Source organism: Diadema antillarum, unplaced genomic scaffold, assembly GCF_040938485.1.
Source record: "Diadema antillarum isolate AM-2024a unplaced genomic scaffold, OU_Dant_1.0 seq00001611_RagTag, whole genome shotgun sequence".
Taxonomy (NCBI): Eukaryota; Metazoa; Echinodermata; class Echinoidea; order Diadematoida; family Diadematidae; genus Diadema; species Diadema antillarum.
The window spans coordinates 275,506-347,594 of record NW_027272324.1 but is presented as its reverse complement, the minus strand read 5'-3'; the positions used below and the strand labels follow the sequence as shown (position 1 = coordinate 347,594).

Here is a 72,089-nt window from a genome sequence, read left to right as displayed (position 1 = left end):
AAAATAGCAACATCTCCTTATATTTTAGGCTTCATTGCAAACATTTTATGTGGTCGGATGTTTTGTGATAAAACTGACCCACACATATGCATCAAATTATGTGATACCTTGAACATTTTTTTTTTCAAATCACTGCTCCCAAAGGTAAACAGGACCTTTAAGCGTTGTATATGAAACAATGTAAGCACCTTGAGGTAATGTATATGTATTAAAAAGAGAAATAATAATCACTGTGGTTAAAATTAAGTACAAAGTGCGGTTGGACGAGCAATTTCAAAGAGATTTATCTATTATAATCCTGTTCTTTCATTGGGTTTAATGCTACAATCATTGAATTATTGAGTTCTACACTGCAAAAAGTCCGGTGTTAAATAGCGAACACCGAGCTGGTGTTAAATTTTCGGTGCTCATTTATGGTGTTACTGTTTTTTGAAGAGTTTCTTAGTAACTGCACTTCTTGTTGATTTTTATTTTAAACAAGACAATCAAGAATTTTACATTAAAATACTAGATTTTTGAAAAAAATGTGAAAATAAATTTACACCAAAGTAACACCAGCTGGTGTGGTCTCTTATTGAAGCTGGACGGGTGTTAAACCATTGATATTAACACCAAAAAATATCAAACCAACACCATGTGGTGTCATTTTTGAATTAACACCAGTCCAGTGTCAAAATAACACCAGGTACAGTGTCAAATTAACACCACGAAGTGTCAGGTGAACACTTTTCAACACCATCACAGTGCATTTTTAACACCTGTGGGTGTGGTCCTCTATTGAAGTTTGATCGGTGTTAGATTTAACACCCGTGGTGTTAAATCTAACACCGATGTTTTTACAGTGTACAACAATGACGACAACAACAGAAACAAAAACAAGATAACACAAAACAAAACAAAACAAAACAAAGATTATACCAAACATAAAGAACACGGTGTTATTTTTCCTTGCTTCAGAGAACTGAGTACCAAAAATGATTGTCAGCATTGCAGCTTTTGAAATAGCTCAGACAAGTCAAAAAGAACCCATAATATGACAAGGAAAAACTAACTGGAGAAAAAAAAAAACAACTACAGAGGCCATTACAACCGGCAGGTCTCGAAATTGACGCGACGCTTCACACTTTTCTTGGAAGAGGATACACCTCTCCTTTTGGTGGGAAACAGTCCAGTCCCCCTGATGAATTTGTCGTCTCACATCGTGTGTGATAAAACAGGGCATTGGCTGTTGCGTTTAGACGTTCATGGGTGTACAGGGTCTTATAATCACGTCTGGATCGTACCTCACACAGTAGGCGACGCCTCGTTTCCGTTTACGGTCCTATTTTCATTATCTCATATTTCATATCGCTCCGAATGTTCCCTCAGGAGCATTTAGGCGATCCCAGTTCCCACCTCTTCTTGGGCAATAATGTCTGCACCGCGTTTAAAAGGTTGCGAATTATGAGTGCTTTGGTATCAAACAGTGTTGAGGAGTTTACCTTTTTTAAGACTGTCTAAAAACGGAGACGGATTGGACCAGCCACGTTGAAGCTGACGCGACAAAAGTTGATGATATACCATTAAAGGCATATCGAACCATATTTTTTCTTCTTATTTCATTTCATTTTATCGTGTATGTCTTGCTTGGCAATGTCTGAAACTTTGATATCAGACAAAGAGCACTACCCGACCAAAATGCTGGCTTCGTTATCAGGCACATTTAAAGATAAAACGCCGCTCCATCATGTCAAGTTGGCTGTTATGACTACCGCACCGTCGAACAAAGAAAAAAAAAGGAGACGATTCGACGAAAGCAGGCTTTTAAGAACATTTAAAGTCTGGAAAGAAGCAATTTCACAGATATTTTTATTCTTATTTTCTGTTGTTTGTTTGCTTGTTTGTTGTGCACTGTGCTTTCTTTCTACTTGTATGTCTGGTTTCACTGCACCTGCTTCTAATATTCTATTAAATCTGCTTTATTCCATCTTTTTTGTTTTACCTTTTGATTGTCTTCAATATACTTATAGTAGAGTCCACGAGAATGGAGTAGCAATTACATTAGGAACTCGAAATGTTGCGGAAGCATAAGTTCAGCCAAATAAATTAGAGGTTGTATACACTGTAATTGTTCTATTGAAATGAAATACACAGTGTGATCTATACGCTCCACTTCGAACGCAAAACCAAAGAGGATTGTGGATTGAGTGAAAGCAGCATAATTAGTAGAACACATCAATGAAAGTTTGATGAAAATCGGACAATCGATGCAAAAGTTATACATTTTTAGAGTTTTGGTTTTGGAACCGCTGGGTGAGAAGACTACTAGAGGCTATGACGTATGAGTGGACAACAATATAAAGAAAATTCCACAAAAATTCCTTTTTCATGAAAATTACAGATTCCATCAACTTGATACTGACATAATGTTAAGGGTAGCAATTATTCCCCCTGCTTTCTGAAAGCGGTTAGTCAAGTGCTCTTTTATAATGCTCGAAAAATGAATTTTTGTTGAATTTCCTTTATATTTTCTTTGTATTGTTGTCCACTCATACGTCATAACCTCTAGTAGTTTCCTCACCAGCGGTTCCAACACCAAAACTTTAAAAATTATAACTTTTGAATCGATTGTCCGATTTTCCCCAAACTTTCAGATGTGTTCTACTAATGTTGCTACTTTCACTCAATCCACACTGTTCTTTGAGTTTGAGTTTCCTTTAAAGCCAGGAGCTGAAGTACAAGACATTCTTACTCAGGAAATACTGTTATGTGATTTGTGTTTTGTGTTTTTAACCTTGATATCGCACGTAACATGGACAACATCGATCACTTACGAATCCTCTGATTTCTTTAATCAAGTTTAGCAGCAGGTGTATATCTTTCCCTCAAACTACGGAAAACAGTCTTGGCGGGGTTTTTGTATTGTTTGTATCAAGAAAAAAAAAAGAAAGATACATATCGAAAGATGTTTAAAGAATTCGAATTATTATGCAGTGAAGTCAGAAATTGCACTCGCTTCTCCTCATGTCTAATCGTTGTCTTCTTCTTAATTAGCGCCTCTGAATCTGTGGGTTCTGTTCCATTTATTATCTCTCTCTTTTTTCGACAATTTCTCCACTTTTATAACCAGGTCGGTATGAGATTCTTAAAGACCTAAAGAATTACCACCCTAATGCAGGACCTGCCAAGGTCCCACTTCGTAATAGATGTTAAGATTTGAACTCTTGCTAGAATAGCAACTTCTTTTAGCCACAGCCAATTAGGAAGCAGGATCGTTGTCATTACCATGGCACTCGCTATTACAGCAAGAGCTGTTATCACTGCAACTTATCACAAAAGTGGCCGATGGTTTTCTATGGAGGGAAGTGGGTCAGGTCAGGGATCGAGGTGTCTCACTTCCCGCCTGGTCAGGTGCATTTTTCAGGTTCTGTCCGACCCTGCCAATAGGTGGCGTAAGACGAATAATGCACAATACAAGCTGACTTCAATAGATTCATCAAAAGTATGATACTCGGCTCATCACTTTCGATGGCCAAAAGAATAATGAATTGATCATGATTGTGAAGTATATATATTTTTTCTGCTATTTTTCTTCAGATTACTTGAATACGTCCACACACACACACACACACGCACACACATACACACACACATACACACACACACACACACGCACACACACACACACACACACACACACACACACACACACACAAACAAGACACAAGCACAAACACGCAACTTCCAAATCAAGATTGTCAGTCATTCTGTCAATCACCGGTAAAGAACCTAATATTAACATGGTTAAATCGGAAATAAACTAAAACAATGAATTAACTTCAGATAAGAGAGAGAAAAACAATATTTCCTACAGAACGATACAAAATGACAAAAATCGGATAAGAAATAAGGTAACTATGAGATGTTGAAATATTAGGTTTTTTTTCGGAAAACATTTTTCTTGGCCACGCAGTCCTTCTGAATATTCAAATCAGCAAGTTGACGATGTCATGCTCTCAAAATGTCTTATTTCTACACAGAAGTGGAAAAAAACAACAACAACCATATTTCACATGTATGAATATAAACCTTGCCTTAAAACTACCCAAAATAAAAATGAACCAATGTTAACTCTGATATCGTGATGGGAACTTGCTTTTATTTGTATTATATCTAAAAATAACAATTCTTCCAAATTTCAGATGTGAGGGCATGACATTATCAACTCGCTCATTTTGATATTCATAAAGACTGACATGGTTAAGGAATGTTTTCCGAAACAAAATTGGAATTTCGAAATGCCATATCTTCCTTATTTGTAATCCAATATTTGTTTTATTCTTATATCGTTTGTAGAGAACATTTTTCTCTTTCTTTTGAAGTTTATTTATTTATTTTTTTTTGGGGGGGGTGGATTTTCTTGGAAAAAAAAATCAATCCAATTTTGTGTCACTATGCTTCTTTCGCACTATACAAAATTGGGAAATTTCGAGAATTCATTGACAAACACACAGCAGAACGATCAGTTTTTGCTTTCGTCATGTGCCATCTTGATTTTTGTAATGGATTGCTTTGTGGATTGTCGGTCAAACAGATACAGAGATTACAAGCAATCCAAAACTGCTGAGTATAGTGTCCAAAATCAAGAATCATGAACAAATTTCACCATTTCTAAGAAGATTACACTTGCTACTCGTCAAAAGTCGAATACAGTAAGATAATGTTTAAGAAAACTATTGTAAGTGCTACGAACATTTGAAGGTTTCTATAAATATGTTTGCTCCACATTACAAAAAGTAAAGACTTATTGATTTTGTTATTCCGAACAGAAGAATCAAATTTTATGGAGAACGAACATTTGCTTATATCGCCTCTATCCTATGGAATAACGTACCCCAGAATTTATGACAAATCACTGTAATTAATAGATTCGAGTCTGTTTTATTTTTTGGGTTTTTTTTTTTTTTCAATTACGGTGCAATCTCGGTGTCATCATTGTTCTTGGAATTTTGGGTCTACATCATTCTGTGCTAAGTCAGGGGCGTATCCAGGAATTCCGTAAAGGGGAGGCGCCTTTACGAAATTTAAAGAGGGGGGGGGGGGGTACCCCCCATTTTTTCCTCTTATTTCTTTTGTTTTAACAAAAATAAATGTGGGTGCGCGCCAGGAGCGTCCCCACCTGGATCCGCCACTGTTTAAGATTCTTCGGGCTTAGCCTATACAATAGAAACTAATAACGTTTACGAGTATTGCGTACTGTGGTATTGAAAGAGGAAGGTTTGTAGAGCCCACAAAATTAATGTCTAAATTGCCCGCTTTATCTCAAAATTACCAAAAATGTCATAACCCGTCAACCACAAATGTCATAATTACCACAAATGTTATAACACGGCAACCACATTAATAATGTCAAAATTACCACAAATGCCATAAACACGTCAACCACAAATGTCAAAATTACCACATTAATGTCTTAACACGACAACCACTATCTGATTAACACAAAATGTCAAAATTTCCATTTTTACTGCAAATGTCATAACGCGTCAACCACAAATGTCATTAAAACTCATTGCTTGTATTATGATAATGAAAAAATAGCGAATCAGACTGTAATTTCATCAACGTTTGTTTGTCTGTCCGTCTGTCTGTTTATGGGATGAAACTTGGTGGGCGGATGAAGGTTGATCCCAGAATTACCCGCAAATGTCACAACACGTCAACCGCAAATCTCAAAACTCATTGTTTGCATTATAATAGTGAGAAAAATGATATACTGAAATAAAACGGATTAAAGGGATAGTACAGTATTGGTAGAGATGAAAATTGGGCTTTAACTTTTTTGCAAGATACCAAGAAAACACTTATGAAATAGTACAGTGCATACCATTTTAAGAGGATTTCAAAGTTTATTTGATGAAAATCGGGTTTGGAATAGCTGAAACATCCAAAAACAAAGTAAAACAAAAAGATTGTAATAATATGTGGGTCCCACACTTTATTAGGATCACTCTGTTTTGGATATCTCAACCATTTCAAAATCAATTTTCATCAACCAAACGTTGAAATCCTCATGGAATGACATGCTCTTTCAAATTTCATAAGAGGTTTCTCACTATCTCACCAAAAAATGATAAAAACCTGAAGTTAAGTCTCAACCAAAACTATATGATCCCTTTAAAATACAATGAAATCAAATCAGTGCCTCTGTTTTATGTGTATACGACATATCGTATGATCTGTTTAGAGCAAAGGGTTCTAATTCAATTTGTCCAAGGCCTTGTCACACCTTTCTGGGCAAGCCTTGCGTGTGATTTGCGGAGAACAATTTTTGCTACCCGGAGATCCCTGCAGATGGCCCATAAATGACAGTACCTAGCACGTATCTCGCCCGTAATTGCCCGGAGGTGCGCATGCAAATCCTATTTATCCGCAGCATGTTTAGGCCCTGTCATCAGGTCATACATTTCCGGGCAAGCTACGCGCGGCGGGCTTGTTGCGTGTGGGGATTTTCCTGCATACAGGACAATTTCTGAAGGTGGAAAAGGATTTGGGCGAGTTTTGCATGCGTCTTACCTACTGGACGAGGTTTTACTGCCATTATCTTGGCCGCAGCCGACTCTCAACTAACTAGCAAAATGGTAGTAACTGACTCTCAGCATGCACGCAGTTTGCTCGTATATCACTCCAAAAACAAAAAGTTTTGGTCATGCTCAAAACTTGGCTGCGGGTAAATCGGACTTGCGTGCGCACTTCCTGGCAACTGCGGGCGAGAAACGTACTAGGTACTGTCAGGTGCGGGCCAACTGCGGGGAGCTCCGGGTAGCAAAAAATATTTCCCGCAAATCAACCCGCAAGGCTTCCCCAGACACGGTGTGACGAGGCCTTGAGCATGCTCAAAACTCGTTCCGGATGCCAATCGCGGGGGTGCCTGCAGTGGTACACGCAGAATACCAGTAGGAGGCCCTTAGCGGCAGCACCTCGCAGGCAATTAACTCTCACGCAGGTCACTCGGAACACACGCAAGTAGCAGGTAAGTAGCACGTACGCGTCTAGCAGGTATTTAGGCGCAAGTACGGAACTCGCCAACATATTCTGCAGACATTTTTCCTGCTGGAAAATTCCTACTAGCTACAAACCCGCGTAAGGCCCTGGTCACACCCAGTGCCGTATATTAATAGAGTCTGGCCAACTCGGTTTTCGGCTTATGTGTTTTGGAGCCTGTGATTGGTCAAAAGCTGGTCCCGTGATCTACAGGCGCCATGTCGTTACCAAAGTCAATCACGCGGGCGCGAGCAGAGCTCATACGCAGTGCCCATTGTTCAATATGCGCAGCTACGCACTAACATTGCTGGACTTTGGGACATCCCCAGTATCAGTCACGGTGCAGTGAGGGTCTTGCTGTTGTCTACTTTATTGAAGTAGAACAGTGGCGGATCCAGAGGAGGGCGCAACCGGCGCACGCCCCCCCCCCCTTTATTTTTCGTTAAAAACAAAAGAAATAAAAAGAAAAAAAAATGAAATGAAACCCGAAAGTGGCACCAGAAAAATTAGTCACGCCCCCCCCCCCCTTTACACAATTCCTGGATCCGCCCCTGTAGAAGATTAATAGGCCTACACGAAAGATATTTTGATATCTTACTGCGATAAACTATTCCTGCGCAGCATGGCGTTGCGAGAACTGACCTGGCTCAATTAATGTAACGATGTACCGCTTTCCGACAGATCCAAAACGAAAGAAAAAAGAAGTGGGAAATCCGAGTGCGAGGGGAAAACTTTATGTTTTGTCTTCTTTAGGTTCCTAGCGGTGTCTTTCAGACTATCCAAGTTTTTATTCACATTTGTATGTCACCGCCATAACGTACGAAGTGTCGCCTGAGGCATTAGCTTGTCTTGGTCGTCCCGTCTGTCCTTCCGTCTGTCCTTCATTCCGTATGATCAATTTTGTGAACACCGTTTGTAATGAAACTTGGCATTCATGCATGTGTGAGTGGACGAAGTTCTGTTTAGCTTATAAACTTTTGTGTAAACACGCTCAAACACGGTCAAAATCATGTACATAATGGTCAAATTCCTAAAATATTACTATTTCCCCCATAATGCAATTTCTGAAGGTGAGTACAGTCGTATTTCCAGACGAAAATTACTGCCCGACCGTGATTCTCTTGTGATTTTATGGTTTGTTTGTTTGTTTGTTTGTTCGCTGTTTGTTTGTTTGGTGTTTTTTTTTTTGGGGGGGGGGCGCGAGTCATGGGAGGGGGGGGGGGGGGGCAAAAATCAAGGATCAATGTTAGGTAACATGTTAAAATTCTACTATCTCATTGTTGAAATATTATTTTATACCCAGTTCCTCCATACCTTGGAGATTGCCCAATGCACAAACTCAAAACCAAACACGATATTTGCATGCCACCATTACTACATAATGACGCGTAGGGAAGATTTTGGCTTTGATGGTCAAAGGTCAAGCGAATATACTAAAAGGACAGGATTTTCCATATATCTTTCAAATAAGCGCTCAAAATATTGCCATGAAAATAGATTGGTCAACTTACGGGTAAAAATGCTCAAATGCCTAATACTTGCTCTCTTAAACAATAAAAGTCATCCATTCACAGATAGTTCAATGAAAGGAAACACTCGACGCATTAAATTTTGTGATAAACATGCCATTTTTTTTCTGCCAACTTATGTGAAACTGTCGTTTAACATTGTCAAGACGTACTCTACACCTGCCAAGAGAACATTCGCGGAGGTATACCGGTCGCTATTTGGACATTTTTATCTTATGTTTCTTGACTTATTTCATAATCTTCTATTCAACTGACGTGATCATCGTTTCTTTCGGTACGGATGTCACTGAGGATGTCCCACAAATCATGTTATCCAGGTACTTGTGCTTTCGTTCAATTACAGGTCTTTAAAAGTATTTTTAAACAATCTGAGATCCTTTCACATACCTTGATAAGCACTTGCCGATGACGTTTTATGCTGTACACTGTACATGTGTAGGCCTATATAATTCCTTTTGAATTACATACTAGTATACCTTCATGTCAGTTTAATACATACCTAATAATGGTACTAAATAGGATGGTAATTGATGGTTCCTTATGACGTGCGAAACAGATTTGTCTATTGTCTGTGCACAGCTATAGACTTGTAAATTTATATAATTATCATTTTGTTATACTATACTTTTGTTCCTTGGACAACTTGCTAAATACAATATAGCATACAGTTTAGTGAAAGTTTACGAAACTGCATACTCTGAATTCTTCTTTTATTTTGACAGCAATAATCTATCATATCAATATTCAGGAATTACGTCCTTGAGACAGCCGCCCCATTATTTTTCTGTGTACCTGTGTCTATTTGAATGTGTAAAAATGATTGATTGTTGGCTTTGTTCAACGTGGATGGAATGAAAGAATATGTTCCCCCAACCTACACCCCTCTCTCTCTCCCTCTCTCTCTACTCTCTCTCTATATATATAAAAAAAAAGTCAAGCAACACAGTCTTGCGCCTTTGGGACGCTAACCCCCAAGCGCACACGCTAAAACCATAAGCGCACTGTACGCTGGGTAACGACATGGCGTCCAATTTATGAGTTGGCCAGACTCTCTTAATATACGGCACTGGTCACACCTAAAGGCCGTGTCACACCTTTCCGGGCAAGCTACGCGGGCTTGTGGCGAGGAGGTAGTTTCCAGCACGTAGAAGATTTTCCGCGGGTGAACAAGAATGTTTGCAATTTTCGAATATGTTTCTTACCTACTAGACGCGTGCTACTTAGCTTCTAATTGCGTGCATTCCGTGTGACCTGCGTGAGAGCCAACTCCTGCATGGAGCTGCCGGTAAGGGTCTCCTACTGGTGTTCTGCGTGTACCTCTGCGAGCGAACCCCACGAGTCACTCGGAACAAGTTTTGAGCATGCTCAAGGCCTTGTTATACCGTATCTGGGGAAGTTTTGCGGCTTGACTTGCGGGGAAAGAAATTTGCTACCTGGAGCTCTCCGCAGTTGATCCTCACCTGACAGTACCTAGCGCGTATCTCGCCAGTAGTTGCCCGGAGGTGCTCACGCAAGTCCGATTTAACCGCACCCAAGTTTTGAGCATGACCAAAACTTTTTCCGGGTGAGTCGCGGGGATGCCCGGAGAGGTCCACGCAGAACGCCAGTATATGGGAGGCCCTAAGCGGCAGCACTTCGCAGGCAACTCCCTCGCAGGTACTTCGTAGTCCCCGTATGCAGCCAAGATAATGACATTCCGTGGGACTTAAGTCATTCCTTCAGAGCAATTCCTTCACTGAGTTGTCAGCCCCCACGCGACTGGTACAAAGGTCACACAGTATACCCGCAAGTAGAATTTAAGTAGAACGCGTCCAGCAAGTAAGACACATGCACTGGCTAGCCCAAATCCTTGTTCGCCCTCAGAAATTCCCGGTATGCTGGAAAATCCCTACACGCAACAGAATGCATAGCTTGCCAGGAAAGATGTGCCAGGGCCTAAACATGGTTGCGGGTAAAAAGATTTGCGTGCACACCTCCGGGTGACTACGAGTGAGATATGTGCTAGGTACTGTCATGTGCGGCTCATTCCGGGGACCTCCGGGTAGTAAAAATTGTTCTTTGCAAGTCGCACGCAAGGCTTGCCCGGAAAGGTGTGACACGGCCTTTACCCGGAAAGGTGTGACATGGCCTTAACAAATGAATTACTGAAACCTTTGCTCTAAACAGACAATAATTATTTCCGTATACACATAAAACAGAGGCACTGCTTTGAATTGATTTGATTGTATTTCAATCTGTTTTATCTAATCATATCGTTTTTTTTTCACTATTATAATGCAAACAATGAGTTTTGGCATTTGCGGTTGACGCGTTGTGACATTTGCGGGTAAAGTATCTGGGATCAACTTTCATCCACCCACATTAATCAGACAGACGGACAGACAAACAAACGTTGATGAAATTATAGTCTGATTCTCTATTTTTCATTATCATAATGCAAGCAATGAGTTTTGACATTTGTGGTTGACGCGCGTTATGGCATTTGCAGTAAAAATTGAAATGTTGACATTTGTGGTCGACGTGTTGTGGCATTATTTTGCCGTAATTTTGACATTAAAATTTTGTGGTTGCCGTACGTGTTATGACATTTGTGGTTCACCCACCTCCCTGCCCTGGCCTCTGGTGGTAAATACCAAACTTCGTTAGATTTTGTCAAATTGGTCTTGTCACTGCCATTACATGAGCTGGTTTCATGTCTTGGTTCATTTATCACATCTGATATATCATTTTTGTATTTTGTACTCGCATACACCAATGGCTGGAAACTTGAAACTACAATGGGCAGTAACCGTACTCTATATTATCATCAATACGTATGGTATGTAGGCCTATTGCAATCAGTAAGGAGGGATTTCACGGAGCACGCGAACGATTTGCGAAGGACGCGAAGGACAAAATCCAACATTCGGAAATGTTTTTCTCCGAATGTGTTCCGACAATGCAGCCGAAAACTATTCTTGCGCAATTTGTGCGAAGTTTCCACGACGTATGTGCGAATGTCGTGTGTATCATAACGTACACGAAGAACACGCGACGGAAATGCGAACAACGAAACATTTTTAATAATCATGGGAGAACATGTACCCAAGGAGAGATGGAAGCTGTCTTGAGTTGAATTTTATTTCTTTCCTCTATTTCTCCTTCCTTTTTCTCTCATTTCTCTATCGTGTGCTTGCCTACATTTTTTTCCCCCCTTGGACCTATCTCCACTAGTAAAGCATTTGATTTTTTTTTTTTGCAGTTCCTCCAACACATCATCTCTATAGTTCAAATGACATTTTACATACGTTTGATTAATTTTAAGTGTATTCTGCGATTTTTTTTTTGTATATCAAGCATTTCTTTCTCTTTGCTAGTCTTTAATTTCTTTTCTTACTATAGTTGTTAATAATTGTTTGATTAGATATATGCTACGATTTTTATTTGTAGAAAACGTATAGGTCATACATCCCCCAAACGTGCGCTAAACGTTCGCGAGAATGTCTCAAAAGGTACGCGAACAATTTGCGATCACGTCGTAAAATGATCGGAAAACCTTCGCAGATTTCGCGCAACATACGCGAGACATTCTCCAAAGTTTCGGAGTCTGTTTGGGGTTTCACGAACATTTTGCGAACATCGCGCGTGTCTTGCGAAGGTCTTGCGCATAATTAATTATGGCGAGGCTTTAAAAACACTTTCGAGAACAATTCACGAGCAAATCACGACCAAGTGTGCGGAAAAGGTTCGCAAAAAATTTCAAATTTTTTTGAAAATGTCGCCGAATAGTACGGCAGATAGGTGAAAGAATTGTGGGTTTGGTGAAACAAGCATGAAATTTGGCATGCGTGTAGACTATGCCCCAGTGGTGATTTTTAGATATAGGGCCATCGCAGATTCGGCCTGTGACAAAAATGGCGGCCATTTTCCAAAATGGCCGCCATCGTATATATTAAAGTCATTGATATTGGAGGTTAGATCAATTCTTGGGATGAATATCTTTTTCCATTATGTTATAAACCACACATCAGTAGTTCTGCTGTTCAGATAACATCTCAAATTCGACCTGTTTCAAAATGGCGGCCATTTTTCAAAATGGCCGCCATTTCTCGTTAGAAATTGTTGACATTTCAGTGTAAGTGAGATCAATTTTAGGGGTGAAAATCTTTTTTCATGCATTAACAATCATCCTTCAGTAGTTTTACGTTCCACACAACATCTCAGATTCGAATTGTGACGAAAAATGTCGGCCATTTTCCAAAATGGCCGCCATGGCTTATATGAAAGTCGTCGATATTGTAAAATGTCCGCCATGGCTTATATGAAAGTCATTGATATTGTAAGTTAGATTAATTCTTGGGGTGGAAATCTTTTTTCCATTATGTTATAAACCACACACCAATAGTTCTAAAGGTTACCGTTCAGAAAACATCTCAAATTCGACCTGTTTCAAAATGGCGGCCATTTTTCAAAATGGCCGCCATTTCTCGTTAGAAATTGTTGACATTTCAGTGAAAGTGAGATCAATTCTAGGGGTGAAAATATTTTTTCATGCATTAACAATCACCCTTCAGTAGTTTTACGTTCCACACGACATCTCAGATTCAACCCGTGATGAAAAATGTCGGCCATTTTCCAAAATGGCCGCCATGGCTTATATGGAAGTCGATGATACTGTAAGTTAGATTAATTCTTGGGGTGGAAATCTTTTTTCCATTATGTTATAAACCACACATCAGTACTCCTACTGTGCAGATAAAATCTCAAATTCAACCTGTTTCAAAATGGCGGCCATTTTTCAAGATGGCCCCCATTGCTCATTAGAAATTGTTGACATTGTAGGTGAGATCAATTCTAGGGGTGAAAATCTTTTCTCATGCATTGAAAATCACCCTTTAGTAGTTCTACTGTCCACACAATATTTCAGATTCGACCTGTGACAAAAATGGCAGCCATTTTCCAAAATGGCCGCCATCTCTTATATGAAAGTCATTGATATTGTAGGTTTGATCAATTCTTGGGATGGAATTTTTTTTTTACATTATGTTATAAGCCACACATCAGTAGTTCTGTTTAGGCAACATCTCAAATTTGACTTGTTTCAAAATATATCAAGATGGCCGCCATTTCTCGTTAGAAATTGCTGACATTTCTGTGTAAGTGGGATCAATTCTAGAGATGAAAATCTTTTTTCACGCTTCAGTAGTTTCACTGTCCACACAACATCTCAAATTCGACCTGTGACAAAAATGATGGCCATTTTCCAAAATGGCCGCTATCGCTTGTACATGAAAGTCGTTGATATTGTAGGTTAGATCAATTTTTGGGGTGGAAATCTTTTTCCATTATGTTATAAACCACACATCAGTAGTCCTACTAGAGTTCGACTCTAGCCCCATCCCGGTAGGGACTTCAGAAAAGTTCATATGATATGCTTTCTCAAGCACTTAAAAGGGGTCTTTTGAGGGTAGTTTAAATGTAATGAATTCAGATAAATTTTGGCGAGTGAGCGTAGCGAGCGAGCCGAATTTTTTTATATATTTTTCGGCATCATCATCACGTTTTAATCTCCTCTTTTTCTTCTTTTTTGGATAAATTTTAGCGAGCGAGCGCTGCGAGCGAGCCGAAAATTTATGTATTTCAGCTTACCAAACAGGGAATTCTTATCATTTTTTGGCTTATTAACTCTAACATTTCTAACCAACATATATAATGAAGGCCTTATTAAGATAGCGATTTATACCAACAAACTGAGGAATTGAAAAAAAATACTCCAAATTAGTAAGCAAGATTGAGTCGAAATTTGCATATTTCCGCGCCATAACGTTTTGTTAATATAAAGTTTGGCAGTGAGGGCAGCGAGCGAGCAAAACATTTTGTATTTCAGCTTACAAATCATGGAATTCTTGTCATATTTTGCTTATTAAATCTTACAATTCCAATCAAGATAAAGTGACGACCTTGTAGATAACGATTTATACCAACAAACTGAAGACTTGAACAACAACAACAACAACAAAAGATATGCCCTAGTGAGCCAAAATTTGTATAATGCCGCGTCATCATTATGTTTTGTTATCTTGTTTGATTTGATTTTTTTTTTGCGCCCTCTCCCCCCCCCCCCCCCCCCCCATATGTTCGACACCTTTGGCGCTCTCGTTTGATCCAATGGGCGATCGCTTCAGAACGAAAGAAATAAGATTGCAGCTGGTGCTCCGTGTAACATTTTGCCTTCTAACGATGTCATGTGTGTACACAATGCTAGTATACATTGTCATTTTGTCCGCGTCATCATAATGTTTTGTTCTTATCTTCTTTTTTATATACATGTGTATATGAATTTTGGCGAGCGAGCGCAGCGAGCGAGCCGAAATTTCAGCTAACAAAACATGGAGTTCTTGTGTGAACACATTGTCATTTTTTGTATTTGTGGTTGATTTGGTTTTCTCCCTCCCCCATTCTCCCTGCCCCCCCCCCCCCCCCCCTCTCCTCCCCCCCCCCCCGGTCCGGGCAAAGTTTTTTTCTTCTTCTTCTACTTCTTCTTCTTTTTTCTTCTTCTTTTCTTTGTTTTTCTTCGTTTTTTTCGTTTTCGGCGCCCTCAAGTAGTGGCGCCGGGGCACGTGCCCCCCTTGCCCCCCCCCCCCCCCCCCCAGATATACGCCACTGCCTGTTTGCATGGATCCATGCCGATTTCAGTTCTGAATTTATAATATTCAGTAGTTGGTAGGTCAGAAATTTGGGAGGAAATTCGGGAAAATTTACACAAATATTTTTTCCAAATTGTAGGAGGTTTACGTTAAAATCCCCGTTAGAAACAATGTTTTGTTATTCAATAAAGGGCTCGAGAGAATACAGTGTATCCTGTAATTCATTAAGACAGACTTCAGAACAACTCTGTGGCGGTCTATGTATAATTCCAATTACAATATTTTTGTGGCCGGGAATAACCAATTCAGCGAATAGAGTCTCTAAAGCTTTACTCATAACAGTAAGTTCTGATTTAAGCTTGTATTCAAAATTAGAGGAGATGTATGATATCTTTTCATTTTTGAAGCCCCATGAGCACTGAAAAGTGGACCCGTGCGCTATACAAGTAGCCACCTGGTGCCCGTTGCATAAAACTTACCATTGAAATTCAATGGTAACTATACCGTCAAAATTAGGTGTCACAGCCAATCAGCATCAAGGATGATAAAATTTACCGCTAATTTGAAGACGTACCGCTAGAAAGGAGCGCTTAGTCCAGTGGTTAGGGTTTTATGCAACAGGGCCCTGTCCTATTCCATGTGTATTCAGGCTGCTTAATTTGTAATTGGACTATGATAGCCAGGAAGAGCAAACATGCCGTTGCAATATAATTGTGAGAGGTCCATGTCTCAGTAAGTCAGACCACATTTTTTTTTTATGCCTCCGCCACGAAGTGGTGCCGGAGGCATTATGTTTTCGGGTTGTCCGTCCGTCCGTCCGTCCTTCCGTCCGTCCGTCCGTCCGTCCGTCTTTCCGTCCGTCCGTAATGAATTTTGTGGACAAGGTAACTATCAAAAGCTGTTGAGGTATCCTGATGAAACTTGGCATGTATGTGTATTAGGGGGTGAAGTTGTGCCTATCAACTTTTGGGTGCACTAGCTCAAGGTCAAAGGTCAAAAGGTCAAGGTCAAATACATGAAATTTCACTATTTCCACCATATCTATGCAATGCCTGAAGATATTTTCTTGAAACTTAGTGTATACATGTATTACCCAATTTAAAATTTCTGGTGAAAGCTTGGGTCATGAGGTCAAAGGTCAAAGGTCAAAAGGTCGAGTAAAAGTATTAAAACTTCTTTTTTTTCTCTGTAAATTGGAAAATTGTTCAAGGTATCTTCATGGAACATAGTATATACATGTACTGACTGGCAGTGATTATCTAGAGAATGTAGGGTTCATTGGGTCAAAGGTCAGGGGTCAAAGGTCAAGGGCAACACTTCAGAATTTTACTATTTCCTTCATGTTTATGCAATGCCAGCAGGATTATCTTTTTTTTACACTAGGTGTATGCATGTATAACCTAATAGAGATTCTCTGGAAAGTTTTTTTTTTCTTTTGTTTTTTGCCTGAAGGTCAAAAGGTCAAAGATCAAGTGAAAGTGCTGAACTAACTTTTTCCTCCATATCTCGGAAGTGGCTCAATTTATCGTGAAACTTACTGCATATTTATGCACGTTCTACCTGAAAGTGATTATCTTATGAATTTTAGCGTCAAAGGCCAGATGAACATGGTAACAATTTACTATTCAGTACAGAAATTGCACTTTTTCTCCCCATACCGGTACCATGAAAATTACTCAATGCATAAATGTATGAATGGGTCAAAGTCAAGTTAAAGTCCTTAAATCCCCAAATACATGCTCTCCTATTCATCCAATTAAACCAAGGTCAAGGAAGGTGAACATTCAACACATTTGTGACAAACTTGTCATTTCAGTATTTTGCCAGTTTTGTGAAAATGTAATCACACATTGTCCACATGTACTATCTAGACCTATTGGGAGAATCATGCATTATGGCGGAGGCATACCAGTCGCCATAGCGACATTTCTAGTTGTTTGTGTTATTTAAGAGTAAATTCAAGTGATCAAAATTTTTTAATATTTACGTGAAAAGGGGAAAAATCATTATTCGCATTTTGATGGTCAATTTCCACTTCCAAATGTGCACGTATGCCTAAGAAATGTGTGGAATAATGCTGTAATAACAAGATATGCGATGGTTAACAACGAAAATGCGAAATAAAACCAAAAAGGTTCGCCAGAATCACAGTCTCAGAACTTATCCGTTCGGGGTCAGGCTAAACTCGAATTCGGGGTCAACTCGGCCTCGCTTTGACGACGGGACGAGTTGTCCCTCTAGATTGTACAGTGTTGTACTATGGGAGCGGCCTGTAGTGCTTTGCGTTCTGCTTGGTCACAGTATGGTCCGAGTTGATACCAAAGGCGCTTAACTGAAAAGACAGGAAAGTGCGCGCTAATCCTGTACAAAACAATGGACAGCGCGCTGTCCTCAAGCGTATTGACCGATTCGGTTTCGTTGAGGGCAGCAGACATTTTACGGCACAGGGCGCAGCCATGGTGTGTATCAGCCGAACCCCCCTGCTCTCCCCCACCCCGGGGCAACATGTTTATCACGCACTTGTAACAAAGGTTCGCGCACTAAGCAAGCATTCGCGCACTCAGTACGAGACGCCCATTGGCTAAAGCAGTTTTTCATTCTGCGCGCGTGCTAATGTAGGGAGAGGGGTGGGGGAGTGCGGAGGGGGGGTCGGCTGATACACCCAGTATGGCTGCGCCTATGCTAAAAATACACATAGCGCGTCACAGAATCGGTCAATACACGCACATCACCTGAGACGCGCTGTCTTTGAAAGTGTTTTGTTTATCAAGCGTCTTTGATTGTCTTTTCAGTATGGCGATCACGAACTGCGCGTATATTGTCTGAAATAGGGCCAAGTTTTTCCTAAGACCGAGTTAGTGTGGATCCTTCTGGAATAATAGTCGGTACCGGTATACCGACTTTTATTTTTGATCTCGAAATACTCCAAAACAATTCCTCATCCTGCAAAATCGCGTCAGTTAAGTTTCTTGGTAGACTCTTTCCCTATATTGCAAGCAAGTATGAAATCGTGCCAGACGGGTTCCCAAAGCCTTCAAAACAATAGCTGTAATGACACTACAATATCACCAAATTTCAATAAGTGATGGCGGCCATCTTGCAAAATGTCCGCAGGTCGAGTCTGGAATGTTATGTGGACAGTAAAATTACTGCGGTGTGATTTATAATACAAAGGGAAAACAATCCCTCCCCTAGAATTGATTAAACCTACAATATCATAGAATTTCAAATTAGCAATGGCGGCCATTTTGGAAAATGGCCGCCATTTTTGTCCAAGGTCGAATCTGCGATGGCCCTATATCTAGAAATCACCACTGAGTCATAATCTACCAGCGGACCAAATTTCATGCTTGTTTCACGAAACCCACAATTCGACGAAATTTTGCACCTATCTGCTCTACTAGAAGTAAAAACGACATTCGCGAAAAATATTGACGACGCTTCCGAACCCTCACGTTCGTTTGGCGATCTTTTGCAGACTAAAATACGAATGCTAGATTTTGCCATCGCGTGCTCCGTGAAATCACACCCTAAGGCTGCGTTCACATAGAAGTATTCGGTATTCGGTACCTGGTATTCGGTATTCGGTACTCGGTATTCGCTATTCGAGCACCGAATACACCATCACCCGCACCGTCAACTCACCATCCCATGCAGTGAGGATTTCTTCCTCCTACATCCCAGCAAATCTTATTAACAATTTCTAAACTGCATCAGAATGTCAGTCTACATGCTTATTTTTGCTAAAGGGCAAATCCAGACCAAAAGTGTCATTATTTCATAAACGAGAGACGGTATACGCTGCAAGAAAATCGAACAAGTTCGATTCCCACTTTGCTATACTTTTCGCAGCTATTCGGTACTTTCGAATAGTGCCCTCCTATGTGAACCGGTGTGAGAAAATCCTATCGTTCGATTCAAGCTATTCGCGTGCCCTCGAAAAACGAGCCCGAATACCCGAATAGTATACTTCTATGTGAACGCAGCCCCAGGGTGTGATTTCACGGAGCACGCGAACGATTTGCTAGGGTGTGGTTTCACGGAGCACGCGAACAATTGGCGAAGGACGCGAATGGCAAAATCCAGCATTCGTATTTTAGTCTGCAAAAGATCGCCAAACGAACGTGAGGGTTCGGAAGCGTCATCAATTGTTCGCGAATGTCGTTTTTACTTCGGCGAGAATTTCAAAAAAGTTTGATTTTTTTTTTTTTTTGCGAACCTTTTCCACACACTTGGTCGTGATTTGCTAGTGAATTGTTCTCGAAAGTGTCTTTAAAGCCTCGTCATATACGCAAGACCTTCGCAAGACACGCGCGATGTTCGCAAAATGTTCGTGAAACCCCAAACAGACTCCGAAACTTTGGAGAATGTCTCGCGTATGTTACGCGAAATCTGCGAAGTTTTTCCGATCATTTTACGACGTAATCGCAAACTGTTCGCGTACCTTTTGAGACATTCTCGCGAACGTTTAGCTCACGTTATGGGCAGGAACGGCGCAGTGTTTTCAAAAGTGTGGGGGCCCACTTCCGGGTTTCATGAGCTAACAAAGTGATGACACCTTATGTATTCTTTTGTATGGTGCACAAAAAGTGTGGGGGCCCGAGCCCCCACGGCCCCCACGGCTGCGCCGGCCCTGATGGGGATGTATGACCTATACGTTTTCTACAAATAAAACTCGTAGCATACTTCTAGTAACAAAAGAAATTAAAGACTAGCAAATAGAAAGAAATGTTTGATATGCAAAAAAAAAAAACACCGCAGAATACACTTAAAATTAATCGAAAGTATGCAAAATTTCATTTGAACTATAGAGATTATGTGTTGGAGGAACTGTAAAAAAAAAAGTCAAATGCTTTACTAGTGGAGATAGGTCCTGGGGGCGAAAATGTAGGCAAGCACACCTAGAGAAATGAGAGACAAAGAAAGAAGAAATAGAGGAAAGAAAAAAAAGTCAACTCAAGACAGCTTCCACCTCTCCTTGGGTACATTTTCTCCCATGATTATTGAAAATTTTTCGTTGTTCGCATTTCCGTCGCGTGTTCTTCGTGTACGAAACATGCTGTACTTTAGCAATGATACACACGACATTCGCACATACGTCGTGGAAACTTCGCACAAATTGCGCAAGAATAGTTTTCGGCTTCATCGTCCGAACGCATTCGGAAAAAGACTTTTCCGAATGTTGGATTTAGTCCTTCGCGTCCTTCGCAAATCGTTCGCGTGCTCCGTGAAATCCCACCCAAACAAAAGCATGCTTTGGAATTTTCGCCTCACGCGGTGTTCCATAGATAGCGATTGCATCGCATAGATAGCGATTGCATCGCACAGCTAGCTGCACATTCATACGGCACAGAGGACCATGTGTGCAAACGCAGCGCAAATTTTGAACACTGTGATGCATGCCATGCTTCAGCTGGTACGTGGTGTGTGCACTACGAGTGTGTTATTAGGCCATAGGGAGGATTCTCCAGAATCGCGAAACAGTGCATGATGGATGAGACTGTGAACTTGTCATTCTGCCAGCAGCTTCCAAAAGTGGTATGCATGTATTGTACAATTTAAGTTTTGATGGCTTCTGTGTTTTCTTCGTGTGTGCAGTAAAAATCAATGTTGTTCGTCCGTAAATCTCCGTAGCGTAGTCTAGTCAGCCTGAATTTAGCTGCAGCTGTATACGGTGAAGCGCAGCAGTATTACTCCAGTAGCCCGACCAGACGCTGTGCGAAGGCGAGTGGTGCAGTTGCACTGCAGTTACTGTCGCATAAACCTGCCTGCCATGTGCCAAGCAAGGAGGTACAACAAGTGTACTGAATGAGCGTGATGAGTGTGTGTGTTGGCCGTATGTGTATCTACTATATTAAAAAACCAAGATTGGAAAATGTCATATTTTGGTTGTTTTCTTTGCCGAAATTTTCTTTTAGCCCTCCTCGTTATACATAGATAAGTCAAGGATCTTTTGTTTCCAATATATTGTTGGGGGCTACATGTATTTCCTTCCTTTCTTGCATTTTTCTTTTTCTTAGAACTCATTGAGGTTGCGGGCTAGGGCTCGGCTAAAAAGTGGAGTTTACATAAATAGTGTCCAGGGTAACTCGTTAGTGGTTTACACACGTACAGGTGCACGCCCCTGCAGATTGCCATCGGCATCTGTAGACTGTAGATCGATCATAGACAGAAAGATCTGTCTCTCCGGAGGAGTCTTTTATTTTTTTTTTTGACGTTATTGCTCTCCTCCAATCTGCGAAGCCAGACGTAGTCCGCGCCGGCCGCTCCCCGCGGAACATATCCCTGACGACCAGATACAGACCGATCTTTGGTCAAAGTCAATCGTAGGTCTAGGCTGTAGGGGTAAATATACACATTCTATGTACACCCCTGCCCTGGATGTTTACACGGATCATAGGCCTTAATACTATTCTATAGTGTAAGATTTGTGTGGCGTGTAGGGCCTACTACAGTGTGTACATACACCTGTTATCCAAAAAAGTGAAAATGATAAAAGGCGACATGCCACAACTTTATTAGGATCTCTTTGTTTCACCTTGTTTTGGGATATCTCAGCCATTTCAAAACCAATTTTCATCAAATAAACTTTTGATACCTTGTAGAATTGCATGCTCTTTGATATCTCATAGAGTGGTTTCTGAATATCTTGCAAAATGTTAAAAGCTAAATCCTCACCTCAACCAGAACTGTACACACCCTTTAACTTGGCAGAAGGGCATAACATACCATTGCATTGCTATTGTATACGTATGCTGTCTAGGCCCTATACTGTAGATAAGGTTATCTGGGTAAACAAGCATGCTAGAATCTCATGGAGGTGGGAAGATCTCTTCCCACCTCCCTGCTAGAATATTGCTCATGATTGATTTGCCAGAAGGGTTTATCTGATATGCTCTTTTACTTACGCAGTTACTCATAAATTGACAATGAATTAATTTGGCAGAAAGATGTGCATGTGTACATAGATGCACCCTTTTGCTGAATAAGATGGTTGGCAGTGCCCATACTGAATATACTGGGACATATGAATAAGCAATGTCAGGGATGCCAAGTTCAAACAATTTTTATGAGTGAGATTTTCATGACTCGGTATCTCGGCGCGCGAATGTGCGCGCGAGCGAGGGTGTGGGAGGGTTTTTCCCCCTGTGGCCTCCCACGGTAGGCAGCTTTTTCAATTTTTAGCTCTTAATGGTGCGATCAGGTGCACACTTCAGTGATTATTTTTTACTTATTTTGAAAGTCAAAAGGGAAATATACCTTCAATTGCAACTATCACTTTAATCTTTTGAGCAATGCTCATTATTATAGGTCCAAGTTGCAGACGTCGCCCTATGCGTGAGAAAAATGGGTGTCATGCGTGAGATCTTGAGATGGCCCCTAAATTCTTGAGTCTCACGCAGAATGCGTGAGACTTGGCAGCTTTGCAATGTGATGTGAATAAAACCATTAACAAAGAGATTGGGAGTTTGAGATTTTTAATAAAAAAAGTACATGTAATCAAAAAAAAAAAAAAAAGTCACCAGATAATGAAAATATTATGTGTGACCCTGCACCTCAAAACAAACAAAAAGTCGCCAGACATGAATTTTTAGGGGGGGTTCCAGTTCAGTACGCCTACATTGTAACAATAGTTAATTTATGCACTGATAAAACAATGCGCCTTACTAATTGTGTGCTATATTCCATTAAGCAATTTGAATTAACTTTTCTTATTGTTCTAGGAAGCCCCCCAATTATGGCTGATGTAAGTTACAGTGTTTTGAAACTGAACAGGTCTGCAGATTGAAGAATGTCTTGTTTGATGTACATAGCAAGGAACAATGGCTAAATGGGTTCAAATAGAGCACACTCAGTAAAGTTTGTATTTGCACCAATATGTATACATGTGTAATGATCAAAGAAAAACAGTGATCAAGCATTGATCATAGTAAAAAAAAAAAGAGAGAAAAAAAAAACAAGCGATGGTAAATTGATAAGTATTACACTCCGTGGTGTTAGAACCAGTCCTGAGAACTTCAGCTGCATCTTTGGAGTAGATCAACTGACAAGTTTGCCTCTGAAAGGACCCACCTCATCTACATACTAAACAGCCTACCTGGTAATCATGAAATTTCAAATGTCACTCATCAAGCACACTGTCATACACTTTACTTGACCAGCATGCCAACATTTGAAAGTTAAAAAGGAGATACACATTACAGTTATGTTGATTTTGCAAGTGATCAAAGCAGACGAGGTGTGGGGATGCCCCTGGCATGGTCTGAAGCTTTTTTTTTTTTTTTTTTTTAATGTGAAGTTGTGTGTTTTGATGTATGATTTATTATCTGGTATGAGCTATTATTGGGTGAAACACACAACACACACTTCTTTTAAACAGCTAAATTGAGCAAAACGTGTGCTTCTAACCTGCAGTTTTCATATATTGACTGCAAATCTAATTGTTCTTATCACCAGTGTCACAAAAAAAGTTTTGTGCTTGAAATATCCCAGGAATAAAAACTCCTGTACAAAAAGTTACTTTTGGTTTCCCATTGAAATATCATTGCATACATGCAATGATATTTGTACCTTATCGATCCCAAGTTCTACATATCATTGATACGATTTGTGCCTTTTTCCCCCACTTCTAGGAGCTGCATGCACATCTCAATGGATCCATTAGTCCCAAGACCATGGCAGAGCTTACGGAGAAAAAGACAAAGTCGCAAAACAGCAGCCTGGAAACTACTGTTGATGCAATCAGGAGGTGGAATGAATCAGTGAAGAAAAGGGAAAAGAGAATATTGAATGAGTATGTTCCTTGCAGTTCTCAGTTTTAAGCTTGAAACTCTGTTTCCATTTAAAGGACAAGTTCACCTTCATAAACATAAGGATTGAGAGAATGTAGCAATATTAGTAGAACACATCATTGAAAGTTTGAGGAAAATCAGACAATCCATTCAAAAGTTATGAATTTTTAAAGTTTTTGTGCAGTAACCGCTGGATGAGAAGACTACTGCAGTGTAAGAATAACTTAGATGTCACATGCGTACAACAATATAAGGAAAATATAAAGAGAATTTCACAAAATGCCATCTTTTGAAAAAAGTACACATTCCCCTGACTCGTTACCGACAAATGTTATGGGTAATATTATTCCCCCTGCCTTTAGAAAGAGGCAAGTCAAGAGCTCTTTTATTATGCGAAAAAAGTGAAAATATGTTGAATTTTCTTTTACATTTTCTTTATACTGTTGTACGCATATGACTCACAAGCTGTAGTAGTCTCCTCATCCAGCGGTTCCAACACAAAAATTTTAAAAATTCATAACTTTTGCATCGATTGTCCAATTTTCCTCAAACTTTCACTGATGTGTTCTACTAATATTGTTGCATTCTCTCAATCCTTATGTTTATGAAGGTGAACTTGTCCTTTAAGATTATGAATGATGATTACTTTACTATCATACCATCATCAAGTATAGCTTGCCAATCACTAGACTTGCATTGGAACAATTTTAAAGAAGAGATAAATGCAATCTAAGTTGTTTTCCCCACTATTTACATGTGTGTGCAGAGAATAGTAGTTGGACAATGGGTTCATCTTTTCAACTTAAACTAGGAATGTGCATCAAAAAGCTATTTTGAAATGGCCAGCTATTATTAACCCATTTAGGACGGACTGATTTTGCTACAACACGCATTTCCCATAAGACAGCTGCCCGAGTATACTCGGGACTCGTCCTCAACGGGTTGAAGAGCTCTGTTGTACTTTGGACCAGAATTCAAAAGCAGATACTTGTACCCCTCTGTGGTGCTTTGTATCTCGACAGATTTGGGATTTGTTTTGTTTTTTTTTTTGTTTTCTTTCTAACTAAATGTACTTGAACTATTACATTATGGAAACTTCAAACTCCAGGAATGTAACTTTTGGGGGAATGGGTTTTGAAGCTGAGGGTATGTTACTGACTTAAACTTTCAATGTGCACAGGAAAAAAAAAAGATAAAAAAGAAGATACAAAGCCAATGCAATGCAATGCAATGCCAAATTATCTTGAAACTTTGCATTTTACGGTCTATACATGGCGATTACAAGTACCTTGTACAAGTGCTTTTCCTTACCACTACCCACTTTCGAGTAATTCTTGCATGTTATGCAGGTGTGTTCATTTCCATCTTTCAAAAATACAAAGACTTTCATACGTGGAAGGAACATGGATATTTCTTTTTTGTGTATTACTTTTTGCATATTGTTGTTTCAGACTTCTAAACTGTCAAACTTTAGATTAAGCTAGTATTGAGGATTACCCTGACAGAATGTACCAACAATGGAAGTCAACAAGTGTTTATGAAAGAAACAGACTGATTTTTAAGCCTACCAAAAAACTTTGTACCTGTGTGATTCTTAGAATATAAGGTCATTAATCTACATTTGTAGCCTAGTGCCAGTACATCATAACGCATGATAACAGTAAATGTGCAAATCAATCTCTTTACAGATGTTTTGAGACATTCAAGCACATCCATAAAGTTGTGACCGACGTTGAAGCAGTGAAGATGGTAACTCAAGATGTTATTCGGGAATTTGCAGAGGATGGTGTCCGATACCTGGAGCTTCGCAGCACCCCAAGAGACATTCCCGAACATGGTGAGACTAGTGGGCAGTATGTATGAAAGCCGTACAATCATGGCGAAAGGTTTGTGCGGCACAGAGACGAACGCAACACGCTTCCTCCCCCATTCTGTATCAATGTTGTAACACCGAATGAGAATAGCGTTGGCTCAATGGGTCAGCGAACAACACTGGGCCTCAAAATCACCTGACCCAAAATGGCTGTCCGAGCCACATGAGCTTCCGAATGGACACACACTCATAGTGCGCATGCGCATGAAGAGAGGCCAAAAGAGCCACGCGTCTTCAGGCCTCTCTCCTCCAACCACCGCAGCTCGCGATCACAATGTTTGTGTATGATGCACACACACACACACATGTGTCTCAGTGGCAGCTGGTCCCACACGTTTATGGATGTAGCACTGCAGTCTGGCATTGCACAATTGCATGCACAAACTTCGTTCGTTTGGGAGTTTACGTACCATTAGGGGTTACGATTGTCCGACTTTAAAGGGTGTGTACAGTTCTGGTCGAGATGAGGATTGAGCTTTTAACATTTTGCGAGATATTCAGGAACCACTCTATGAGATGTCAAAGAGACTGCGATTCTAAGGGGTATCAAAAAGTTTATTTGATGAAAATCGGTTTTGAAATGGCTGAGATATCCAAAATCAAGGTGAAACAGAGATCCTAATAAAAGGCATGGCTTGTAGTCTTTTATTATTATCACTATTTTGGATATCTCAGCCATTTGAAAACCAATACAAAACTAAACCATTACTGTACAGTCCCTTTAAAGTGGGTAAAATAAAAGTTTTATTGGCTGTAGTTAGTATTGAAGCTTGTATGCAGATTTAGCATGCATCACTCAGAATAGTCATCATGAGATTAGTATATTTCACCAAAATGAAAGGGGGAGGGGGTGGGATGAAACTTCTGCAGAGCAAGATTTTTGTTTTCCTTTTCTTAGCAGCAAACTGTGAAAAGTGTGAAATGAGTGTCCACTCAGGAGTATTCCTCTACACAATCGGGACTTCCCTACGATCTCGCGAGTGGTTGAATTTGCGATAGTTGAGTACAGTACTGAACTAAGAAATGTGTACATGTATGTTCACTTCAGTCATATTGGGATCAGAGTCTCAATTTTTTTCGCGTGTCTTGAAATGTGCAAATAGCACCTGACTCGTGAAATTTGTGAAAATAAAAACCTCTTGAAATATTTGGCATATGGAGTATTACACAGAGCACATCTTATTTCCAAGTAACAGCACGGCAAGGGGTGAAGCAGGAGAAATTTTAGGGCATTTTGGTATGAATTTCGTATCTTCACATTATTATGCTTTTTCGTGATTTTTTTAATCTGAAATGTTACCAGAGAGATGCCAACTGTTACTATTTGCAGGATAAAGTATTGTTTGTTTGTTTGTTTTTTGTTGGTCTCAGAATACTTAACCCTAACTAGGCCGGGCTATTTAGGTAGATCATAGAGCTGGAGGGGGGGGGGGGGGGGGGGGGGGGCTCCCAGGCTCCGAGCCCCCCCACCCCTTCCCGGCCTAGTTAGGGTTAAGTTTTTATGGGAAATACTGAACATTTTTTCTCCCCCAAATGTCATCAAGGTACATTTCTATTGCTGGAAAGGTGAAAATACTGTTTTTCCACCAAAAATTCACTTTTTCAGCCATTGGAAGACTGCAGTGTCGTCTAGAAGGTTTGCATCCCCGGTAGCAGCCAATCAGCAAGCTTATTGCTTGATCAGACTACATTTGGTTGGCTAATCTTATGAAATTTTCTTAAATTTCAATTATGGCGAATAGAAGCCTCAAGAGTCTGTGCCTGTAAGTGCCTAGTCAAATAATGGAGGATTCTATGACAATACGTTAAATCGGGACTGGTCGATTGCCCCACATCTGGTGAAATTCCATACTAAGCATGAATTATGAATGGATAGACCTTCTAATTTATTCATCAATGCATATTGAGATGAAGTAGTTATAAGTCTGAAAAGATTGAGTGGTTGATACCACTTGAATCCGCTTTCATTCCTTGCCTCACTGCTATCCACTGAACTTGCTATTCAATATCAAGTCGTATGGTGGAATTAAAGAAAGAAACAAAAAATAAAGAAAGAACCCTAAAGCCAAGTGTCCTGACAAGAGGCTAGGAAGAGAGCAACATTCATGTTTTTCAAGATCTGTGAAGTTATATATATCTAAGCCTTTCCAGCAAATATTTGCATAAGCCAAAAGGTGTTCATGGCTAATGCATGTAAGACACTGAGAATAATGATGTTATTCTAATTTGTTTAGTGTGCAGGGGTGGTCATTTGCAGTCATGTCAAGACTTTTCATGCTACATACACAGCAATATAATCATGCTTAGTGGCTTTTAACTCTGTGTGTGCCATTTTTGCATGCCCAACTCAGTCAACAGCTTGCCCTACGTAACTTCCCTGCAATGCAAAACTGCGTGCAGACTGATCAATAGACCACAATGTGTGACATTACATAAAGTGATAAGTTATGAGAAGTTACCTAGCTTTTATAGAAACTAAATGTTTTTCAAAAGCATTTCATTCGTTGGGATCTGTCTCAGAATAATGTGGCACACAGATGGTTTACACCTGGGCACACAGATAGTGAATATACAGTCTTATAATTGAGCACAATTTGATTTTGAGTCATCATCAAAACAAAACCCTAATTTCAAGTGGTTTGTCCCAAATCCTGTATTGTTTTGTCACTCTCTCTCTCTCTCTCTCTCTCTCTCTCTCTTTGTATCTTCTCAGGAATGACGAAAAAGCTGTACATTGATGCTGTTCTGAAGGGGATAGAGATGTGTGAAGCAGAAGGCCTGAATATAATAGTGAAGTAGGTAATGTTACACGGAGGAAGCCCCTTCAGAATCACAATTTTGTCGGCAAAGGATTTTATCACTGCTTTGGTTATGCTAGGCAACACATAAACCTTTAATACTGTTGATCACAAGATCATAATAAAACATCTAAAATCCGTTGGTGTAGGCAAAACTACCATCACCTGGTTTAGTCAGTGTATGTCAGACCAAACACGGTGTGTAAAATTTGTTTGATGTACTCCAAGGTTCTGTTAGTGGCCTACACCTCTGTCCATATTGTAGTAACAACCAATCAGAAAAATCTTCCTGAAGCTCTGCATTGATTGCTACTGTTTGACAGATAATCCAAATGTATGTTTCTTCCAAACCTTCACTCCCATCCCTCTTAGAGGCAATATGTTAACTTGATAAATGTATACATGTAGATGGACTCAAACTGTGGTTGACATCAAATGTGACTCTGCACCTCAAAACAAACAAAAAGTTGCCAGACATGAATATTAATAGTTAAGACCATATTCTGAGAGAGCAGACTTAAGCTTTAAAATGATGTATAGCTCAAATTAAATGGACTCTCCTAACCTATCTAAATATTGGAAAGAAAGCACAAACTCAGGAAAAGTGTGAACTGAGAAAAGAGGCTCTGAAGTACAGTGTCTATTCAAGCGCTTTGAATAATCTTTACCAAACCATGCTGGCTGTGCGATGAATGGGACAAAAAACAGGAAGTAAACCACCAGAGTAACAACAATGAAGGGATTATCAGATTAAACTGAAATTAAGCATGCCTCATTAACACATTCTTTCCATAATCAATGCTAACTTTCAAAGCAGTAGCACTATCCTTTCAAAAGTTATTAGAGTTGAAAGTGAAGGAGTGTGGACAAGGTTTTTCAGAAATGAAAAAGGGATTCTAAAGACACACCTAATCACACTGTTCTACCAAAAATGTTCGAGATAAACTGTAAAACAACACACTTTCCTGCCCGTTTTATGATACCAAATTTCAGCATAATGTAAAAGAAGACCCGCTCTTTCAGAAAATATGAAAAAGTCAAGTTTGGCTAGGTTGACCCATTTCACTTATTTTCAGTCCTCACGCAAAATCAGTGTGTGCAACTTTATGATCGTTTTGAGGTGCACGGTCACAAATGGTCTTTGATTGAATGGGGGGGGGGGGGGGCACCTTAATTCTTGCTTCGGATCAAAACAAATGCTATCCAGAAGAAATTACCAATCTTGTGGAGCTTATTCAAACTCATGAAATTCTTCCCTTGAGATGTTTTCATTGCGACTGATTGACAAATTGCCTTGCATCGACGTAAGTGCTTATGTCGACATAAGATATCTTTCGAGTAATGCTACTGTTGATTCATATGACTTTCATCATTCAAGATATATTTTTGTATAGATGTTGTTTCATTACTTTTATCACCCCTTGCTGTTATGGTGGGTACTCATGTCATGCTTTTTCTTGGTAGAGAGTGATATACATAATCAGGTATCTCATTCCACTTCCATGGTTGTTGTAAAACTGAACCATCTTTTTCTGGGTGTGTAATGACTCCAAGATAACAACAGATCTTTAATCTTTGCATTGATTGCCTGCATCCAGATTTCTGCCATCTATAGATAGAAGGATGTCTGTGGAAGCAGCAGGGGAGGTGGTCAAACTTGCGCTGGAATACAACCAGACTACAGACAGTAAAGTGGTTGGGCTGGACCTCAGTGGTGACCCTTCAGTAAGTGATCATGTGACACTCGGGTACTAGTGCCCAGCTGGGGATCAGCAAATTCTTAACCCGTTGATGAGGACGAGTCCCAAGTATACACGGGCAGGTGTATATGGAAAATGTGTCGTAGCCAAATCAGCCCATCCTCAGTGGGTTAAGGTTCCCTATTAACCCTCAATCAGGAGACATGCATCTACTAACATAGTTACGTGTAACTGTCAAGATATCTTATTGGACATTCCTTAGGTCCTCCCTTCACTCCCCTACATGTATATCTAGAGTAATAGTTAGCTTGAGCTAATCTCTTACTTCTGAATATAGTGCCGTAGCATCAACATAGTGCTGTTGTATCAACACGTCAAGTGTCATACATAATTATCTTTGTACTGTTGTACTGGTGTGGTGCAGTCTACGATATGTAAGATAGAGGTTACATATTTCTCATCCATTTGCAGCTTGAACAAAAAAAAAAAGAAGAAAAATCACCATCCCTTCTAAGAAAGCCCAGTGTGGTTTGTAACCAAATGAGGTCATACAAGTACCAGTAGTTACTAGAGTGCTAACTCGCAATATGCCCTGTACAAGAGTGTGCAGAGTGAGGTAGCTTTAAACAATACCCTTCATGGTGGATAGTGCTCCTTGCAAGCATACGTGTACTAGCACCCAAGGAGCTGTGGAAGGGTGCAAAGGAGTGAATGTTCAGATTGGAGTCAAGTTAGCAGCGGAATTCCGCAAGGAAGTGTACTAGGACCGATTCTTTTTGTTATTTTTATAAATGATTTGCCAAATATAATGAATAACTAAAGTTTTTATGTTTGCGGACAATACCGAAATCATCGGTGATGTCAGTACAGCTGTGAAACAGAAATCGCTTTGAACTGACCTAAATCATTAGTAAATGTAAGAATCTTCATATTGGAAGAAATAACCCAAGGGAAAACTACAGAATGAATGATGTAGATTTGGAAGCAACCAAGCAGGAAAAGGACCTTGGTGTTATTATAGATGAAGAACTTACTTTCCATCAACATATCTCTGCAGCTGTTCAGAAGGCAAACACTCAGGATTATACACAGGACTTTCTCACAAATGACAACTGAAATACTTCCCATTTTGTTTGTAGCACTGGTTCGACCGATTTGGAGTATGGCAACATTTTATGGCATTTGAGATATAAAATGGACTCTGACAAAAGTTGAAAGAGTGCAGAGAAGAGTGACTCTTATGATTCCTGAACTCAAATGTTTGTCATAAATATGAACAATGCCTAGAAAAACTCAACCTGCACTCATAATACTGGAGACGAAGAGGTGATAACTGTTTATAAGTTGCTCGATGGAAAGTTGGGGATTTCTGGTGACATGTTCTTCGAACCAGCCATTCACTCATCAACAAGAGGTCACAAATTCAAACTCTTCACCAAATGCTTACGGTTAGAACTGCGAAGTACGTTTTTCAGCCAGAGAGTAGTTGCCGACTGGAACAGATTGCCTCCTAGTGTTGTTGAAGTTTCCTCAGTAAATAATTTCAAAGATTTTGGATAGACATTGGAGCGGGGAGAAATTCAAAACCTCTGTTCCTCAACGCACCTAAAGCAATGGAGTTGAAGTTAATTTTATTATGTTGAGACCAGAATACTACAGGACCAGTCCTCTATGTACTTCCGTATCAGATGTGATGTGATGTGCAGACTCAAAGTACACCCATCACAGTTGTTCTGTCAGTGCACAGAACACATGCACACTGAGTGAAGTCCACCACCACTTCTACTATATCTCCTTGTAATCACAATTTCTTTTTCTTTTTTTTTTCTTTTTTTACATAGTCCTTTGTCCACTTTCTATAGATAGTGAGTACATGTATATATTATAACCTCTATGGGTGAACAGGATCAGATAAGTAGCAGGCAAGTTATTCATTCTGATGACTATGTGTCTACCAAATTAATGTGTGAAAAAAATTGTATTTTCAGTGAAATTGCAAACTTGAAGTAGATGTTCGTTATTCTTTTTAAAATCATGTGATGGTAGTTTCATACAATATCATCCGAAGAAACTGGAATTAATGTGGGAGACTACTATTTAGCCAATAACCATAGCTACATTTACCAGTAATCCTACTTTATTTTTCTTGCCCATACAATGTAGCTGAAATGAATTTATTGCAAAGTTCCTGTTGTGGAAATATTTATCTGATAAGACATGCATCCTATTTAACAGATGTCTTGTCATATCCTCAAGCAGCAATGGACTCTTTCTTCCACTCATAGAAATGTTTGGAGGACAATTTCCTAAGTGATTATGTATTTTATGAGAATTGTCAATGTTGAGTATTTCTTTACATTTTAAGAATGCTTTATTTTTTTATTTTTTATTGTTTTTATTTTTTGCTGGTGTAAAGTAAGAAGTTCTCAGTCGTTGTGATTGCTCTACAGCTGTGCATGTTTTTGAATTGCTTGACCATTTTGTTTGGCTGAATAAAAAAAAATGATAATAAAAATACTTATCTTTATTTGGGGGAATTATGAGGCAGAATGTTTCTTCATTAACAATTTTGTAACATTTAGAAATGTACCAAACATGTGAGTGAAAATTAATACTCATCAGAAGTAGCGTTTGTCAAAGCGCCATTAATGATTTTGTTGTCTTACAGAAAGGGAATATGGAGAACATAGTTCCATTGCTGAAGAGGGCTCGTAACAGTGGATTAAAGCTGGCCATACATGCTGCAGAGGTAAGTCACATGACGAACATGAATCAATTAAAGCATGAGCTCAGCTGTGAGATGGCAGAACAGCATATCTACACGCTACCTCTTTTCCTGTAAATGGAGCTTAAGATTTTGCAAACTTTACAGCTTTTTTTTTTGTGTGTGTGATATTTTGTTATAATATTTAATATTCTTCCTGAGAAAGACCAACAATATTTTGTACTAGTTGTGCAAGTTGTGGAAATGAACTGAAAACAAAGTAATGAAATATCAGTGATATGTTGAATGCAAATTGATTTCAGTAGAACCCTTGTTTCAGGGAATAATTTGCATAAATCAAAACATACAGTACCTTGTTTTACCACATGAACCTAGCCAAGCAATTGCTACTATGGCAAAACAATGTAAGTCTCAATCAATGACATGTGTACATGTACATGTACACGTACCACAAAATCATTCTGTGCATGATTCTGTGAACTGTGCATGGCTGTACAGCTCATTACTGTGTACATTAAGTATGTATGGCGATACAATGTATTGTATGTTGAGACAGTGTTTTGCCAAATTCATGATAGGTAAGTGTCGTGAAGAGGTCATCGTATCACTGCTTATGTTGTTTTGTCAACGAAATTCTACCATTTTCATTGGGGAGGGGATGTCATACATATCATGTATCTCTGGGGTTCTCATTTCAGTACAGTTGAACCTCTATTATCCGGCCTCCCTTTATCCGGATCTCTCTATTATCCGGATGCAATCTCGCCGTGATTTTTTTTTCTTTTTTAAGAATTACGGGAGGAAAGGGGGATTCCCAACTCCTTGAGAACTCCTACACAAACACACATGAATTACATATACTTGATACATTTCTTGATAATTATTTAGGTAAATCATCCCAAGAATTTATAAAAGACAATGATTTCATTCTTGGAAACACGAACCTCTATTTTGGGGTCTGTTACTGAGTGTAACAATGAAAAGGTTGCGGTATACACATTACTACATGTGGTACTACAATGGGCTACATCAGTACATGTGTATGTACATGTACATGTATAAAGCATTGAGTCTCCCGTATCCGGCCAAATCCCTTATCCGGATGAGCCCCGGTCCCGACTTGTCCGGATACGAGAGGTTCAACTGTATTTGGTTGAGAGGGTAGATTGCACTAAAATTAATTGAAATACATGTATTCATGTGAATAAGTCAATTTTTCAAAATTGTCATACATTATTTTCCCATCTCATGGCTGAGCTGTTACACTATCCTTTCACTCTCCATTCACAGATAGTTCACCAATTACGATGTGTGCTACCAGTGTATGCTTGTCATCTTATTCATGTTTTCACATTTTCTGGAGAGCACATTACATGAATTCATTGCAGTTTTGCCTCTTTTAATTGCTTGATATTGCTTGGAAAAAAAAATGCCAATGATGAAAATGAAGGAAGAATTAAAACCCACAAGGAAGAAATCATCCAAGTGAACACAACTGAAAAGAAAAAAAAAAAAACTTACAGAGAATGTTGGTGGAAGATTGTTGACAAGTTGATTCTGGAGAAAAAAAAAGGTTAGTTTTTCCATCATGTGCATCTACATTGTGTGCTACCCTAAAGATTGAAAAAAAAAAATGAAACATAAAACATTAACCCACATTTTAGAGATAAGTACTCTTGACATGTGCATATATTAGTGTTCCCCCCTTTTTTTTTTTTTGGGGGGGGGGGGGGGGGGACGGGATGCTGTTGTTTTTGAAGCCACTGCCACTGAAAGGCGTTGGATGCATTAATTTCTCTGTGTGTCTGTCCCCCCGTACATTTAACCCAGATCTTGTTTGTGATAAGTTTAAAGAAAAGGTACGAATGGGACAGAAAAAGGAAATAATAAAAAGAAAAGAAAAGAAAAACTAGAGACACCTGGATCCCCAGACATCTGATGTATGAGATGTAGATCAGCTGATCACAGTTGTGATATTTGGGCTACCATCTGTCAAATTTACATGTAAAGCTCTCTAAGCTTTAGCGAGTACCTAAGTACGTACTGGTAATATCAATTGATCAGCAGCTAGACTTCAGGTGAGAGCATCCAGTAGTAATCAATTTAGTAGGGGATGGGTAGCAAAAAAAAAGACTATCATACCACATATGAAAATGATAAGAGTGAAACATCAAATCTCAATATCTTAACTTCAGCTTGCAGTGGCCAATGGCATCTGTCATGTTGATAGGATGGACACAGTTAAAGGAAAAAAAAAAACCCACAAAGAATGAAGTTTAGATAAATTGACAGGGATGATAGTTCAGACCTGAAGGGTAGAGGTCATTCTAACCTTGGGTAAGATTTTTATTTTTATGTATTTTTTTTTATTTCCTGTCACAGATTCTGCCAGAAAAGCTCAGTGCAAATGCTATTATGCAAGAAGAATAGAAATGAAGATGGGAATATTCTATTGTGCAAATATTGGTGGAAGTCTTGATTAGCAAACATTGTCAAGTCAAAGGCAGGTTCAGTGATCACTTACCATACTACCATACATACAGTACCATACTATTACTAAGTAGTTCACTGCATGCTACAGTCCAATTGCTGTAGCTATTAAAAGCAATCTTACATTCTGTTATCAAATAAGACAGTTTGCAGTTCCACTTTGCGCATGAGCAGAAGAAAGACCATTCGTACCAACAGGCATGCTGGTTTTTAAATTCACTGGGATAAGCATCTGTGATGTAATGATTATATTCATGTAATCCTTATAAATACTGCTTGCCAGCACATCCACCTGACAGCAAAAGTGGTATTTTGCAATTATCAATAGAAAGAGATTGTTAATACATTCAATGCAAAATAATGAAATGGATGCTTTCCCAAGTGTTAATTGACGGATCATTCTGGTCATCTGGTCTATGCAAGTTCATTCTTTGTTAGAATAGGATCAATGAATTCCATAGATTGTTATGTAAAGCTTACACATCATGTCGCTCTAAAACAAGTGAAGTGCCCCAAACCGACTGAGAAAAAACAGAAAGGTCATTTGGACCAATGTGCCCATGAGCTAACTCCGAACTGGCTTATTATCATGTCATACATACAATTTGTACATGCATACTACATATTCAAATTTTGTAAGCAATTACATACGTGTATGTTACCCTTTGGAATACTTTAACTGACTTAATGGAACTGGGGCTATTGTGATGACAACGTGTACTTAACCATGGTGCATTTGCTGACCAAGTGAATTTACACTACTCAAAAAAAGTTAAGGACCACTTTTTAACGTACATAAAAATTTTATACAAGGTGTTTTATTTCTGGAAATACCTCAGTACAACTGTCCTAAATGTCCTTAAACACGCTGTAATCAATTTCACGCATGGGTGGTTTCAGTTGTTGCACAATGTCTCTCGCATCACTGCACATCCTGAAAAGTGGGCCCCGAGGGGTATCAGCTACCGACATGAAGTGGTAAAAACGAATGTCTGAGTGTCTTTCAGGCAGTTCAGTAACGAGTGTGACCACCTCCTGCAGCAATAACGGCTTCACAGCGCTGTCTCATGGAGCTGATGAGGCGATTGATGTCTCTGACATCCAGTGCATCCCATGCAGCCTCCAGAGCAACACCCAGCTGCTGCAGTCCAAGTGGATGGGCTTCGAGCTGCTCGAGACTCCTCCCCATCATGTCCCAGACGTGCTCTATCGGGTTTAAGTCCGGGGACCTCGCTGGCCACTCCATACGCTCAATCCCCTGGCCCTCAAGGAACTCGGTCACCACCCTAGCTCGGTGGGCACGGGCATTGTCATCCATGAAAATGATGTTTTGTCCCACATTTTCTGCAAATGGCACCACTATAGGTTCAAGGACCTCATCCCTGTACCTCACTCCTGTCATTGCTCCCCCTGGGACCACGTAGAGACGAGTACGGTTGGCGTAGGTGATGCCTCCCCACACCATGACGCTGCCTCCCCCATAACGGTCATGTTCTGCAATACAGGGGTCTGCAAATCTCTCCCCTGGTCGCCTCCAGACTCTCGAACGTCCATCATTGTGGTCAAGGGAAAATCTGCTCTCATCTGTGAACAGAACTCTACGCCATTGCTGTCTGGTCCATCTGACATGCTCCCGGGCCCAGTTGAGACGAATTCTTCTGTGAGCAGGGGTGAGTGGGACACACTGAGCTGGCCGTCTGGCATGCATATTGGCTCTGTGAAGTCGGTTACGGATTGTTTGAGTGGAAACAATCACTCCAGTTGCTGCAGCGAAGTCATTGTTGAGGCGTCGTGCACTGTGAAAGCGGTTGCGGAGGCTGAGATTCGTCAAGTAGCGATCATCTCTAGGGGTTGTCGAAACTGGTCGGCCACTGCGGGGTCTCTCGGAGTATAGCCCTGTCTCTCGGTGTCTTTGATTTGCTCTGCTAATGACACTGTGTGACACGCCCATCATTCTGGCTACTCTTCGCTGACTGAGGCCAGCTTCCAGCATCCCTAGGGCTCTGGCTACATCTGTTTCACTTAGGTGGTGTCTTGGCATTGCTGTTGTCGGCAAGTTGTTGATTGTACAGACTAAAGACAGAAAATGCTTTGGAAGACACTTGTCTTATGGCCCACTGCAATGATGCCAGAGACATCATGAAAGAACTGCATGTGTGAAATTGATGTCATTGTGTTTGATGGCATTCTGGACAGCTGTATCTTGGCATTGCTATTGTCAGCAAGTTGTTGATTGTAGAGACTAAAGACAGAAAATGCTTTGGAAGCCACTTTTGTACGGGCACATTGCAATGATGCAAGAGACATGAAAGAACTGCATGTGTGAAATTGATTTCATTGTGTTTGATGGCATCCTGGACAGCTGTATCTTGGCATTGCTGTTGTCAGCAATTTGTTGATTGTAGAGACTAAAGACAGAAAATGCATTTGAATCCACATTTGTACCACTTCACAATGGGCCCACTTTTCAGGATATGCAATAATGCGAGAGACATCATGCAACAACTGAAACCACCCATGTGTGAAATTGTTACAGGGTGTTTGAGGAGATTCAAGACAGCCATATTCGGGTATTTCTAGAAATACAACACCCGGTTTGAAAATTGTATACACACATTAAAAAGTGGTCCTTAACTTTTTTTGAGTAGTGTATATTGGAAGTGCTGAGGTGGGCAGAGTGACCAGCTGGTTGCCCTAGTCTCGTCTTCAACTAGACCAGTTGTATACGAGGGGTAAAAACAGTAATGATCATCATTTAATATCAGTCAGGTTTAAGCTACAAATGTATCTCTAGGCTGGCATTGAACGTCTCAAACTGCTGGTAGCCAGTCACAAAGACGTTCAAGCGGTTGCTTGGCAAACTTGGTAGTTTGTGTTTACAAGTCTCATGCATACAATGGCTCACTTTTGTTCTCATACTTTGCTGATTGCATTCAGGACGAGTGCCAGATGAATAACAGTATAACACACATGTTAAGATGGTGAATGGAAATGTAATCTTGTATGATTATGTTCACCAAATTGTAATCTTTGTACAAGGTATGTTGATCTTGTTCGTCTCTATCAAGCGAGAAATGTGCAATCTCCCCTTTCAAAGTCATCTTGTGCCGTGGCTGTCGGGGGGGGGGGGGGGGGGGGGGGGGGGGGAGTCGTGTTTTATTCCTGGCTCCTCTCCTGAAAATCTGACACAACATCCACAGATCACCATGGCCCATTGCATCTTGTCTCATGCCTTCACAACTTTTTGCGACGAATGTTGGTTTGTGCATTGCTGAAGTCATGAGGGTTTTTTTGGTTGGTCATTTGCATTTCAAACATTTCAAGATGGCATTTAATTTTTATCACATCTTGTTGGACTATACAACAGTGAACACATCTTTGTTAAAGCTCCATGATTTTATCAAGTATCAAAAATAGAGAGAGAGAGAGAGAGAGAGAGTGAGTGTGTGTATGTATGTATGTATGTATGTGAGGGAGAGAGAGGAAGAGTGGAGACAAATTGTGTGTTTGTGTTTGTGTGTGTGTGTGTGTGTGTGTGTATGTTGTGTGTGTGTGTGAAATGTGAAATTAAAAGAAGATAGAAAAGAACAATTTTCTGAACATGTAAGCTTACTTGTCATTAGTATTGTATGGTCAACAATCTAATACATGTATTCATATATAAATGCACTCAAGGTATGGCTTACAAACCCCCTTACATGTTTGTCACTAGATTGTCCATTTTCACTCATGTCACGTGATGAAAGTGCCGGTGTGCGGATTGGACAATGTTCTGTACTTAACAACACAAATAAGTTGTCTCATATATGCATACATTGTAGGTACTTACACCCACTAAGAACAGCTTAGGTTCATATTCTTCATAATTGCTGTTTATATATTGTTTTTTGATTCTTTGCTCAGTTATTCAGTTAATTGATTAGTTAATTTATATATTTTATTATCAATATTATTATCATTTATTTATTTCATATACATGGATATATATATATATATATATATTTTTTTTTTTGATAACCAAATGTAGGGCCTACAACTCATGTGTTTGTCTGTAAGAATCTGGCCGCTTTTATTGCGCCTTGATCCAGTATGTGTAAGTGTAATGGGCAGCCTGACTGGAATACGAGTCCCATTCCCATGATGTCAAGAGGAGTGAGTGAAATGCAGGCGAAGGCTTGCTAACAGTTATGCGTCGTAAATTACTTGAAGCACCACCACCACCAGAAAAACAAAACAAACAAAACAAAAACATAAAAACACGAAAAAAAAAAAAACAACCGAACAAAACACAAATCAATAAACATATTAACAAACAAACAATGACAATATTGAATATGGTGATTATGGAATACATAAAACATGAAAGCATCATTATTTACATGTACTTACATCTTGTACATAAATCTTTTTACGTTGTTTACCATGACACGTTTAAACCTGTCCCTCTCTTACTGTGATTTAAAGGGTTCAGTTATCATAATCAAGTTTCGCCGAGTCTCAGTTTCAAGTGCGTGTTTTTGTTTTTGTTTTCCTTTTTTTTCTTTGTCTTTTTGGCACGTTTTTCCTGCCCGTTGTCTCTTCAGTGAATTTTTGTAAACCTCTTAACTCTTAAAATGCGCGGCGGGTAGGAATGCTCGAGGCAGAACGTAGTATAAACATATCAACTGTCATCTTGTTTCCCCTTTTCTCTGGCCATCAAGGTACAGATGCAGCCAGATGACTGACACGGCTCTATGTTTGGCGTGTATCGGATGAGTCAATGACGTGTTGTTTGAGCTATTAAATTTCCCACCAGGGGGCGCTCTCGGACGGTCCGCTCGTGTCTTCTGTATTGACAGAAGAACGATAGTCACTGCTGGCGAGATGAATTTGCAGTGGAGCGAGCGCTCATGAGGCCGAAGCGACATATTGGTATTTGATACCATGGCCCTTTGGGTGTTTGCCAGCGCAGACCCACTTCATACTTGAGATGTAATGGTGTTCTTTTTTAATGGCACGATCACCGCGTTAGCACATGCGAGTACAGATCCAGCAGACGCCTTGAAGTTTCCTGTTACCGCTCGTCAGTTGACACTAAAAGGAGGCGAGCTGGTAGCGTGCATGCCTTCCAAGCAAGGCGAGGTGCCTGGTTCGAATCTGTGGTGACCACCGGATCTATTGTGTTGTCATACTGTCTTCATTTTGAGAGGCCAAACCACTCTCTGTCAGATACAATGTAAAGTGGCGGCCAGTGCACAGAGGAGGCAGAGCCAAAGATCACGCACTTTAAACATCACACCTTGCTCCCACTAGAGCAGGGTTCAATCCCGGTGATGAAGATCTTATGACACATGTATGCAAACTCAGTGAAGTGGTATGTTTGACATTCCGGGAAGCTCGCAATGACAACCCCATGTTGTTCCCCCAAGATTGCCCTCGAGCTAAAACTGGCCAGCAAGCGGCAAAGACATTCACAACTAGGGCCTACAATAGTAGAAGTAGCAATCCACTCGTGGAGCAAGTTTGAGATCCACAGCGCACTTTCAGCACTTCTCGTTCTTTGCGGGTATAGCTGGTTTTAAACCTTAGAACACTTTTCTTTAGTAAATGTGGCTGTCCCACTGAGTGTTGGGATTATTCAAAACAGAGAAAAAAAAAAAACGAATGAAAAAAAAGGAATGAAGAATAAAGTTCTTTGAGCCAAAGTACCGGTTCTTCTGCCATCACTTAGATTGCAATTACCTGAATTGTTTCTCACTGAAATAATCTCAAGTTCTGAGTGCTTGAGATGGACCTTCCTCTGGAAATGCTTGTGATAAGAAATAAAATGAAACAAAATGATGATGATTGTGGCAAGACATGTAAAAAATATTCGCACCCGACAGCTGCAAGCCCGTTCCTTTTAGGTTATAATGACTTATAAGTATAGTGTACGACTCGTATCTTATGGAGTGAGGGAAAGACAAGAACAGATAGCCTAAAGGAGAAAAGGAGAGAAAAAAGTTGGTGACACTGTTGCATAATATATTTGTCGGCAACGCTTCACAAATCAGATGAATTGCGATGGCATTTCTCATGAATAATTGTACGTCAAAATGATTTCAGCTCGTGTATGTTTTCAACGTGTATCATTTTCGTTATATTCCAAATGTTCGTCCTCTTTGTGCGTTTCAGGATAAAGAAAATTTCTTGATGACGAGTTGCTAAAAGTAAATCCCAAGTGTCGGACGTGGTTAATACGGCGAATTGCATGCAGCCTCTAGAGGATTATCATGGCCGTCTTCAGTCAAGCGGCGAGGACCCTGTATTTGACGAGATGCCGGGCAGCAGCGATTTGACAAGCAGCGCCATATTTGACAAGACGCCCCTTAACAAGATACATAGTAGCTAGTAAAATGCAAACGTTCGTATGAAGGTGCAGGTGTGACAGTAGCAAAAGGCTGATTATTGATTTTGTTCAGCGCCACTGCGATTTGCATGGTACACGGGCTGTGGATCGCTGGCTTTATTCTTGTTATTTTTGAAATGATACGGAGTCATCGTTGATAATTGAAATTCTGAACAGTGTTCTTTCTGTTGAACAGCAACTAGTACAACTTGTAGGTGGCAATACCCGTAGACAAGGAATAAGTCAAATCCCACTTACGGCTTCACACACGTACTTTACAACTCGGAAGCGTCCGTAGAATTTATTTTATCTTTGACATGCTGACGAGTGTGTATTTCAAGGGGGCGTCTTAATTACGGAGAGAATACCTACATTTTCATGAGTTTCGAGCGCATTATCATTTATATCATTTTATCATTTGACTGTACTTCAGTGTGTAAAGAAACAGTAACGAAACGAAAGGTTGTGTCGTCAAAAGGAACATACTTTGAGAATGTTTTGAAAATAATTGTCTTCTTACTTGTTTTCGTGAAACGGCTTCGTGAAACGGCTGGTCGTCACGACTGCAAGCATGCCGTTTCTTCATTTTATACCATCACGTCGGAAGTCTCCCATCTTTCATCACATTTTTCTTTATTCGACGAGGAATAAACGAGAAGAGATAATTATAGTTATTTTAGAAAGGATTATGATAGATTATAGCACTTACGAGAATGACCACTTCCGAGTTGAAAGGGGTGGATCACTGTTACTAAATTGTAAAGCATGACTTTCACATTGTGTATATGTATACTTTTTTTTTGTGTGTGTGTTGACGCCAATTTAACCCTAACTAGGCCGGGCTATTTAGGTAGTTGATAGAGCCGGGGGGGGGGGGGGGGGGGGGGGGGGGGGGGGGGGGGGGGGGGGCTCCCAGGCCCCCCCCCTCCAGATCTCGGCCGTCGACCGCGCGATCGCGACGAAAATTGGCACACACATTGCCTATGATGTAATCTAAAATACCATGAAGTTAATTTTTCAAAAAATCATCATTTATGCTAAATTATGCTAATTTATGCATGATGATGCATAAAATCAGACTATTTGGTATAAATCACACAAAAAAGCTCAAAACAGGCACATTTTTTGTGTAAATATTCTTTTTAGTGTCCTTAGCAAATGTGATAAAAAAAATTGTGATATCAGAAAAAATTCTTAAGTATTTTATTGTTTTTTTTTTAATTTCTTATGTATTTCATTGTTTTTTCGACTTTATGTTTTTCATTGTTTTTTCGATGAAATTTGTCCGCGACATCGCTCCGAACAAGAAAATATGTTATTCATTGATTTTAATCAATAAAACACCAAAATAATCATGCTTTTATGAAATTTGCCAGTAAGCACAGTTTGCATTGAAATTGTACACGAATTGACGTTTTCAAGCAATTTTTGGTCTGACATGCATGTACATATTTATGCGTAACTTCGGAACCGCGCGCCCGGGTGTCGCAAATTTGGTGTCAAAAGATGCGGGAGACTCGAAAGAAAAAAGTCATGAAACGTCGCGGCGATAGCTTTTTGCGATTGCGATACATCGCGCGGAACGTCGAGGGGGGGGGGGGGGGGGGGGGGCCTCCGAGGCCCCCCCCCCCCCCCCCCCGGCCTAGTTAGGGTTAAGAGTTGTGACGGCATGTCATCATCACTATAATATTTAATTTGCATGGAATTTGCAGCTCATAATCTGTTTGATGAAATAATTCGGAGTATAAAACTTGAATAATAATGTATGATTTTGCGGCCCAGTTTAACGAAGTAGATGGATAGGTCTATCTCTCTTTTTGCTCATAGGTCAACGTGAATTTTGAATGGAGTTTGCTTTCATGTAGTTTTTCCCGCATGGATACAAAATACATGTAATTAAGATCTAACCCAACTTACACTTACGTGAAACGATGTGATAATATTATATATCTTATATTATCTTTGTTATCAGTTACAAGGGAAGATACGTGGTTGATAAAAAGATAATTTGATTTTGTGTGGGTTTTTTTTCCGGGCATAGTATATTCAACTATAAACTCTCCCGAAATGAGTACCTACAAGTGTTGTTTGTTTTTTGGTGTGATAGTTCATATTTTAAACGTTGTTCAGTTTCAAAGGTTCCTTCAACACCAAACAACAACACCGCAGATCTTGTGCTTTGTCTAGTTTCTAAACGGTGATTCAACATTTTTGGTAATTGATTGTACTGCACAATAACAACCGAACTTGATTATTTCTGCAGCCGCTCTTGTCCCCACTTATTTGTGTGTTCGACACCACGTTGTTCGGGAATTTGATACTTGTCCGATAGGCATTTCCACATACTCCACGAAGAAATAGAACAAAACAAAAGAATGGAAGGGACTATCTTGCGAAAGCCAGAGCTTCCCGGAAACAAGCGTGTTTATTCCAGTGTTCGAGGTGCACAAATAACGCGCCAGATAATATAGTACAGTGTAGGCAGAGAGATATTATATTCGCCATGCACCATTGCAGATCTTCGTCACAATATGTATTTTTGTTTTTCATATTCAGACACCGTCAAAAGCCGTTGGCTTGACTGAGTAGCAGGCTCATCTTTCGGTGAGACATATATGACACGCGAGGAAGATAACAGAATAAGAAGAAGGGAAAAGGTTGTTGCCCCGATCACAACAAAATACTCTACCTCTGGGAAAAAAAAGTACCTTTCGCTTTGATCTGTCAATAAACAGATTTCAGAAGTTGAATATCTATTCAAACTTCAAAAAAAGAAAAAAAAAAGAAAAAAAGTGAGAAACCATTGCAATCCAATTCCTTATCTTCATGCAAGAGAAAACAATATAAACAAGTATGTTTTGAGACCTTTGGATATGTACATTGTACCAGTACCCTTGCATATATGGTGGCTTGAGGACTTTCTTATTAAAAGTCGATGAACGTTCGTAAGTTATTGCTCGATATAGCTGATTGCACTCTTATATGAGGTGCTCAAAGATTAACGCAAACCAGCGGGTGAATATGGCACAGGAATAGTATGAGACAATAATTATGTTAAGAGATGACATGATGATGCATGCATGAGTTGAAAATTCATCCAGTCAGGTGAATTAAACTTCAAAGGAATATTTGATGTAGTGGTAGGTGTGCATACAATGTTCTGACTGTACATGAACCTGATGGTTGCTCATGAACAGGACTTCTCAGATCAGGACACACCCCACCACAAACGCACCTAGTGACACTAACCAGCAACTGCCATGAACAACTTGTACGACCTTGTGTATTGGCCAATCATGATCATAGATGGCTGTTGCGTAAGAAATGCTATTTAGGGGCTTAGCATGCCTCAGTCCAAGTTTGTTTGTTTGTTTGTTTTTTTCATCGTCAAGTTCAAATGATCGTCCTACCCATGGAGCTGCTTTCTTTGTGTATCGTTTGGATGTTGCATTTCTTGATGTTCAGATTCTTGCAACTCCTGACTGGCTTCATACGATCAAGCAATCACCGTCATCTTGTAGTTGCTCGTACTTTTTTTTTTTTCTGCATTAATACCATTTTCAAAGCCACCGCGACTGAGCACAAAATGGAGCGGACGCCACACGGTGTCATGCTCAACGATGGATCACGTCGGTCACTGTAATAGGCCAATTAAATGGCGACCTCGGTCACTGTAATGGACCAAATAAATGGCGACCACGTGTAATGTTTGCATGAGTGTGATGTACTTTCGCACCTGGGTGCGTCTGACTTCTTCTTCCCCCCCAACCTTTCCTGTGTTCTTGTATTTTTTAAAACATTAGTGTTTATACCTGACTCACACTCCCCCACACCAAGGCACAAACTGCCACTGCTCTTGCATCAACTGCAGCAGATGTTTAAAGTGTCAGCCCTTCTGTTGGCGCATTTCTGTGAACCATCAATACATGTATTTATCAACCCATACTCATAAATTCTCATACACACAAGCGCGCGCGCGCGCGCGCACACACACACACACACACACACACATACATGCAATATGCATGAAATGATCGCGTGAAATTCTCATAATAGGTTTACATTAAAAAAAAACGAACTTCGTGTATGTCGAAAATTATAAGAATGACATATCAAAATCATATCGCTGTGAAACATTGAGTGCTTGTGATGGTCAACAATACGGCTAAAACCCTTTGTGACTATTTTCCGGTGAACAAAATTTCATCGTGCAATTATATACGAAGAGTTCTAATGTTCAGCTCATGACGCGAAATTTATGTTGTTATGTCGGTATCATACTGTCTTGATATCGTCACAATCAATGAAGAAAATGCCACAGTCTCTCTCTCTCTCTCTCTCTCTCTCTCTCATTGCATGACACGTAAATAAGACAAGCTCGTTGATTCCTGTCTATGTCTATGTTACTAAAAAAAAAAAGCAACTCTTACAACAACAAAAAATGGGAAAAATGCTGCAGTCGACTTTGTCGCAGAATGTCGATCATCTTTGTGTGACAGAGCGACTATAGTTGACAAGTATTGTGATTGATACGTGTATGTGATGTATGACGTGCGATAACCCGTTGATTGCAGAGCACGAAGTGCTTAACAGGGTTCAGACGGGGTGACTTTTACCACCTTTAAGCCGAATTATTGTTTGCTTGTCACTTGCATCGGGTGTATTTCAGCCCCTTTACCCCTCACATGCTCGCTGGTTTGCATCGACATAGTGCCGGCTGTCAGAATGTTTGGTCTCAATCTCGCCTGTAAACTTTAATAATGAATGCCCTGCCCTGGGGACTATTTTCACGCGCAAACTACCCGGCTTTCGGAGACAAGAGTGATTACATATTTATGTTCTCATTTTTTTTTTCGTAAAAACTAGTCGGCCACTACAAAAACAAATACACTGCTCAAAAATACTTGACGAAAAAAAAAAAAGAAGCTTCCTCAGAAGCACTGCCACGGAAATGGAGTCATATTTTACAATAAAAGCCAAACAAACAAACAAATATCAAACTCTTAAGTGACATACTCTCTAAAAAAACATCGAGTGAAAGTATTCACTCCTTCAAGAGTGAATTAAAAAAAAAGAGCGAATTTAGAGTGAAAACGAAGATCGAAGATTTTGGAGTGTCCCCTGAGACTCTAAAACGAGTGAAAATGAACATTTCACTCGAAATTCACTCCAATTTCACTCTAAATTCACTCTTTTAGGAGTGAATATTTCCCTCGATTTTTTTTTTTTTTTTTTGAGAGTACATTTTGCTGTAGATGTCTTTCCTGTGTGTGTATCGTGTATAATGATAATAATAAATGCCGGACAGCTCTGTGCGAGACGCATTGTATATCCCGAAGTACTCGAGCCTGCATTATTTATAAGCGTCATGAAAATGATACTGATACTGATATAATATCAGCATCATCCATGTTGCACAACTCCGTGTTATTTTCGGTCGTTTGAGTCACACAGTCTTTACGAAGTTGTTGTTTCCATGATAAAATGGCTTGTCTTTGATGAAATCGCATAACGTTACGTGGAAACTGATTTGATTTTTGTGTGATCCAGCGAACATCCAACTCAGTCTCCTTTGCTCACGCTTCTATCTCCCTTTCTGTTTCCCTCTTTCTTTGTCAGTGCTTCGAGGCGAATGATTGGATAGATGATACGGGAGGTAGGAACCTATGTGCTCAAAGCCACGCGGTTATTCACCGCGTAATATCCGGTGAAAACAGGCTATCTCTGAGCCAAGTTAGAGCCAAGACCTCGTACATGTGTGGCATGACAGGGATTCTATATCACTGGGAAAGGAATTACAGCTGGAGCTCTGATTTCTCCATGAATGTTGCATACATGCGATAACCAGGACTCTTATGGAGGGCCGTGCGATCCATAAACATTAAGACTGCACGGATGAATTGTCAGGTTTTAAAAATCATCAAGATGCAAGGGACTTCTTCCCTTCCTTTATGTGCGACACACGCACGGCAGTGACATAAAATCCTCCTGTACTTCATGTGGAACTCACAACGAAAATTGAAATCGCTTTGTCATCCACATTGCACTACTGCATGTTTATTCTTTATTTAAAGGAATAACATAAGTGATAATTAATAAATTGGTTGAAGTTATCACTTCGATCTACTCAACACCGAGAAAATACAACTGTACTTTGCTGCTTTTGGTTTGTCACCCTCGCCCGCGCGGCCTTACCGCATTGTTCAATGCACTCTATTGCAGGTACTTCTCTACGTACACCAGATGCAGAAAAGTTTGCCCAATCCAAAATACAAATTCGAACTTAATTATACCCCCGCCACACATAGTGTGAAGGGGTATATAGGAATCACCGTGATGTTGGTCGGTCAGGCGGTCGGTCGGTCTGTTGCAAAATCTTGCGTCGCGAACTCCTACAGTTTTGAAGCAATTTAAGTGAAAATTGGTGTAAATGATGATATTGAGGTGTAGATGTGCAAGACATGTTTTTGTGTGTTTGTCGGACAATGCGTTGCCATGGTAACCATAATTTTACCAAAACCTTGTGGATTGAATAACTTCCATAGTATTTAAGCAATCAATTTCAAAATTGGTATCTATGATGATCTATAGGTGTAGTTATGTAAGACACTTTGTGTTTGTACTTGACTAAGCATTGCCACTGTAACCGCATGTTTTCTTCAAAATCTTGTGGAGTGAACAACTTCCACAGTTTTGAAGCAATTGAAATCAAATTTGGTAGGCATTATGGCCTTGAGGCATAGATGTGCAAGTGCAACACATAATTTTTGTGTTTGTCAGACAAAGCATTGCCATGCATGGTAACTATAATTTTACCAAAACCTTGTGGATTGAATAACTTCCACATCATTCGAGCAATTAAGATCAAATTTAGTTATGCAAGACACCAATATGTTAATATAAGGAAAATGTGTTGTCATGGTAGCCACTCATTTTTGTATCAAATTGAACCATTTAATCTATGAAGGTGAAATTTGGTGTATCGGACAATGCGTTGCCATGGTAACCGCATGCTTTTTTTTTAATCCAGTGGAGTGAACTTCTTCCACAGTTTTCAAGCAAATGAAACCAAATTTGGTAGGCATTATGACCCTGAGGTATAGATGTGGATCACATAATTTTTGTGTTTGTCACACAAACCATTGCCATGGTAACCACAATTTTACCAAAACTTTGCAGATCGAATAACTTTTCCATCATTCAAGCAATTAAAGTCAAATTTAGTATGTATCATGATCTAGAAGTGTAGTTTTGCAAGACACCAATGTGTTAGTTTAAGGAAAATGTGATGCCATGGTAACCACTCATTTTTTATCAAAATGAACCATTCAAGCTATGAAGGTCAAATTTGGTGTGTATGATTGTCTTTAAGTGTAGTGATGATGGGGGAAAGCATGTTTCCATTTGCTGTAAGTTTTATACTCATTGTCAAAGCCTCTCTGTAATTGTACTGACTACAGTAAACTAAAATTATTCTGCTTCCAATTCGACAAATGCACAAACTTGGTATTAACGTCATTGCCCTCATGACATCACATACTATAAAGCAACACTAGGGGCGGGGGTATTGATCACCTTCAGTGATAATTCTAGTTTGGTTTGTCTTCTTGGCATTTTTTCAGTTCTTGGTGAAGAAGTTTTAAACGCGAAATGATTAGCGCTTGGAATGGATCTGCTGTTCCAGGTACACTATTTTGTGAATAAAAAACAAACAAACAAATGAAATACACTAACAGGTGCCCGTGCATCTTGGAGGGATGAATGTACAGTTTTCTGCACCTCGACTGATTGAAACCCTTCTGGCCTAGAACCGGTAGTTCATATTAAATGTGTAAATGTATGATTGTCCATGCAATGGTTCTTCTGCCGTTCATGTATTCTATAGGGCTCTTCAGTATATGTAGCACAGTTGCATCGTTGCATAATTTCAAGTGGCACACTGTAAAAACATCGGTGTTAGATTTAACACCACGGGTGTGAAATCTAACACCGATCAAACTTCAATAAAGGACCACACCCAGAGGTGTTAAAAATGCACTGTGATGGTGTTGAAAAGTGTTCACCTGACACTTCGTGGTGTTAATTTGACACTGTACCTGGTGTTATTTTGACACTGTACTGGTGTTAATTCAAAAATGACACCACATGGTGTTGATTTGATATTTGCTGGTGTTAATATCAATGGTTTAACACCCGTCCAGCTTCAATAAGGGACCACACCAGCTGGTGTTACTTTGGTGTAAATTTATTTTCACATTTTTTCAAAAATCTAGTATTTTAATGTAAAATTCTTGATCGTTTTGTTTAAATTAAAAATCAACAAGAAGTGCAGTTACTAAGAAACTCTTCAAAAAACAGTTTAAAATTTGGAAATGACACCCGTAGGTGTTAATTTAACACCATAAATGAGCACCGAAAATTTAACACCAGCTCGGTGTTCACTATTTAACACCGGACTTTTTGCAGTGCATGGTTGCATGCTTCTACCGTTTTGCGTGTTCTGGTTGGTTAACCAACCTTTAGTCCACCTCACGTACAGCACATCTGCATAGTCATATATTTTTATGGTTTCAGTGGCCCACCATAGACTTCCATCAATGCTCCGATTGGACTGCTCTCCTGAACATTACAAGTTGTACTTGGGGGTGTTTCATAAAGCTGTTCGTGAAGTTACGAACGACTTACGAGCGACTGGTGATAAGTTCTTGTGCTGAATTATGGAAATTCTGATAAGTAAAGCACATCAGAACTGATCACCAGTCGTTCGTAACTTGTTCGTAACTTTACGAACAGCTTTATGACCCCCCCCCCTCCGAACTGATATCATAATCAGCAGCACACTTTTTTTTTATGTTTAAAGAAGTCATTTCCACAATGATATTAAACTAGAATATTTCATTGCCGATGTCCTTTTAGTACCAATTACGTATATTATGTCGTTGCAATACTGGTATGAATTCTGTTATATGCACGGAGATTTAATGGCAGTTGTGGTATTTGTAATACGTTTCGTTCTAAACTGTTATCATTTTTCAGTTAAGTTGTACTTTTTCAGTTGTAATATATACCATTATTTTCCGTTGCCACTTCTTTACCGTATAGGCCTACCCTCTCTCTGTTCCTCGCTCTTTCTCAATATTTGCGACTGACGAAAAACCAGTGCAGTGGGTTGCAGAGAAATTGCTAACTTTTGCTTTTAATTGCCGATCGTTTTACCGGTCTTCGTCAGGGTTTTTAGATACAACATGACAGAAAGCAATTTGCAGCAAAATTTGAACAAAATCATGGTAAAAGGGAAAGTGCACATTTCGTCTACGTCGGTCTGGTTCCTCCTTCAGTCGCCATTATATTAGTTGCAGCCCCGTTCACGTGTGGCCAAAACATCTTCACATTCTGTATTCACCTATTTATTTATAAATCTAAGAATGCGATGTCATAATTGTTCTCATTTGGACTTCAAATGTTACTATGCCGTCAGCCCTATATACGCATATTACACAATCTGCAATTATTCCCCGAACCCTGTCACGTGACTAGAAACATTTGCAGTGGGATACGAAACTAGAGATCATTAGGTGCGATTCAGTATGTGGCCCATAAAGTTCATCAATGCCCAGTGGGTCAATCATGTATAAGTGCGAAGAGCATCGAGACATCAATCAGTGGTCGAGATTCAAGCTACCACCATGGAGCTGTATAACTCCATGCTATCGCCACTCCCGTGGCGCCCCTATTCAGTGAACCAGTTTTCCCTCGTGGCAGTCTGTGTTGTCGCGAAGGAAGTGCAAAAGGGTGCCCTACTTTCAGCGATAACATTCATCACCCTTTTTAAAAGTTTGTTTTTTACGCTCGCGCTTAATGTGCAATTCACTTGAGATAATATCCATAAAATACAGGCACGCAAATACGGGTCCAAGATTGACACTTTGCCAACTGGTGAAGAAAAGTGGCAACTTAAGAACGGATGTTTACGTGTGGTTGTGTGGGATCAGTCGAATGGAAAACAGATACAGGAGAGCAAGTTTGATACGATTCTGCCCTTAAAGTGCTGGGAATTTCTGATCTCTTATTTTGGTCGTGACTTTAAAGTACACTGATAAAGGACACATAATGTTTATTAAAGGAAAGTATCTATACCCAAGGAGGTACTAGTCAATACCGCAGTGATGGAAACCCGGCAGAAACAAACGGACCCAGAAAACAAGTGATATGAGTTCGGCGATTGATAAGATTAAACCTTTCGTCTGTGGCAAAACGTCGCTGGACACTTTGGACAGATCGCTCTGAAACCTGATTTTAGCGCCTCATTTATGTCCTTCGAAGTGTGTAGTGGCCAACTTAAAGTAAAGTTATCACTAAGCTTTTGGGAGCTTGGTAGGGAGGGCCATTTACACTACTGCACATGTAGGCCTAGCCGTTATGTCGAGGCACACAAAAGGGCGATAACCTATCCATTGACGCACATGATACTTGTTTCCAAGATGTCCCTTTCACCATTTTATTTGTTTTTATGCCTCCGCCACGAAGTGGTGCCGGAGGCATTATGTTTTCGGGTTGTCCGTCCGTCCGTCCGTCCGTCCTTCCGTCCGTCCGTCCTTCCGTCCGTCCGTCCTTCCGTCCGTCCGTAATGAATTTTGTGGACAGGGTAACTATCAAAACCTTTTGAGGTATCCTAATGAAACTTGGCATGTATGTGTATTAGGGGGTAAAGTTGTGCCTATCAACTTTTGGGTGCACATGCTCAAGGTCAAAGGTCAAAAGGTCAAGGTCAAATGCTTAAGATTGCACTATTTCCCCCATATCTATGCATTGCCTGAAGATATTTTCTTGAAACTTAGTGTATACATGTATTACCCAATTAAGATTCTTTAGTGAAAGCTTGGGGTCATAAGGTCAAAAGGTCAAAGGTCAAAAGGTCGAGTAAAATGTTAAAATTTCACTTTTTTCTCTGTATCTTGGAAATTGTTCAAAGTATCTTTATGGAACAAAGTATACATGCATGTACTGACTGGCAGTAGTTAGCTAGGGAATTGGGGGTTCATGGGGTCAAAGGTCAGGGGTCAAAGGTCAAGGGCAATACTTCGAAATTTTACTATTTCCCTTATATTTATGCAATGCCAGCAGGATTATTTTTTTTTAACTTAATGTATGCATGTATATTACCCACTAGAGATTCTCTGGGATTTTTTTTTTTTTTTGCCAAGAAGGTCAAAGGTCAAAAGGTCAAAGATCAAGTGAAAGTGCTGAACTTACTACTTTCTCCATATCTCGGAAGCGGCTCAAGTAATTTTTAAACTTAGTACATATTTATGTATGTTCTGCCTGACAGTGATTCTCTTATGAATCAAAGACCAGATGAAAATGATAACAATTTACTGTTCAATACAGAAATTGCACTTTTTCTCCATACCTTGAAAATTACTCAAGTGCGTAAACTTATGAAAGGGTCAAAGTCGAAGTTAAAGTACATGCTCTCCTATTCATCCAATTAAACATAGGTCAAGGAAGGTAAACATTCGATACATTTGTGACAAACATGTAATTTTAATATTTTGCCAATTTTGTGAAAATGTAATCACACATTGTCCACATGTACTATAGACCTATTAGGAGAATCATGCATTATGGCGGAGGCATACCAGTCGCCATAGCGACATTTCTAGTTTATTTATTTATTTATTTCTAATCTTTTGTCAGGGTAGTCCATTCACCAATAAATAGTGGTCTTCCATGGAGCCCTGAATAATATCGATGAACATATGTACATTAAATAGCAAAACGTATATACAGAAGATGACATAATACAGTGTAGATACATACCAGCATACTGTACATTGCAAAGTAACATAAAAAGTACATGCCACAGCAAGAGTTCACCAGAATGCCGAAATAACAATTAAAAACGCTATTATACAGGAATGATAAAGCCCAGAATGAATTTCGTGTGTTACTTACGAATACTTTGCTTAAACAATCTCTTAAATGAATATATGGAAGAAGCTGATCTAATTGAATGATCTAGCCTGTTCCATTCAAGTACAGAGGATACGATTGGGCTGCACTTGTGACAATCAGAGCGAAATCTTGGCACACATAGATTTCCACTGTCTATTAGCCTTGTATGATGTTCATGTACATCACTAGGCTTAACTAAGTGCACCTGAAGGTACGAAGGTGCTAAGTTATGGACGCATTTATATATCATCATAACGCGGCTGAAATCAAAACGTTTGTCTAGTGTCATCCATTTAAGACTTTTGAATAAATCAGCCGACGGTGTGTCATATGTTTTGTCCAAAATTATTCTTGCTGCCCTCTTTTGAATTTTTTCTAGCTTAGTTGTATGGTATTGAAATCTGTTTGACCAAACAACAGAACAGTAATCAAATTGTGGTAACACTAGACTATTATAAAGTAATTTTAGGGATTGTTGGGGCAAAAAGGCCTTCGCTCTCTTTATCATGCAGACACTTTTTTGGGTACGTTTACATACATTTTCGATTTGTTTAGACCATTTCAGTTCTTCATCTATTAAAACACCTAAACATTTAGTGAACTGAACTCTTTTAATCCGACTACCATCTAATGAAATACTGAAATTTTCAATTTTCCCGAGATTAGCACGGGAGCCGATAATCATGACAGAAGTTTTGTCAATGTTAAGGACGAGCCGATTTTTCTTAATCCACCCCATTACTTTATTTAGTGCAACAGTTATCTTTTCTTCTAAAACTGTTGCGTCATTAGCACTGACAGTGAGGGTCGTATCGTCAGCGTACATATCTATAACACCTTCTGAAGTACACTCGGGTAGACTGTTGACATATATTGAAAATAAAAGGGGACCAAGAATTGACCCTTGAGGTACACCCAGTTTAATAGTTGAAGAGTGGGACTTGGCTCCCTTGAATTGCGTCACTTGCTGTCTGTCACTTAAATAGGATTTAAACCAATCTGCAGTCGTCTTACTACACCCTATACACTTTAATTTATGTAAAAGTAGGTCATGATCTACAGTGTCGAATGCCTTCCGAAGATCTATGAAGGCAACTCCAGAAATTTGATTATTATCTATATTCAGAGACCACTGATTCACAAGTTTTGCAAGAGCAGTTGATGTGGAATGAAATGGTCTAAAACCAGATTGATTAGGGTGTAGTAAATCATTCGCATTCATGAATTCGCTCAGTTGTAGATGTACGGCCCTTTCGATAATTTTACTCACTGTTGGTAAGATTGAGATGGGGCGGTAGTTATTCAACGAAGAAATATCTCCTGCTTTAAATATCGGTACTACCCAAGCCTTTTTCCATTCACGTGGAACAACTCCCGTAGACAGGGATTTGTTGATAATATCGCAAAGAGATTCTGCAATAACATTCTTTGTCATCTTTAAAAGTTTGCAGCCGATGTGATCTTCTCCGGTTGCTTTATCTATGCCAAGAAGCTCGATCTGTCTCAATACAAAATCTCTCGTTATCATACTTAAATTAAATTGAGAATGAGATGGAACAAAGCCTTTGTCCTCATCAAATATCATTTGCGAAGTTTTCTTTCTTTCCTCTTATTTTTTTTTTATTACGAAATGGTCAGATTCGATCAATACGCTTTAGAGTGTGTGTGTGTGTGTGTGTGTGTGTGTGCGTGTTTGTGATTGATGCGTCGTCTCCCAGTTTTAATCCAAGTTACTTGAATTTTCCATTTTTTTTTCTTCATACCCCCTCCCAACACACACACACCCTTGGCATATGTAGGCCTACTTAATGTTTGCATGTATAAACACACATGTGTATGTAATTCATTCTTTATTGCGTTTCCAGCGAGAGAATATGAATTCCGACAGCCGTATTCTCCTGGGGACACCTCCAGACCGCATCGGACACGGGACGTTCCTCCACACTGAGGTTGGAGGTCAGCTAGAACTAGTGGATATCGTGGAACGGCACCAGATTCCAATCGGTAAGAGCAATTATAATTCCCTGAAAGGTGACGAGGTGGTTCAGTCTGATGCATGTCATTCTTTCAATCACATCGCTCGGGTTAGAGTCCTGTGGAGTCTAACTGAGCAATGTTGTAGTGACAGTAATAGTAATAGGAATTTTAGTAATAATGATAATTGTATCCCCCGAACAGAGTTCGGAGGATACTATGGATTTGGCCTCGTTGCGCCGCGTCCGCCGCAGAGATTTTCTTGTGAGCGCTGTACTGGCTGCAGTTCTTCTTCGATCATCTTCAAATTTGGCATGAAGGTGTATTATGGTAAAACGAAGACGCCTATTGTTTTTGGTGATGGCGCCTTCGCTTGTTCCGTCTTTATACATGAAAAGGTAAATTTAACAGGGTCTGCTTGTGTGTGGGACGCTGGCCTTGTTTCTTGACCGATTTTTTTTTTTTTTTTTCAAATTTGGTGAAATGTATCATAGTCAAATCTATACACCTATACGTATTGATAATGCTGCCCTCACTGTTCCACCTTTTACAGGGTCAAAGGTCACCCTGATCATGTCAAAATTTGCAAAAGTGCTTATTTATGCAATAACGTGATTGTTACTCAACATATTTTATTCAGACTTGCTAAGGAGGTGTATGGGTGGTCATTCTACATGAAGGACACAACAGTTTGTGGTGACGGCACCCTCAGTGTTCCGACTTGGATGCCATTGCACATTTCTTTTATATGCTCTATAAGCCACATTTCCTGTCGGATTTTATTGAAACTTGCTATGGAGGTTTGTGGGGGGTTATTCTAGGTAACAAAAGTTTGCATTTATAGCGCCCTCATTGTTCCGACTTTTAAGGATGCCATGTCATATTTCTTGTATGTGCTATGCTACATGTAACCTCATTTCTCGTGGGATTTTATTCAGACTTGCTAAGGATCGGTGAACGGATGGTCATTTTACATGTACATGTAGGACACAACAGTTTGTGGTGGTGGTGCCGTCAGTGCTCCAACTTGGATGCCCGTCACATTTCTTGTGCATACTCTATCAGCCACATTTCCTGTCGGATTTTATTCGAACTTGCTATTGGGGTTTATGGGGAGTTATTCTAGGTAACAAAAGTTTTCATTGCCTGCGCTCTCATTGTTCAAACTTTTATAGGATGACATGTCATATTCCTTGCATGTGCTATATACCAGCCTCATTTTTCGTCGGATTTTATTGAATACTGCGACAGTTGCCATATTATACAACATTCTGGCCTAAAAAGTAATCCAGATGGGGTATGGGGGACGGGTTCGGGGGATACAATGTGCTCGAGTGCTAGTGCTCTAGTTTATAACTTGTGATTCTGAACGATTGCAACCGAGGAATATTCGTAAAACAACGTCGTTACGGCTAGCCGACCAAGACAAGCTATTGGTAGGCTCCCTGTATGAAGTCTGTCTCGCTGAATTATAAATCCGTCTTTTTGTTACATCCAGGTTTATCTCAATTTGTGAGTTGTTTTGTAATTTTGGCATATTTTCATAAAGCAAAATGAAAACAAAAATGCGTTTCCATTCTGAATAAAGTGGCATTCAAGTTATATTCGGGTAATATTATTCGTCATAGATATATAATGTACACAATTTGCAAGCACGTTTGGTTTATGCACGTTTGATTTATGCTCTTGGCCTAGTACAGGTGGATGTGTGGATACAACACACACACACGCACGCACACACATATACACCGTACACATTTACACACACACTTTATTACGTGTTATGCTGATACGCATTTATCATTTTCAGTTGTGTAATTACGGATTCCTTCCGCCGTGCATGTATACATGCACTGTAAGTTCGTCTCTAGAGAACGATACAAGATCGAATCCCATCTGCATTTTTGCCCACGTGTGCAGAAATGTGCCTCACGTCGAACTTCATCGGTGGGACCGTCCCTGTGCTGGAGAATCATCATCTCCGCTTCTGGCATAGGAAAAGTCATCCATGTGTGATTTGCGTAAGTCCTTTGATGGTGAGCCTCTCGTGTAGTGTGGCGGTATACTTGATAATACGATCGCTAAGTTTGGAACGGAATGATTAAGGGATAAAGCTCAGGAACTCATTCCTCCGGAATCCTCGAGTGGGATGTCATAAAGCTGTTTACCAAAGGACATCACGTTGTATTAGAACGAGGAATGATGCATGTGTGTGCGAGAGTGTGTATGTCAGTTAAAGATATTTGGAAGTAGATAGGAATATCGATTTCACTTGTTTTGTGGGTATACATGTACATTGTTGCTCCTCAAAAGGCAGTGTTAAGATTAAAGAGAACACGTCAAAGCCAACCAAAATAATCTATTTTTTACGTAAATATTATACTTGATTTTTTTTTTTCTTTTGCACGTCTTCTTTTATGAGGCACATTAACTTTTACATTAACTCATTATTCTGATATTGGTGGTTATAAATACATGTATCGATATTCCACTGGTATCATGGGCAAAGCATTATCGGTAACGAATTCAGTGATTACTGTATTACACACACAGGTCAGTTACAAAGAGAGACACAATGCAATGCTTATTGTATGACTGACCCAATGGTGCCACAATGGCCAAAATTACGTACTTAGAATGTGTGTTAAATCATATTGCAGGTCAGTTTCAGTTCCATTTAAGACTCGGGTCCTGTAGCGTATAAGCGAAAATAGAAACGCCAGTCTGTGGCCATTTATATAGAATCTTCTTCCTTCTGATTATGTTGAAAAGCTCTTAATGCACCAAGATGACGAACTCGTGCGAAATTGTATGGCGTTATTTTGAAAGCTATAGAAAGAAAATATTGCCATTTTTCTGAGGACGAATCATTTCCGGTTTGCCAGTCGTATAAACAAGCGACAGCTGAATTGGCGCTCTCGCCAAGGCTAAACAGTGACAAACACTCGGGAAGATGGCAAGAATGATTGTATGAATTCAGAGTGCAGTCTCTGCTTGACGTTGGAATATCCTGGTAGGCAGACAGAGCTTTCCAGAAGCCCGCTTTAACAAAAGTGTGCATTGAACACGATTGTCGCTTTTATTCTGTGATTGCACTATTTATCTTTGATTTTGGAAATATTTCATAACGCTCTTTGGTAATTTCTTACAATATTTGTGTCCTAGGTGTACTTCTGTTATTGAAGCGACAATGGCATGATAGTAATTGTTGCGCAAGTCATCTTATTACCCAGACAATGTAGAACTTGTTTCAATGATGCATTTATTTGCAAGGAAAGTTCCATTAATGTTAGTTCCGTTTTTACATAAGACATGGCTTATTTTCATTTTGGAAGGCTCTCGAGACCGTAATCTATCCTGCGAAAAATGCGTATTTCTACTCTGAGCTATTCGCGTGTAACACGCGGTAGATAGGTGGTTAGCAAAGTAGCGCCAATAAAAACAAGTTAACATACTACAGTGTAATGGGAAATTGTGTGGCGCAATTTTCTTTCGCCAGACCGATGACAAGGGCGTGTTCTCAACAACCCTTTCAGAAGAGTACCTCCTCGCTGCAACGACATTCGGCATGTCGCGGCGAGACCTATGGTCACTCTCAGAAGGGGCTATCGACCACGTGTTCGCTAGCGAGGAAGTCAAGGGCCTACTCCATCGGGTCTGGAAAGACACAAGGATAAGACTTGGACGATGACTGGTAGATACTCTCTCCCGATTATTGTTGACGTAATCTTTGCGAATAAATCATCATCAATTCACAAACAAGTATTACAGTTAGAGTAACGAGAAGGCAATCGGCAACTTTCCCCCAAATCAAGTTTTGCGTACAACCTGCAGAGTTGAATTGCTGCAATTTTATTCCTATATGTTTTCTTCGTTGTCTGCAGACTGTAGTACAAACTTTCAGTGAAGATTACAAAATAGAAAATGGACATTGAAAATGCCTTCTTTGATTATGTTGGAAAGTAAATGCCAGCATAAAAGAAGGGGAAAAGAACCCCATGAAATGGGTGAGATACACAATGTCATTGGTGCTAATGATTTTTTTTTTTTTTCAACTCACCCGATTCTAATGACCTTTCGGTTGTTTCTCTCAATCGTCCTCCCCCCCCCCTTTTTTTTTTTTTTGTATTACATGTGTCAGCACAAAGGAAAGTGTTTGGGTCTTCTATTTAAGTATTACATGTATTCGTTTTTGTTTTTGTTTTATTTTGTTATCTGCAGAATGTTGGTCACTTCCACTCTACGCCATCGCCCAGGGATGTACAGAACTAGCGACCTGCCTCCCCACCTGAGCAATCGTCGACCACTTTACTTTCCCAAGAAAATAATTAGTATTCAGTTCTTGTCATCGATATCTGATATGTGCTGCAGATTTGCAAGCCGGAAAAATTCAGAAAGTGCCATTGCCTGGTCTTTCGAACAAAGTTTTGCTTGGGTGACTTGTCAACACCACTGCCGAGTTTGAAACCTCAAAAGATTCATGCAGTGGAAGGGATGCCGGTCACTCTGGCAAAGTTTAAGTGTAATCCGTGGAGTTACAGCCGTCGACTTTGTAACCACAACACGTTACCCGAAGGTGAATGGATGTTGCGGTTAGTCCAGCTAAAGTGTTCGTGCATACACTGTATGCATATTTATCCACTTTTTTGGCTTTTTGAGGTGAGCCACCGCCATCAACGGAATCGCGGTAAGCTTCTCTTGACCTTCCGGCTCTGCTTGAGTTGTGACCTTTGAATGTGCTCCTTATAATAGCACAAAACCGCCACCAATAGTTACCTGGAATAGTGTATGAAAAGTAAGAAATAAATGGAAGAAACGCAAGCCTAGGAAAAGGGAAAGAAGACGAAGTTGACGGCAAGAAGGAAAATCAGGAGTCAGTGTAACGTCTCCGTCCATCCGATGCCGATATCGTGTCTGAAGAAGTTGACGAATCCGAAATCCCAGGGTACCTTTATTAAGCCTATCCCCATGACCTTACCATCAACTACGATGACACAATTTCTTGTAATATTTACGCCCTTAAGTTCATCATTTTGCAAACACGATTGACACTTTCATAATTACACATTGCATTTATCATTATGGCTTTGTTTTTGGACAAAGGATACAGGAGTAAAATACAGCAGGGTTCAGACCTGTCTACAGTCTTGCCTGTAAACATGTCGCTGAGAACTAATTCCATATTCAAGGTATTAAAAGAGTTTGCCATGTCAAGGTACACACAATGTGCATTACTTATGATAACTTGTAATTATAATACCCAAACTGGGTCATGATTACTACGGTACAAAGTCAAATAATATATGATGATCGTATATATTAATAATTATGATAATACTATAAGAGTAATGTAAGACACACCATGAAATATATAAGATGACAAGCGTGTTAGAGTGTTTCTTCCACCCACAATGTTCTAACATCACCGTCACCTATATCGGCTACATACATTGTACTATAATGTCATGCCTTATGTACTAACTCTGCTTATGAAAATTACGATTTTTTGTTTTGTTTTGTTTGCTTTTTGATGTAAATAGACAGTATTGACAGTGGAAATGTCATCTACAGTGATCACATCAGTGATGTCATTGCGGCAGAGTGTGTGGGTCGGCGCATATCCGCAAGGTATCCGTGGTGTGTGGTTATAACCAGTTGTGTATGGGACAGGGGTATTTGGATACCGTTTCAAGAACAAAAGACATACCAGTTATCACACAGTTGTCATGTAAAAAGGGAGCAATCTATGGTGTCACACAAATGCTGTCATCTATACCAAGATGCACGATCGTTTCGCCCATATACATGTACAAGGCGAGTCAATTCAAAAACACGCACACATGTGTACATTGTCCTTACTTCCGTAGGCCGAAATATCCTGAAACCAACAAGCGTACGTGTATTTATCCCATACGCAGCTTTCGTGTACTAAAATAATTTAAAGCCTAAATGGATATGTAGTTTTCAACCAGTCAAACAACTTCACGTCAATTTCGCCCAGTGTTATACAGTTATAAAGCGCTCACCACAATCAGAATACTCGACATGATATAATTATGTTCTTTCATGTCACTAAGCAAGCAGTACGTATATGTGAAGATTCTAGCTATCAGAAAGACGGTGACGAGGAGACATTATCAGCCAAGCGCATGCGTAGCATTTTGTCTGAGATCTACCTCAAGTATCCTAAGAGGAATTAGCTTTCTTCTTCGGAGCTGCTTTGAAAAGAAAAGAAAAATATAAATATGTGTATATAAAACCTAATGTAATTTAATTTTATACTTTCATATGCATTTATGATATACTATGTAAAAAAAGGTGGTATCTGGACTAATAGAAAAGGATATATAGTAGAAAAGGATTACTAGTACCATACGACTACGATGCAACTCCATGTGTACATTGACAGTGTGACTAGACGCGTGGTTTACACGTTGCTTGACATATTTTCTGTGTTCCTGGTTTTCTTTGCCGCACTTGTTAATGTTTTTCCCACTGCGGAAAATAGCCGGTAGTTTACATGCATGTTCCCACGATGGTGACATCTCATATTCGTTAGTCTCTATCTGTTTTGAAACATTTTTGATCACCTGCTAGATGTTCTTCTCTGCACCAACAGTGAGCTTGTTGACTTGCAGCTTGCTTGTCTCTGCAGCCCTGCAGATGTCCGCTGCCTTCGCTAGTGTGAAGTACCTCTGACAAACCAAGAAGTACACTGTACCTCTGACAAACCAATCTCGCATTCGTGCGATCGTCTTGTATTCCAATAACAATGCGGTCTTTTATTAGGTATCGTAAAGCGATTTGAAGGCAAATGATTTTGTCTTTGTCTGAAGATCTCTTCAAGGTTTTTCCTGCGATCTGAATGCTGGTTTAAACGCATACCTGTCATAGGTGATGTTCATCTGTGACTCAATGGTTAGCATTTTTTTTTTTTTCAGTGAAGACAATTCACTAGGATCATCGTCGGCAAACTGGAATGTGTTCAGTATTTTCAGCGCGTCGTCGCGTGTAACGTTTGGCAGGATGCAACCCTGAACTGAAATCTCCAAAAAATAAATGCTATCATTCGGAGAAGACACACCTTTTGTGATGCTGACACTACAATATTGTCATTCTGTTGCAAACTTATTGTTGATATACATGTCCAATGTAGCTACATGCTTGCAAGTAGCGTCCTGGTTTTTTCCTACCATACTTGAAACTGTTCATTCGTCTTCCAACTCCCTCTTAATTATGAAAGGAAGTCTTGCACTACAATTTCTTATCAGTGCAAGCCTTATCACATAGGGAACAACTCCTTTCAAAAGGTCATGCGTGGGATCAGGAGGTAAACACTCTGTTACTTCAGAATGTTGCAGCTCACTGAATGGGAAAGTTCTCACTCCCCGTATACTGAGGCGTTTTTATGATTAGCTTGCACAGCCGTCTTAATGTAGGTGTGGACAACAGCTATTCTGAGAAAATTTTCAGATTCATCAAAATTTATGGGATATCTCCTGTTTGCTTGCCATGCAGGAGTGGCATATGCGTCCTGATGAGAAGCATGTAGAAAATCTACCCAAAGTATGTAGGGACTGATAGACATCACACAGAGGTCATTCATATCTGGCATATTCAGTGCCATCAACAGTCCCTCTCATACGCTCCTGTTCCTGGCTTCTTCTGATCAGTTAAACTGGTCTGAAATCAACTTCTTATGTCCACCAACAAGGCGAGGTGAATGTTTCTCAGTGTCGATCTGCATCTTGATGCATTATTCTCCAGGATGAAATATACATGCATGACAGCAGTTTCTGTTGACTTCGTTTGGCGCCAAGAGAATTTTCCACCTCAAACTCATCGGTGTACAAGGCGATTCTAAGGGCATTGGGATGTATGTGACGAAGGTCACTGCTCTTAAAATGAACACTGATTTGTAACCTCCTAATATATACTTCTTCGTCTTAATGCCCATGTTGATTTTTAAGACGTACACTCTTCTAAAATATATTGTATTTTGTGGGCCACATTTTGGCATTCTTAATGATGGCAGATTGTTCCTCTGTTAGGAGAGAGATCTATCTGATTCCAGACAATTAGATATACAGCTGTATGTTAAAATATGACATTCAAGTTTTAATGGAATTCATTATGAAGAGCAGATGGAAGGATATCCCAAAAATATTGCACTGAACGTGCAACGGCCCAGTGGTCTTGATTATACATTGCATAGGAAACTGGATTTCTATAATTGCTTTCAGTATAATTGCTTTCAGTATAATAAGTGCCCTCTGATGCATACTCGGCTAATTATGGGACTGTGTCATCCTGTCCATGTCCCATCCTGCAAGCTTTAGACGATACTTTGGTATCGGTAAGAATCTTTTTGTTCACCTGTGACCAGGTCTCTTCTCCCGCTTATTATTATTATTATTATTATTATTATTATTATTATTATTATTATTATTACTATTTTGATCATGTCCTGCCGGATGATGGATATCGATAAAATGAGCGTATGCATAACTTACCAGCTCTAAGGCATTCTCTGCGGAAAAAAGAAAAGAAAAAGTAAATATGATATCCATGTGCGTTGGGGGATCTCCTTCCTTCGCAGCTTTCAAAACTCGGTTGTCGTAGTAGTTGGTGGGGTAATAGTAACATTGTTGTCCCTCTGTGTCTCTCCCTGTCTCGGGGACAACCTCAACGCTGGTTTATCGGCTTCCAGCCTTTTTTTTTTTTTTTTTTTTTATTTCTATAAATTGTTTTCCGTGTAATAAGTGACCTATGATGCTTTACTCGACTAATTATGGGAATGTCCAATCCTGTCCATGTCCCGTCCTGCGAGCTGTAGGCGATACCTGGGTGTCGGTGAGAATCTTTTATGTTACTCTTCTGTGACCAGATCCCCCCCCCCCCTTATCATTATTCCTTTGTTATTCTTCTTATTATTTTCATAATTATTGTTATTTTGGTCTTGTCCTGCTTGATGATTGGTATCGATGAAATGAGCTATGCATAACTTACCAGTGGTAAGCCTTTCTTCGCAAAAAAAAAAAAAAAAAAAAAGGTAATTAAGATATCCATGTGTGTTGGGGGATCTCCTTTTTCGCCGCTTTCAAAATTCGGTTGTCGGAGTAGATGGCGGGGTAAAGGTAGCACTTATGTCCTTCTGTATCTCTCCACGTCTTGGGGACAACCTCAACACTGGTTTTTCGACTTCCAGCCTTTTTTTTTTTTTTTTTGCTATTATTATACCCCCGCCAAACGAAGTTTGAAGGGGGTATATAGGAATCAGCGGACGGTCGGTCGGGCGGTCGGTCGGGCGGTCGGTCGGGCGGTCGGGCGGTCGGGCGGTCGGGCGGTCGGGCGGTCGGTCGGGCGGTCGGTCCGTTGCAAATCTTGCGTCGCGAACTACTTCCTCAGTTTTCAACCGATTCCCATAAAACCTGGCACAGATGTGTGCCTTGGGTTGTAGATGTGCAAGACGTATTTTTTGACAGTACCCAAAAGTACGTTGCCATGGTAACGGCATATTATGGGCAAAAATGGGTACAAATCTTGCGTCGCGAACTACTTCCTCAGTTTTCAACCGATTCCCATAAAACTTGGCACAGATGTGTGCCTTGGGTTGTAGATGTGCAAGACGTATTTTTTGACAGTACTCAAAAGTACGTTGCCATGGTAATGGCATATTATGGGCAAAAATGGGTACAAATCTTGCGTCGCGAACTCCTCCCACAGTTTTTGATCAATTTTTATGAAATTAGGTACAGATGTTCATCTGAATATGTTAATGTGCAAGACACATATTTCCGCAGTGGCAAAAAGTGCGTTGCCATGGTAACGGCATGTTATTGGTAAAATATAGGGCAAAATGCTTCATGGCAAAACTGCTTCATCAGTGTTCTTCCAATTCTCATGGAATTCATATTGAATGTTTGTCTTAGGATATAGGTCAGCATGACACATTTCTTGACAGTGACAAAAAGTATGTTGCCATGGTAACAGCTCACATATTATGAGCCACAATGATGGAAAATTTTGTGTTGCAAACTACTTCCTCAGTTTTTGCCCAATTTCCATGAAACTTGGTACAGACGTGTGCCTTTGGTTGTAGATGTGCAAGACGCATTTTTCGATAGTACCCGAAAGTACGTTGCCATGGTAACGGCATATTAATGGCAGAAGATCAAGGAAAGATCTTGCGGATTTAACTACTTCCTCAGTTTTTTGACCAAAGCTTATCAAATGTTGTTTTGACCAAAGCTTATGAAATGTTGTTTGACGGGGGTATAACCAGTCGCTGTAGCGACATTTCTAGTTTCTATAAATAATCACTGTCTCATCCTATCCATGTCCCATCCTGCGAGCTGTAGGCGATACTTAAAGGTATTGATGAGAACTTTGTGCTCCCTTTATGTGACCTGGTCTTCCCCCCACGTTGGCTGTTTCTTTCGGAAACGGGTGAACATCACACACGACATCCTTTGGATATTATGAATTGAAATCTTAGGAGTTGGATGGATTACCATCATCGACTTCCTCTCATTGTGTATAGACACCATCACTTGACGCATCAGCACCAAGGGTCTCCTTTGGAGATCTTGCTTCATAGAGGTCGGACTCACCGTGGAGCAATCTGCTGTAGTATCATCTTGCTCACGATCAGTTTTGACAGCAGGGACAAAATCTGTATCAACCGTACCTCTGTTCAATGGATGGATACTGTAATATTTTGATATGTCAGGGCAGGAGGACTAAGAGATACAATATAACTATAAGAAGTGCACGCGTTGATACGTAGTTGAAAGATTGATATACAGTAATTGTCTTTATTCATGAATCATTCTGATATCTGTCCAAACATTTCATAGTGCATGGGCGTATCTCGACAATCTCCCTGCACTAGAAATTCAGTTCTCATTTCTCGAAATCTTCTTTCATAAATTCTCTAAAAAATAAAAGCCATCATTCGGAAAAGACACACCTTTTGTGATGCTGACGCTGTAATATTGTCATTCTGTTGCAAATTTCTTGCTGATATAAGTACAGGCTTGCAACTAGCATCATCTTTTTTATACCATACTTGAAGCTATTCATTCGTCTTCCAACTCCCTCTTAATATATAACGAAGCCTTGCACTACAACTTCAACCCCTTCCAAATGGTCATTGCATGGGGTCAGGAGGTAGACACTAAAAAAAATGTTGCAGCTCACTGAATGGGTAGGGTCCTATTACCCGTATATTGCTCAAGGCGTTTTGATGATTAGCGTGCACAGCGGCTTTAATGTTTGCATGGACACCAGCTGTTCTGAGAACATTTTCAGATTCATCAAAATTTATGGGATATCTCCTGTTTGCTTGCCATGCAGGATCAGCGTATGCGTCCTGATGAGAAGCATGTCGAAAATCCACCCACAGCATGACTGGACTGATAGTCATCACACATAGTAGTACTTAATCTGGCATATTCAGTGCCATCAACAGTCCTCAAACGCTCTGTTCCTGGCATCTTTTAATCACTTATAGCTGGTCTTATAAAATCAAAACTTCTTGTATTCACCCACAAGGCGAGGTGAATGTTTCTCAGCGTCGATCTGTATCTTGCTGCAGTATTCTCCAGAATTTAATAATAATATGCAAGCATTTTCTGTTGACTTCGTTTAGCGCCAAGAGAATTTTCCACATGAAACTCACCGGTGTACAAGGCGATCCTAAGGGTATTGGGATGTATGTGACGTCAGTGCACTGCTCTTAAAACAGTGATGTGTAACCTCCCAATATCTTCTCTAGCCAAATGCCCGTGTTGATTACGATGATGCACGTGCGTCTAAACATGTGTGTGACTCCTGTGCCCCGTTTTATCAAAAGATAAAATCGATTTTAAATGTCTTTACTTCCCAGGCTGCCATAGACTTACAGCTGAAATCAACTATATTTTTTAACTCATCATAAAACAGGGCTCAGTACTGCTTCAAAACAGCCAAAATTGGTTATTACTGCACAGCCATTCCATTGTGACTCGCGTGACAGCCCTGTGAATTATACACGCCAGGAAATGCGTCTTCTGGTTCTGCAGTCTAACTTTTTTACATCATACTGCAGTCCTCATAAGATGAGTTAGATCTAGATGTGCTGGAGCTAGAGACCAACAATGCAACCTCATATGCTCTCTTCCAATTCAATCCAAGTAATGCCCTCGATTAATGGAAGCTTATGCCAAGGTAAAAGTTTTGGTTTTGCATTTACTTTCAAGTTAGGCCTAGGAATATGTCTAGGGGAAGCTTGGATTCCTAATCTAACGTTAGATCCCACGTTACTCGCATCTAGTAAATTAAACATAGTTTAGTTTGTAAAATCTTAACTTATATGAAATGGAGGCCTACCCAGTAGTTTTACCTTTTCCTTACGAAGACACAGCAGATGATCCATATATCTGTGCGAGTTGAGAGAGATGTCTAGCTAGCTCCACGCCTCCAGCAGTTTCTGCTAGTTTGTCATTTTATCGATAGCTAGCGATCGCCGGGCCTGCGATATGGGCGAGATGACGTCACGCGTAGAGTTCTACATATCTGGTGACATCTCCGACAGAAAATTCGATGGGTGTAAGAGATGGCGCTGTTCAATCTTTCTCCTTTGTCGAGGTTTCTGCTTGCTCCTATCCAACTGATGACTATGCTCAGAAAACAATATAGTTTGAAGATCGACTCCACAGGGGGTTCCTCTTCTTAGATTTATGCTCATTGACAACTGATTACCAGTTTGAAGGTGTGTATCTATATGCATGTCACCTGTTTGAATGGGTGCACGAGAACACGCACACACACACGCACACAACACACACACACACGCATCCAAACGTCATATATCATACACAATACCAAAACTCGATGCAGGCACTTGGCTACCTGCGTAATGAATATTTATAAATGGCTAACCTTTGGCAAGGGAAAATAGCACATTTGCGGCTGCGCGTAGGGAACATTCATGAGATAATCTCTTGCTGGTTATGGAAAAAAATGGCGCGATCGGGCAGCAGAGTTCATTTTTTATGCAAGTAAATTTTATCCAAGTTGGGAGAACTCATGGTCACTCAATGAAGCTTGGGAAATGGTATGTAATTAGATTGGATGTGAACAAGTATTTTTTTTTTTTTTTTTGCCAATATTGGTCCATATGTAGAATTCTCTGAAGATGTGGTCCCAGCAGGCTCTGTTAATGCTTTTAATAATAAGCTGGACCAGCATTGGAAAAACTATGCATTTGATTACGGATAGGTTCTAAGTGCTATGTAGAGTAACATGCCCAAGTTTGGTACACTTCATGATTTTCATGCTTTTCACTTTCCAAAATAGATTAAGTCCTGAATGTATCTTCCAAAAGATTGTTTGTCAAAACTGTACATGTATAATGACATTCTAAATGCATCTTCGAGATATAAGAATTATATAAGAAATTTTTAAAAAATGGAATTTATAATACCTTCTCCTGTGCCATGTTAGGTACAAAGGTCTTGATAGTAAATATTTCTCTGAGCTCACTAGTCATTTGTAAGAACACTTGACTTCCCTCTTTCAGAAGGCAAGGGGGAGTAAAATTACCCTTAACTTACGTCAATGGTGAGTCGAGGAAATGTCAACTTTTTTTTAAAGTGAAATTCTTTTTATATTTTCTTTATATCATTGTTTGCATGTGACATCACACACTGTAGTAGTCTTCTCAATTAGCAGTGATTGTGCAGAAACCTTAAAAATCTGAAAATTTTTAACGAATTGTCTGATTTTCCCCAAACTCTCACTGATATGATCTCCTTTTTGTTCTTGCATTCACTAAATCCACATGAATGATAGTTAACTTGTCCTGTAAGTGGCACAAATATCGAAACAACGAAGTAAATGATCCTCCTATTAGAATAAAACTGTTACTAGGATTTCTTTGTTTCTGGATATCTAAGCCATTTCAAAACCAATTTACAACCAATAAAATGTACATTCTTTTTAAATGTCATTTTTTGGTTTCATAATTCATAACAGGTTTGTCATCTCACAGAAGATTTGGCAAACTGCAGTCCCATCTCAACACATGCAATAACATTCATGTTATAACAAAGTACATTAAAGAATTAACACAGGTTAGGTGCTGACATTTGTTGTGGCAGTAATGACATCAAGGGAGTTTGCGATTCTTTCAAGGTGAGGATTTTGCTGCCGCAAAATGATCAGTCGCTCTCTTTCCAATTCAACGAGCTGCTGACTAGCAGGTGGATGGATCGTAGGGGGATGTGGCGTAGGGACAGGAAATTCAGAGGGGCAAGTTGCAGGAGGACGAGATGCAGTTGGATGGGTTACATGGGGATCAGATGTAGGGGGAAGAGAAGCTGGGCGATCTGGAGTGATGGTGGGTGGTTGCACTGGAGTTGAAATCGTTGAGAGCACTGGGGAGGATGCCGCCCCTTCAAGCAACTGCCTCAAAAGGTTTGAGGCAGTGTCGGTTCCACTTTCGTTGGTGCTCTATTAAAGGGACAAATAGTAAACAAAATCAAATTGGTACATGTAATAGCTCATGTTATCTATTGAATAGGACTATTTAAAACAATTATTCATTAAAAGATTATCTTTTGGGATTTACTAACAAAACTAGCCCTAGGCTAGGGCTAGGCCTGATACAAGGGTTTCTGCAGTGTCGGCCCTATAATGTTTTCTTTCAATAACTTCTACGACAAGCGCAAGTAACGTCAGACGATTTAGACCCTTCATTTGGAACGGACTCGGCAGATATTCACGCAGGGACGTAAGCCGACACTCGCAGGCCAAATGAAATCACTAAGAAATAACGTTCGAAACTACAGCCAGTTCTAGCACATCAGCATCTTCACCCGTACTACCGTGCGATCGTGAGCACGTAACTATAGGACGTATTAGCACGTGAAATGCTTATAGAACGAAAAGAACTTATCGATGCTTTCCATGTACGTTAAATACTTGAAGCTGTTAATAATTCACTCAAAATACCATCATTTCAACGACTAAAATAGCATGTATTAGTCGACTTCAATTTTACCAATACTTACCGGTGGAGCAATAACAGGGAGCAGACGATGGTTAGAGCTACGCTGACTAGAGACGTCCGCGCGTTCCGTTTTTTTTTTTTTTTTTTTTTTTTTTTTAATCCGGGGAAATACCGGAAATTAGGCTCGTCCATGACAATTCAACGGAGCGCAAGTATCCTACGCAAGTTGCGGGTGATACTTGCGTAGGATGTGAGTTGCGTTTAAACGCAATTTGAGTTTCTAGCAACGGGGCCCTGGATAGTAACATTCTGTACCTCATTTTACAAACAAGTCATGTTCCTTCATTCAACCCAATTCTCTCACAATTATATTCACATTATTCAGTAAAGAATATCGTTGATATTGCCCCTATTGCTCTTACTTTTTTTTCTTTCTCTTGTTCCCCTTACACGTTTCTTATAAATATTATTTATCTTATCTGTAGTGTTCTCTATAATAGGAATCCCTTTAAATCCGGGTCTCAAATTGTCGACCATGTTCGATTAGCTGGTTTAATAGAGAGATTTGTCACTGGATGTGGAGGGAGACCGAAAGAGTACATTTTACTGAAGGGGTGTTTCCCCATTATCACTTCGTATACAATGTCCAGTCGAGACCCGCATCGAATCGGCGATGGGGAATCGTGTCGGCGGCGAGGCAAAAATCCCACCGATTCGATGCGAGGGATCACATTCTGGCCAAAGTCCGCCGATTCGTTCCGGCGGAACGAATATCCTGGCCGGTAGATTTCCTGTAACACCCCTACTCAGCAAGACGCCAAATAAAAAAAGAAATGCCTCTTGGTTTTGTGTCCTCTGCCCCCGATTCCGTAGTTTTTTGAAGTGCATCTAAAGGGATGGCATCATCTGGATCCATGATTTCTTCCGTCTCCGATGCCGGAGTCGATATTTGCTCTTCATTTGAAAACGAGGAACTTCGTAGTGTTAATATCATTACTCAAAATAAAGAGAACGATTTTGAACATCAACACCATTGATCCGTTTATTTCATGTTCCTTCCTTCAATTCAGCTTTCTCTCATACTTTAATTCATATAGGGCCTAATTGAAAATCCTCATCAACTCAAATACTTGTATTTTCATTTTTCATAGTTTTGTCGTGTATATTCATTGTTTTCTTCCTTGCATTTTTATTTGCAAAGGCATCCTTAGTTACAAATTTGCCCGGGTAAGTGTCCAGGTA

General features: G+C 39.9%; 1 protein-coding gene across 1 annotated transcript; it reads left to right on the top strand.

The window, feature by feature from the left end:
• The first annotated feature begins 20,614 nt into the window (after positions 1-20,614).
• LOC139711110 (N6-Methyl-AMP deaminase-like) lies at positions 20,615-59,543 on the top strand. The gene is made up of 9 exons (XM_071623025.1): positions 20,615-20,716; positions 23,812-23,972; positions 25,659-25,807; positions 28,557-28,638; positions 30,240-30,366; positions 33,010-33,090; positions 55,744-55,882; positions 57,773-57,873; positions 59,352-59,543. The coding sequence occupies exons 1-9, from the start codon at positions 20,666-20,668 to the stop codon at positions 59,541-59,543; spliced, it is 1,083 nt and encodes a 360-aa protein (XP_071479126.1). The 5' UTR covers positions 20,615-20,665.
• Positions 59,544-72,089: the final 12,546 nt, after the last annotated feature.

Excerpts from the sequence above, each read along its gene's own strand:
- LOC139711110 (XM_071623025.1), top strand. The coding sequence starts at position 20,666 with ATGATGGATGAGACTGTGAACTTGTCATTCTGCCAGCAGCTTCCAAAA. Across the intron at positions 25,808-28,556 it reads AAGAGACATTCCCGAACATG|GAATGACGAAAAAGCTGTAC; the intron begins GTGAGACTAGTG and ends GTATCTTCTCAG. Across the intron at positions 57,874-59,351 it reads GTCATCCATGTGTGATTTGC|ACCGATGACAAGGGCGTGTT; the intron begins GTAAGTCCTTTG and ends TTCTTTCGCCAG.